At 37.5% G+C, this 61,323-nt stretch overlaps 1 non-coding gene across 1 annotated transcript; it reads left to right on the top strand.

The window, feature by feature from the left end:
- The first annotated feature begins 20,311 nt into the window (after nt 1–20,311).
- Nucleotides 20,312–20,430, top strand: LOC135277876 (5S ribosomal RNA). Its single transcript, XR_010345451.1, has one exon. It is a non-coding gene; the product is annotated as a 5S ribosomal RNA (ribosomal RNA).
- Nucleotides 20,431–61,323: the final 40,893 nt, after the last annotated feature.

The following is a 61,323-nucleotide window of genomic DNA, read 5'->3' as shown; positions in this document are numbered from 1 at the left end:
CAGGGACACCCATTTGATAATTAAAGTCCCAAGGCTGGCATTGAGAAGTAGAGGAAATAAGCCTTGCTTCTTGCAGGAAAACATATTGCCAGAATTATTTCTGAGTGAGGGCTGTGTTATAACAACCACTCAACTCAGGGGACATCCAGGATGACAGTGATGCAATTTAAGAATCTGTTGGTGGTGTTTGCTATTACTCTCCTGTATCAGAAAATAGTCTATAAATACATTCCTTTAGGTTCCCTAAACACCAAACAGCACATGAAATTTATCCATTCATCCTGAAAACTATATCCAGTGTCTGCATTTGTTTGGGTAGATGATTGATTTGTTAGTTTGCTTTTTTGGATTTGTGTTTAATGTTTAGGTCTTTTACAGTCTGAGAAGAGACCCACAGAATAGCCATGAAATTGCAGAAGCCTATTCTTCTCAGAGTTTTCTGTGGTTGGCAAGCTCAGGGCAGAGATGGCTCTTTCAATGATGGATGTTGGCCAGTGTCCACCACCAAGGAAAAGAAACACTGGCCAAAGCCCCACAATTAGTAGGCCTGTATTTCTATATCACTCGGAAGCCCAAATTCACCTTGGTCTGGGGGTTAGAACTTAAGGGTTCATGGAACCACCTGGTGACATCTTACAACCAACGTGCTCTGGTTAACTGGTGGCAAGCTTTGTCTCTCATGGACCAGTGACTATTTCAGCAGGTTTAGTGGCAAGACACTGTCGATAGCACATCTGAGAAAATGACTGAGACCTTCACAGCAGGAGGATGGCTCTAAGCAGCTCCTTCAGCTACACCTGCCTGGAGAAGGAGGAAGGGCAGGCATGACAGCACCATGTGTTCTGGGTGACATAAGCAACTGACCCCTCCTACTAGTGTTTTAAAGTTTTCATCCTTTTTAATGTGCGTGATACAAGTGTTAACAAGAATCTGAGTCAACACAGATGCCAGAGTTTCTGGGGGACCTTTCCAGAAGAGCATGTGACCTGGAGCCCTGCCACCCCATAGTGGAGCTGCTTTCCCTCTCTTCACTCTTCTCTTTCCAGCTAGACTTAGTGGGGTTGGTTTGTGTTAAAATAATCACTTAGAAAATGGATCTTATATTAAGAAAGCAGCTCAAAATTTACTTTGTTTCATTAAAAAGAATCAGGGAGTAAATTTTCTAGTTTGAACTGTAAATGAATGTTTTGGTGGCTTTGAAAATGCTGGTTCCAGTCTACTGAGTTTATCCCGAATTGGACCCAAAGCTTGTGAAATCAGGACTATTGGAGATTGTGCTACTTATAGTGTCTAGCCCACCCCAATAAGCTTTATTTTCTAGGCACAAAATTTCCCTTTTAGATCATAATCCGCTGTCTGTGGTTAATTACTGGGCTCCTACACCATAGGAAGGACAATGGGAACATACAACACATCACTTTTTGTATAATCGTCATTGTCCTGCTTCTAAATTCTAAATCATCATTTTAAATTAGCAAGTTTCCATTCTTCCTTAGAGAATGGTAATTTGTGCAGACCGAAATAATACAGTGGAAAATATTTGCACAATAGCGTATTTTCATCCTAATTTTATATTTTGCTTAATTTTACAAAGTAGTTAATATTATCAAATGTAAGTATTTATAATTACACTGAAAAATAGTATGGCATTATTAACATCTTGGCTTTATGCACATAAATATATTTTTATTAAAATAGATATGTATCAGTTTAAGTTATAAAATATGTCTGGATTCTCTGAAGGTATTTTGGAACACAGTCATGAGCATTTATTGACATTTCTAGCTTCTGAATATGTCTACCACAATATCTTGTCCGATACTTTATATAGTGTTTAAATTGCTTTCATATGCATTATTATTTTTGTCTTCATATCTACCCTATAAAAAGGGAGTCAGACATTTTCTACATTCTCATGCCTACTCATTAAAGGTATTGCTTCTCAGTGAGAGGAGTGATATTTGTGGTAAACTTTAATTCTAAAATATATGTTAAATGTCAATTTGAAGATTGAGGTAAAAGAATAAAAGCCTTTTTGTAAGCTTGCTTTCCTTAAGGATTGTATTCATTTGAATTGAAGCACCATGGTAATCATAAAACACAATGATTCTTTGCAAAAATAAAACATTTCAATATAGAATGACTATCTGTTATTGCTTGCCTACAAATGTCCTAATTGGTGATTTTTAATTGATTTCTAAATATAGAGATAGTTTAACAAAAGCCAAGTATTTGCAATTTGTAGAAAAAAAGAGTAGGAGAAAAGGAAAAAAAAAACATGCCTCATGTTGAAAATGATTGTATTTTAAGGCAAATGGGTAAACAGTTTTTAAGCCATGTATATGGGGCTTGATTAAAATAATTTATAACCTTTTCTTTACGTGTTTACAATTTGAGTCATATTAGAAAGACTGTCTTCATTTCCAAGAAATAAATTTACCCATGGGTTATTCTGTTACTTGTATGATTTCATTTTTAATGTTTAGATTGCTGATCAATTTGAGATTTAATCTATAGCATAACTTTTTCTTTTTCTTGAAAGCTACTACTTGTCCCAAACTCACTAATTAAAAAGTTCATCTTTATCAAGTACACAATCATCAAACATTGTCTTCATCTTCAGCATTCATTGACGACGTATGCTTCTATGTATGTCTACCACGGTTTCTTATGCAGCACTTTATAGTGTTAAATTGCTTTACACCTGGGATTACTTCATATGTACTTGGGTCTATTTCTTGGCCTTGCCCTTTACTCTGATGTCCGTCTGTCTTTTCACGTGTCTATATCCACTGTGTTAATTATAGAGGCTTTATGATTTTGTATCTGCTAGGGCAAGCCATTCGCTTCTAAGATCACTGACTAGCTTCCAACCAGTTCAAACCTTTCTTTCTTTCTACACAAGCATTCGGGCTGTGGCTGCATATCAGTGCCACCTGAATCACTTTTTAATTAACTCAGAACATCTGCAGGTAGGGCCTGAGCATTGGTGTTAAGAGTTCCCCAGGTGATTCTAATGTGTCTCTAATATTTATATGAAGGCCTCTAATATTCTTATGAAGGTAAAAAGGCTTTACCATCTAGGATTAGGTTGTATCTAATTTACCATTTTATTCCTAATAGGTAACATAGCATGTGCTATAATGTATATTTTTATGAACAAATAAATATTCTAAATTGTTTATGACTTTTTCCTAAAACTGGAGGCTAGGATTCCTGCCCACTAAACATTTTTGACTAGAAAATTTAAACAAATGCATTCCAAGGATGTTCACATCCAATCATAAAAAAAATTTAAGGTAGGGAGATGGTGTCTTGTTCCTGGCTTTAGCAGGATGCTTCTGATTTTCCCACATAAAGAGAGAATCTGGCATTATCCATTGACTCTTAGTTTACTAATGTATCAGGAATAAATATTAAATTTGGTTTTATATCATTGCAGTATCTTAAAATATTTTCCTTTGATCTAATGATGTAATTGATTATATTAATACATTTCATAATTTAAAAAAATTCTTGCAGAATGAAAGACAGCCTACTTGGTTCATGATTGTTTAATGTTTTAGTGGATTCTGTTTGCCAACCTTCTATTTTAGGAGTTATCACTAATATTTGAGGAAAAGGCTTTATCAGGCTTAAATCAAATTTTCTTATAAAAATAATTTGGAAATTTCCTTTTATTTTATTTGAAAAGTTTGATTTTCATTTGAGCTATGTGGTCTTGAAAGATTTGGTATAATTTCTTCCATAAAACCACATGAGCCTGTTGCTTTTGGTGAGGGTGGAGAGTAGCTGATATGGTTTGGCTGTGTACCCACCCACATCTCACCTTGAATTGTAATACTCTCCACATGTCGAGAGCAGGGCCAGGTGGAGATAATTGAATCATGATGGGATGTTTTTTTCCCCCATACTGTTCTAGTGGTAGTGAATAAGTCTCACAAGATCTGATGGTTTTATAAACGGGAGTTCCCCTGCACATGCTGTCTTGCCTGTTGCCATATAAGATGTGTCTTTGCTTCTCCTTTGCTGTCTGCCATGATTGTGAGGCCTCCCCAGCAATGTGAAACTGTGAGTCCATTAACTCTTTCCTTTATAAATTACCCAGTCTTGGGTAGGTCTTTATTAGCACTGTGAGAACTAATATGGTATCCCTTGCATAATTTTCTCTATTTTCTAATTTTTTATAAAAATTTTTGAACTTTCTCTCTCTATAGTCATCAATTTTGGATACATTATATTTTCCTAGAAAATTGCCTGCTTTCTTAGGTTGTCAAATGTATTCACCAGGAGTTGTGTAAATTGTTTCTTAAGAAATTAGTGGTTTTTTTCAATAGTTATCTCCCCCTTTCATTTCTTTGTGTATTTATGGGATTTTTAAAATTTTTACTTAGTTAAGAAAACTAATAATTAATTTCCATTGTATTTTTTTCAGAGAATCAGATTTATTATATATTGTTATTTTTTTTTGGTTTATTTTGATACTTTTTTACTTTTATAAGTTAGATGTTTTACTCTTGGTTTTATTGACGTAACTATTCAAGGCTTTAGATTTTCTTTTTAGTGCTTTAAAGATTCAGATATACCAGATTTTTATTTTACCTTTGCTTTAGAAATTCTGTAGTTTGGGATGTGTTTGCCTTTTGAGCCCCCAATTTTTTTGTTTTTATTAATTGGTTGGTGAAAAAATAATTGAGGTTTTGCCATACTTTCAATGACAAAAACCACAATTATTTTTTGCACCAACCTAATCTTACTGTATTTTGTGATCATACGCTGTTGTTTACAACTTCTGCTTCATGGAATTTTATTATTTTCCTACTGCTGCCGTAACAAATTACCACAAAGTTAACATCTTAAAATAAGATGAATTAATTTTATTACAGTTCTGTAAGTCATAAGTCAAGCTTGGCAAGTTCTCTGCTTGAGGTCTCACCAGCCTGAAATGAAGACATCAGCTGGACTGGGCTTTTATATTGATGTTTTGGAGGAGAATCTGGTTCCTAGCTCATTTAGGTTGGGGACAGAGTTCAGTTCCATGTGGTTATACAACTGAGGTCCCCATGTCATTGGTAGCTAGAGGCTAAAGGCCAGTCTTTGCTCCTGGAGGCTGCCCATATTCCTCTTCATGCTTACTTTCCATGTGGCTTCTTCCAGCAAATGACAAGGCAAGCCTCTCTTAGGATTTGAATCTCTCTGAATTCAACTTCTGCCTCATCACTGTAACTTTACCTGGAAAAAGTTCTCTGCTTTTAAGTGTTCATGTGATTAGATTGGGCACACCCAGATAATTCCAAATAATCTCCCTATTTTAAGGTTTATAACCTTATTTGCATCTGCAAAGTGCCTTTTGCCATGTAATATATTCACAGAATTTAGGGAATTATGGCATAGACAGTTTTTGGAGGTCATTCTGCCTACCACAGGAACTCATCAATTTTTCCTTTTGGACTTAACACATGGTAAAGTTTTAAAGTAGCCCATGTGCACTAGAAAAAGAAAGCTCTGTTCTCTATTATTGTTCAAAATTGTCTATGTACTCATAAGACCTCCTTTGTTCATCATGTTGTTAGATCTTCTATATCCTTACCTAGTATTTTGTCCATTTGACCTTCAGACCAAAAGTAGTATGGTACAGTCTCTACCTTTTAGGGTTTTTCTGTCTATTCCTTTTCAAAATTTCTGCTTTATATAGATTGCCTCTGCATTAAATCATGCATAGGTATTTATAACTTTATATCTCCATTGTAAATGGCAGCTTTCACATTAGAAAGACTCTTTTTCTCTATTAATGATTTTACTGACTTCTACCTAGATTTCAGGACTATAAATCTAAACTCTACTCTCATTTGCATTTGACTGGTATGCTTTCTACTCATCTACTTTTAGAGTTTCTGAATAATTTCATTTTCAGTGTATTGTCTGTATGTGGCATAGAGTTGAATTTTGCTTTTAAGAAGATCTTATTTAAATAGGTAAATTGAATCCGTTTGCATTTATTAATATGACCAATATTTTTATCTCTATTTTTCCAATTACCTTATGTTGTACTTCCCGTGTGTCTTTCATTGAATAGTCTGTTTTGTTTATTCTATTTTAAATATTTTGGCATAAATGAGCATATTTTTGTAGCAATGATTTTTAGCCTAATACTTTTATATAATTCTCTGGCCTTCCTTTTTCTTTACTCAGGCTTTTAATATTACATTTATTAGCTTTAAAAAATATCCTTTAACCACTGTCTATTATTTGTGTGTCAATCCATGAGCTAATTTGTCTTCTCCTTTTTTCCCTTCTCCTTTCATTTTTTAGTTTTTAAAGCATATAAGCTTTTATTCCACATTTGTTTTAATCTAAGTTCTCACTAGTAGTTTTCTATAGAAGGTTCCCTGATCAACTCTGATGAAGTTCATCTTCTAGTCAATTCCTTAGAAAGAACATGTAAATGAAATATATTCTTGAGTTCTTGTATGTTTTACTATGGCCTTTGTCTTAGTCTGCTCAGTGTAGCTATAAAGGAATACTGGCGACTAGATAATTTACAAAGAAAAAAAGGTTCATAGGGCTCACAATTCCGACGTCCAAAAAAGTGCAAGATTGTACATTTGCATCTAGGGAGAGCCACAGGCTGCTTCCAGTCATGGTGGAAGGTGCAAGGGAGCCAGCACGTGCAGAGATCACATGGTGAAAGGAAGCAAGACAAGGAGGCAGGAGGTACCACCCTCTTCTTAACAATCAGCTCTCACAGAAGCTAATAGAATGGGAAATTATTCCCTTGGAAAGGCATTAATTCATGAGAAGTCTGTCCCCATGACCAAAACACCTGCCTAAGGTCCCAACTTAAACATCGGAGATCAAATTTCAACATGAGGTTTGGAGGGGACAAATAACAGCTTTCATACGAACCTTTTGTCTCCTTTAGTATGCTGCTGTTGAAAAGCATTCTTACAGTAACCTGTTTTTCTTTCCTTTCTAAGAAACTTCATCTGTTTGCTTGGAAGCCGGATAATTATATTTGTCTTGGAGATCTCATTGTTCTCTTTTTTTTTTTAACTTTTTTTTTAATTGTATTTTAGGTTTTGGGGTACATGTGGAGAACATGCAAAATTGTTGCATAGGTACACACATGGCAGTGTGATTTGCTGCCTTCCTCCCTTTCACCTATATCTGGCATTTCTCCCCATGCTCTCTCCCCCCACCTCCCCACCCCCCACTGTCCCTCCCCTACTTCCCCCCAACAGACCCCAGTGTGTAGTGCTGCCCTCCCTATGTCCGTGTGTACTCATTGTTCAACACCCGTCTATGAGTGAGAACATGCGGTGTTTGATTTTCTGTTCTTGTGTCAGTTTGCTGAGAATGATGGTTTCCAGGTTCATCCATGTCCCTACAAAGGACACGAAATCATCGTTTTTGATGGCTGCATAATATTCCATGGTGTATATGTGCCACATTTTTCCTGTCCAGTCTATCATCGACGGACATTTGGGTTGGTTCCAGGCCTTTGCTATTATAAACTGGGCTACAATGAACATTTGTGTGCATTTGTCTTTATAATAGAATGATTATAATCCTTTGGATATATACCCAGTAATGGGATTGCTGAGTCAAATGGAATTTCTATTTTTGGGTCCTTGAGGAATTTCCACACTGTCTTCCACAATGGTTGAACTAATTTACACTCCCACCAACAGTGTAAAAGTGTTCCTATTTCTCCACATCCTCTCCAGGATCTGTTGTCTCCAGATTTTTTAATGATCGCCATTCTAACTGGCGTGACATGGTATCTCAATGTAGTTTTGATTTGCATTTCTCTAATGACCAGTGATGATGAGCATTTTTTCATATGTTTGTTGGCCTCATGTATGTCTTCTTTTGTAAAGTGTCTGTTCATATCCTTCGCCTACTTTTGAATGGGCTTGTTTGTTTTTTTCTTGTAAATCTGTTTTAGTTCTTTGTAAATTCTGGATATCAGCCCTTTGTCAGATGGGTAAACTGCAAAATTTTTTTCCCATTCTGTTGGTTGCTGATTCACTCTAATGACTGTTTCTTTTGCCGTGCAGAAGCTGTGGAGCTTGATTAGGTCCCATTTGTCTATTTTGGCTTTTGTTGCCAATGCTTTTGGTGTTTTGGTCATGAAGTCCTTGCCTGTGCCTATGTCCTGAGTGATTTTGCCTAGATTTTCTTCTAGGGTTTTAATGGTGTTAGGTCTTATGTTTAAGTCATTAATCCATCTGGAGTTAATTTTAGTGTAAGGTGTCAGGCAGGGGTCCAGTTTCTGCTTTCTGCACATGGCTAGCCAGTTTTCCGAACACCATTTATTAAACAGGGAATCCTTTCTCCATTGCTTGTTTTTGTCAGGCTTGTCAAAGATTGGATGGTTGTAGGTATGTTGTGTTGCCTCCGAGGCCTCTGTTTTGTTCCATTGGTCTATAGGAGATCTTATTGTTTTGCTAGGATATGAATCAGAAATGAACTTCTGGATCATTATCAGGTATTTAGTGGAAACAAGGGCATTTTTAACATGTAAATGTAATAGTATGTGTCTGTGTGTGTGTGTGTTAGAAAAGAGAAATAGGAACACTTTTACACTGTTGCTGGAAGTGTAAATTAGTTCAACCATTGTGGAAGACAGTGTGGCAATTCCTCAAGGACCTAGAAATTCCATTTGACCCAGCAATCCAATTACTGGGTATATATCCAAAGGATTATAAATCATTCTATTATAAGGACACATGTACACGAATGTTCATTGCAGCACTGTTTACAATAGCAAAGACCTGGAACTAACCCAAATACACATCAATGATAGACTGGATAAAGAAAATGTGGCACACATACACCATGGAATACTACGCAGCCATAAAAAACGATGAGTTCATGTCCTTTGTAGGGACATGGATGAATCTGGAAAGCATTATTCTCAGCAAACTGACACAAGAACAGAAAATCAAACACCACATGTTCTCACTCATAGGTGAGTGTTGAACAATGAGAACTCGTGGACACAGGGAGGGGAGTATCAAACACTGGGGTCTGTTGGAGGGGGGAATAGGGGAGGGACAGCATGGGGTAGGGAGGTTGGGGAGGGATAACTTGGGGAGAAAAGCCAGATATAGGTGATGGGGTGGATGGAGGCAGCAAACCACATTGCCATGTATGTACCTATGCAACAATCCTGCATGTTCTGCACGTGTACCCCAGAACCTAAAGTGCAATAAAATATATATATATGAGTTCAAGTATAGTTTTAAATACAGTATTCTTTCTAATTTTATTTTTTTCTCTTTTTAGAAACTCTAATTATATATAATATAAACAGAATCTTCTTTCCCCATCTGCTATTATCTATCACTTCTTTTTTACTTTATTACTTTTTTTTCCATCTTTTTTTAGATTTTATTTTTCCACAGGTTATTGGGGTATAGATAGTATTTGGTTACATGAGTAAGTTCTTAAGTGGTGATTTGTGAGATTTTGGTGCATCCATCACCTGAGTAGTATACACTGCATCTTATTTGTAATCTTTTTTCTCTCGCTCCCCTCCTAACCTTCCCCCCAAGTCCCCAAAGTCCATTGTATCGTTCCTATGCCTTTGTGTCCTCATAGCTTAGCTCCCACATATCAGTGAGAAAATACGATGTTTAGTTTTTATTCCTGAGTCACTTCACTTAGAATAATAGTCTCCAATTTCGTCCAGGTTGCTGAACATGCTAATTCATTTTTTTAATGGCTGAGTAGTATTCCATTGTATGTATATACCAGTTTCTTTGTCCACTCATTGATTGATGGGCAATTGGTTCCACAAGTCAGCAATTGTGAATTGTGCTGCTACAAACATGTGTGTGCAAGTATCTTTTTCGTATAATGACTTCTTTTCCTCTGGGTGGATACCCAGTAGTGGGATTGCTGGATCAAATGGTAGTTCTACTTTTAGTTCTTTAAGGAATTTCCACATGGTTTTCCCACAGTGGCTGTACTAGTTTACATTCTCACCAGCAGTGTAAAAGAGTTCCCTGATCACTACATCTACACTCACATCTACTTTTTTTTGATTATGGCCATTGTTGCAGGGGTAAGGTGGTATTGCACTGTGGTTTTGATTTGCATATCCCTGATCATTAGTCGTGTTGAGCATTTTTTCATATGTTTGTTGGAAATTTGTACATCTTCTTTTGAGAATTGTCTATTCATGTCCTTAGCCCAATTTTTCATGGGATCGTTTGTATTTTTCTTACTGATTTGTTAGAGTTTGTTGTAGATTCTAAATATTAGTTTTTTGTCAGATGTATAGGTTGTGAAGATTTTCTCTCACTCTGGGGTTGTCTGTTTGCTGTTGTCAGAGGGAATGCTTTTAACTTTTCCTCATTTGTATTGTGTTGGCTGTGGGTTTATCATAGATGGCTTTTATTGCTTTCAGGTATGTCCCTTGTATGTTGATTTTGCTGAGAGTTTTAATTATAAAGGATGCTGGATTTTGTCAAATGCTTTTTCTGCGTGTATTGAGATAATCATGTGACTTTTGTTTTTAATTCTGTTTATGTGGTGTATCACATTTATCGACTTACATATGCTAAACCATCCCTGCATCCCTAGTACGAAACCCACTTAATGATGGTGGATTATCTTTTTGATATGTTGTTGGATTTGGTTAGCTAGTACTTTGTGAAGGATTCTTGCATCTATGTTCATCAGAGATATTGCTCTGTAGTTTTCTTTTTGGATATGTCCTCTCCTGGTTTTGGTATTAGGGCGATGCCAGATTCATAGAATGAATTAGGGACAGTTTGATTTTTCTCTTTCTTGTGGAATAATTTGGAAAGCATTGGTACCAATTATTCTTTTAATGTCTAGTAGAATTCTGCTGTGAATTCATCTGGTCTTGGACTTTTGCTTGCTGGTAATTTTTTTTTTTTATTACCATTTCAATCTCACTGCTTGTTATTGGTCTTTTCAGGGTGTCTCGATTCTTCCTGATTTAAGCTAGGAGGGTTGTATTTTTCCAGGAATTTCTCCATCTCCTCTAGGTTTTGTAGTTTATGCATCTAAAATTGCTCATAGTAGCCTTGAATTATCTCTTGTATTTCTGTGGTGTCAGTGGTAATATCTCCTATTTTGTTTCTTAATGAACTTATTTGGAATTTCCTCTTTTCTTAGTTAATCTTGCTAATGGTCTATCAATTTTATTTATCTTTTCAAAGAACCAGCTTTTTGTTTCACTTATCTACTTTTTCTATGGTTTCATTTAGTTCTGCTCTAATCTTAGTTATTTCTTCTGCTGGATTTGGATTTTGTTTGTTTTTGTTTTCCTAGTTTTTGAGGTGTGACCTTATTTGTCTGTGCTCTTTCAGACTTTTTGATGTAGGCACTTAGGGCTATGAACTTTCCTCTTAGCACTGCCTTTGCTGTATTCTCGAGGTTTTCACAGGTTGTGTCACTATTGCCATTCAATTCGAAGAATTTTTTAATTTCAGTCTCAATTTTGTTTTTACCCTTTGCTCATTCAAGAGTAAGTTATTTAATTTCCATGTATTTGCATGGTTTTGAAAATTCCTTTTGGAGTTGATTTTCAGTTTTATTCCACTGTGGTCTGGGAGAGTGCTTGATATAATTTCAATTTTCTTAAATTCATTGAGGCTCATTTTATGGCTTACTATATGGTCTATCTTGGAGGAAGTTCCATGTGCTGATGAATAGAATGTATGTTCTGCACTTGTTGGGTAGAATATTCTGTAAATATCTGGTAAATGCATTTGTTCCAGGGTATATTTTAAATCCATTCTTTTATTACTTTCTGTCTTGATGACCTGCCTAATGCTGTCAGTGGAGTGGAGTATTGAAGTCCTCCCCACCCCACTATTACCGTGTACTGTCTATCTCATTTCCTAGGTCTATTAGTAATTGTTTTATAAATTTGGGAGGTCCAGTGTTAGGTGTATATATATTTAGGATTGTGATATTTTCTTGTTGGACAAGGCCTTTTATCATTATAGAATGTCTCTTTTTGTCTCTTAACTGCTGTTGCTTTAAAGTTTGTTTTGTCTGATATAAAAATAGCTAATACTACTTGCTTTTCATGTCTATTTGCATGGATGTCCTTTTCCACCCCTTTACCTTAAGTTTATGTGAGTACTTATGTGTTAGGACTCATGAGGTAAGAATTAGTAAATTCTAATCCGTTCTGTAATTCTGTGTCTTTTAAGTGGAACATTTAGACCGTTTACATTCAATGTTAGTATTGAGATGTGAGGTACCATTCCATTCAGTGTGCTATTTGTTTCCTGTGTACTGTGGTTTTCCGATTTTTTATTTTTTAATTGTATTTTGGATTTATAGGCCCTGTGAGATTAATGCTTTAAAAGAGGTTCTGTTTTTATGTGTTTCCAGGATTTGTTTCAAGATTGAGAGCTCCTTTTAGCAGTTCTTGTAGTGTTGGCTTGATAGGGGTGAATTCTCTCAGCATTTGTTTGTCTGAAAAAGACTCTATCTTTCCTTCCTTTTTGAAGCTTCATTTTGCTGAATACAAACTTCATGGCTGATAATTGTTTTATTTGAGGAGGCTGAAGATAGTGCCCCAATCCCTTCTCGCTTATATGGTTTCTGCTGTTAATCTGATAGGTTTTCCTTTATAGGTTACCTGGTTCTTTTGCCTCACATCTTTTAAGATTCTTTCCTTCATCTTAACTTTAGTTAACCTGATGACAATGTGCCCAGGTGATAATCTTCCTACAGTGAATTTCCCAGGTGTTCTTAAACTTCCTTATTTGAATGTCTAGGTCTCTAGCAAGGCCAGGGAAGTATTCCTCAATTATTTCTCCAAATATGTTTTCCAAACTTTTAGATTTCTCTTCTTCCTTGAGAACACCAATTATTCATAGGTTTGGTCATTTAACATAATCTCAGACTTCTTGGAGGCTTTGTTCATATTTTCTTATTTTTTATTTGTCGTTGTTAGATTAGGTTAATTAGAAAATCTTGTCTTTGAGCTCTGAAGTTCTTTCTCCTGCTTGTTTGATTGTACTGCTGAGACTTTCCAAAGCCTTTTCATTTCTGTAAGTGCATCCATTATTTCCTAAAGTTTTGACTTTTTAATATTTATGCTATTTCCTTGAATATTTCTCCCTTCACTTCTTGTATTGTTTTTTGGATTTTCTTGCAGTGAGCTTTGTCTTTCTCTGGTGCCTCTCTGATTCACTGAATAACTAACCTGCTGAATTTTTTTTCCCAGGTAAATCAGGGATTTCTTCTTGGTTTGGATCCATTGTTGGTGAGCTAGTGATTTTTTGGGTGTATTAAAGAGCCTTGTTTTGTCATATTACCAGAGTTGGTTTTCTGGTTCTTTCTCATTTGGGTAGGCTTTGTAAAGCTGATGTTCAGATTCTTTTGTCCCACAGGTATTCCCTGGTTGGCCACCTGCCTGGGGGTGGTGCTTTCCAGAGGGCATCAACTGTGGTAGTAAGGGGAGGAACAGGCAATGGGTGGGATGCTAGAATTCCCAAGAGTATAAGCCTTTTGTCTTCAGTTACCAGGGTGGGTAAAGAAGGACCATTAGGTGGGGATGGGGCTAGGCATGTCTGAGCTCAGACCCTCCTATGGTGCATCTTGCTGTGACTGCTCTGGGGGTTGGGGTAAGGTTCTGAGGTCAATGGAGTTATGTTCCTCGGAGAATTATGACTGCATTTGCTGTGCCATGAAGGTTGTCAGGGAAGTGGGGGGATGACAGCAGTCGCAGGCCTCACCCAGCTTCCAAACAACCCAGAGTGCTGGTCTCACTCTTACTGTGTCACCCCCAACAGCACCAAATCTTTAGGCAGTGGGAGAGCAGGACTGAGAACTTTCCTTAGGCTATCTGCTTGCCAGCTGCAAAAGCCGGTAGGGCTTTGATGCTTCCCTCACTTGTGGAGTCTACACACCAGATTCATGTTCTCTCCCGAGTTCTGGCCAGGATATTTCTTGATCAGTTCAAGTTGTTCAAGTTCAGCTAGCAGTTTGCTTCTTCCTATCTCCTTCTCCCAGAACCTCAGGCAGCCCACCCCAGAGACCCCTGTGAAGCAAGGCAGAAATGACTTGCTGGGGTAGCCAGCAAGCCTACAGGGCTTTTCATATTGCTTCCTCTACCTCTATATTTTGCTTGGGTCTCGAAATTGACTCCGCTCCAGGTAAGGTCAGAATCTTCTCCCCTGACCTAGACCTTCAGGTTCCCCAGCGAGGGTGTGTGTTTGGGGGCAGATGATCCCCCTTTCTCACTTCCACAGTTTGGACATTTACTGTATTTGGAGTGTCTCCCAGGTCCTGTAGGAGCAATCTGCTTTCTTCAGAGAAGAATCTTCTTGATTTATTTTTCAGTTAATTATTGGTGTATAGAAATATTACTGATTTTGTATGTTGATTTTGTATATTACAACTTGACTTAATTTATCAGTTTTAAGCGTTTTCTGTTAGTCTATATATAAGATCATGTCATCTGCAAACAGGTACCATTTGATTTTCTCCTTTCCAGTTGATATGCTCTTTATTTCTTTCTCTTGCCTAATTGCTCTGGCTGAGACTTCATCTTTAAATCTTTTTTTCTCCCCATCTTCTGTTCTTTGCCATTCTTTTCATCATATCTTTTCTCCCTTGGGCACTCTGTAATTAAGTGCTTATTTCTTAGATGTATTTGTCTTTCTAAATTTCTTTCTTGAGTTTTCTCAGCATCTGTTTATACCTTGTTTTCACATTTCTATTTTTGGCCTTTGAATTTATAATTTTCTATTTGTTCATATTGGTAATTGCTTGTTCAATAACACTAAATAACATTTAAAGTTGTTTATGTTGCAATGTTGTTCTGCTTATTGCTTTTTTTCTCTTTATCATTTTATTAAAATGTTTTGGTCATTATTTTCTGCTGTATAATTATCGGAAATTATAGTGGGTACTGAGTGGTTTTTTATTTGTTCGTTTGCTTGTTTTTGTTAATGTTTGTGTAGCAACTATATGAACCAGAATAGCAAGGAAGTTTAACTCAGTTTTCCTATTTCAAGAGTGCCCTCTAATGTTGCTACAGCAAAGTGTAGTTTCTTTAACAAATATGTCCGTTTTGTTGTTCTATATTTTTCTTAGTTTTGACTCTAGCTTGTTTTGGTAGAAGATTTCATCTTAATCCCTTCCTTTTTTATCCTTTTCACCACCAAACATTCAAGACTACTTTCTCTTTCTGAGAAGCCTACTTATCCCGGAAACAGTATCTTCCTGTAATAGTTGTCTATTGCTGCAAACAACCCCAAAACTTAATGGCTAAAAATAATAGTTTATTTGTTTATGATTTTCTGGAATATCTGGGCATGGCTCTTTTGGAGCAACTTCCCTCTGTTTCTCATGGCGTGCACTGGGCCTATTCATACAGTGCAATTTGGGCTAGAAGATCCAAGATGGCTTTGACTCAGCTTGGATGGCTGGAATTCTGGGGCCTCTTTCTCCCGTAGGACTTCAACCAGCAGGATAAAGACTTTCAAACTCTCCTCTCCTCTCATGATTTCTAACTGCAGGTCACTTTTGTCTTCATGCAGTCTCCAACAGGAGAGCTGGACTTCTTTACGTGGTGCTCAGAACTCCAACAGGGCACAGATGCAAGCTGTAGAGTCCTCTAAGATCTAGTCTTAGAAGTTGTATAGTCTCACTACCACATTCTATTGTTCAAAGCAAGTCACAGTGCAAACCCAGATTCACAACTCTAATTCCTAATGGGAGAAGTGCCAAAGTCACATTACAAAAAACAAAAAACAAAAAACAAAAAACAAAAAACAAAAAAACGTGAGATATGGGAGAGTTGTTCCGGTCACCTTCGGAAACAATCTATCATGTTTCTCCAGACTGAAGCCTCTCTAGTTCCATATACTTTATAAGCATTGTCCTTTCGTAGCCCTTGCCAAGTCCTACCAGGGCTCAGCTCTGTTTCCAGTATTCTTTTTCCAACAGGAAGTGGACCTCCTCTTTCTGCAGGTGAAATCTAATTGATGTTGTCTATCTTCTGCTAGTGCTATGACCCCTTTGCATCTGTGTTCTCCTCCCTTTTGTGTCATTCCTACTTGACTTCAAACAATCCTCAGCTTAAGAGACAACTCTACTGCTCTTGGATGATTACTTCCACTTCCAAAAATAAATTGAAGTTTATAGAATTTGTTTATCAGTTATGCTACAAATGGCTTAGCTATGTAGCAGTAGACTATTTCCCTTGTCATAGATATATAGGTAGAGAAAGGTAATATACATACATACATAGATGGATACAAAGATAGATGAACGGATGGATAGATAGATGGATGATAGGATAGATAGATGCAAAGGCTCAAATTTAGGCAGCCACTATTATCCGGTCTATCTTGTCATAACGTTGAATCCTCACAGTTATAAATCTGAGGTAGAGGCTTTGCAATTCCATATGTCTTTTAAAAATGCTACATTTTACATTTAAGTGCTAACTTAAATATTCTAATATATTTAAAAGCTTTTATATTTGAGGGCTATGCAATAGTATATGCAGAATTTCCAGGATATCTTTGGTTTAGATGACCCCTAAGGTTAAGGTTCTTTTTTTAGAGGAAAATAGGAAAAAATTTAAATGGATGTAAGAGCAGGAGAGATTTTCACCAAACGTTGTCTAGGTTTTTGTTGAGTGAATGGGCATATTATCTCATTCTGTCAAGTAACACCAAAATATTTTCCAAATCTTGGTCAATCACTAGCATGGCAATAAGAAGGAAAAGATATTATCCATGGATGATCCTGGGAAAGGCTGTTATTTGTCAGGATGCCCTGCCTGAAAAACAGCATGATCTTAAAAGCATTTTAATGCCCAAATACAGTTTTAAAATCTTAATTATTCTTTTTCCAAAATTAAGATTGAGAAACATATAATACCTAGTAGATACTATACTACATATGTTTTAAATTGTCAAATTATTTTTGCCTGTAAAACTTTATTAGCAAACTTAACCCAAGGTTTTAAGAATTTTCAAAAGTGAATTAATTGTTCTTATTCCAAAGATGAAAATACAGTGCATCCAGCAATCAAGCAGTGCTAAGTAAGTAGAGATAGAATTTTTCTCTCTATTAAAGTTCTGCAGGTAGCAACTGAACATCTACTGAGTGGATTAAAGATAATCTTTTACTTTTCCTTATCTAGGTAAATGTTGAAAGATTGTGTTGCCTAGAGAACAGAAGACAATGTGATTAGCCTCTTGAAAGTAGGGTATTGTTAGCTCTTCTTGTTGCATTGATCCTTTTACCATTATGTAATGTCCTTCTTTGTCTCTTTTGATCTTTGTTGCTTTAAAATCTATTTTATCAGAGATGAGAATTGGAACACCTGCTTTTTTTTTTTTTTGCTCTCCATTTGCTTGGTAAATCTTCCTCCATCCCTTTATTGTGAGCCTTTGTGTATCCTTGCATGTGAGATGGGTTTCCTGGATGCAGCACACCAATGGGTTTTGGCTTTTTATCCAATTTTCCAGTCTGTGTCTTTTGATTGGGGCATTAAGCCTGTTTACATTTAGGGTTAATATTGTTATGTGTGAATTTGATCCTGCCATTTTGATGCTAGCTGGCTGTTTTGCCCGTTAGTTGATGCAGTTTCTTCATTGTGTTGATGGTCTTTACCATTTGGTATATTTTTGGAGTGGCTGGTACTGGTTGTTCCTTTTTATGTTTAGTGCCTCTTTCAGGAACTCTTGTAAAGCAGGCCTGGTGGTGATGAGATCTCTGAGTACTTGCTTGTTCACAAAGGATTTTATTTTTCCTTCACTTATGAAGCTTAGTTTGGCTGGATATAAAATTCTGGGTTGAAAGTTCTTTTCTTCAAGGATGTTGAATATTGGCCCCCATTATCTTCTGGCTTGTAGGGTTTCTGCTGAGAGATCTGCTGTGAGTCTGATGGGCTTCCCTTTGTGGGTAACCCGACCTTTCTCTCTGGCTGCTCTTAGCATTTTCTCCTTCATTTCAACTCTGGTGAATCTGACGATTATGTGCCTTGGGGTTGCTCTTCTTGAGGAATATCTTTGTGGTGTTCTCTGTATTTCCTGGACTTGAATATTGGTCTGCCTTGCTAGGTTGGGGAAGTTTTCCTGGATAATATCCTGAAGAGTATTTTCCAGCTTGGATTCATTCTCTTCGTCACATTCAGGTACACCTATCAAACATAGATTAGGTCTTTTCACATAGTCCCATATTTCTTGGAGACTTTGTTCATTGCTTTTTACCCTTTTTTCTCTAATCTTGCCTTCTTGTTTTATTTCATTGAGTTGATCTTCAACCTCTGATATCCTTTCTTCTGCTTGGTCAATTCGGCTGTTGAAACTTGTGTATGCTTCGCGAGTTCTCGTGTTGTGTTTTTCAGCTCCATCAATTCACTTATATTCCTCTCTAAGTTGTTTATTCTCGTTAGCATTTCGTCAAATCTTTTTTCAAGGTTCTTAGTTTCTTTGCATTGGGTTAGAACATGTTCTTTTATCTCACAGATGTTTCCACCTTCTGAAGCCTGATTCTGTCAATTCATCACCTTCATTCTCCATCCAGCCTTGTTCCTTTGCTGGTGAGGAGTTGTGATCCCTTGTAGGAGGAGAGGCGTTCTGGTTTCAGGTGTTTTCATCCTTTTTGCACTGGTTTCTTCCCATCTTTGTGGATTTATCCACCTGTCATCTTTGTAGTTGTTGACTTTCAGATTGGGTCTCTGAATGGACTTCCAGTTTGTTGGTGATGAAGTTATTTCTTTCTGTTTCTTAGTTTTCCTTCTAACAGTCTGGCCCCTCTGCTGTAGGACTGCTGAGGTTCACTCCACGCCCTGCTTGCCTGGGGATCACCTGCAGCAGCTGCAGAACAGTAAGGATTGCTGCCAGTTTCTTCTTCTGCTATTTTTGTCCCAGAAGGATACCTGCCAGATGTCAGTCTGAGCTGTCCTTTATGAGGTGACTCTTTGGATATATGGTGGTCAGGGAGCTGCTTGAGGAGACAGTCTGTCCTTTATAGGAGCTCAAGTGCTGAGCTGTGAGCCCTGTTGTTCATTCAGAGCTGCTGGGCAGGTATGTTTAAGTCTGCTGCAGCAGAACTCATAAACCCTTTTTTTTATTTTATTTTTTCCCAGGTGCTCTGTCCCAGGGAGTTAGGGCTTTATTTATGAGTTTCTGTTGTGCTGCTGTCTTTTTTCAGGGCTGCCCTGCCCAGCAAGGAGGCAGCCTAGTCACTGTCTGCCTGCAGAGGCTTTGCTGAGCTGCTGTGGGCTCCGCCCAGCTGCCATGTGAACTTCCCTGCAGTCCTGCTTATACGGGTGTAGTTAGAACTGCCTCAGCAATGGTGGCCCACCTCTATAATGGCAGACTCTCTCTGTAATGGCAGGCTGCCTCGGCAATGGCAAACTACCTCCGTAGTGGTGGACTACCTCGGTAATGGCAGACACCCCTCCCCTACACAGCTGGACCGTCCTGAGTTCAGCTGTGCTTGCTGTGAAACTCTCAATCCAGAGTGTTTCTGATTGCTGTTCTTTTGTGGGGGTGGGATCAGCCAAGCCTGATCACCTGGCTCCCTGCCTCAGAGCCCTTTTCTGTTGTTGTTGTTGAACGGTCGACTCTGTCTACCAGGTGTTCCAGTCACCTGTTAAAAAGGCACCGGTATCTGTGTGATTTCCCATGCGGCGACCCACTGCGCCTGCGCTGGCTGAAACAGCCGTGCGGAGATTCATGGCGCTTTTTTGCCCAGGAATCTCCTGGCCTGGCTCCCTGTTTCAGTCCCCTTTCTAATCAGTTGAATGGGCACCTCTGTCTGCCAGGAGCTCCAATCGCCAGCTAAAATGGCACCCGGACCCATGTATTTTGTACAGAGAACTGCCGGCAAAACGGCCGCGCCAGTGAAAACAGCCCCGCCAGCCAAACAGCCACGCCGGCCAAACCAGCCGCGCCGGCCAAACCAGCTGTGCTGGCGACCCATGGGGCTCCTCCACCTGGGAATCTCCTGGTCTGTGGGCAATAAAAATCCGTCTGGAAATGCAGCATCCACTCACGCTCTGTGCTTTCACTGGGAGCTGCAATCCTGAGGTGCTCCTAATCGGCCATCTTGGATCTTCCTCTCCCAAAAAACTCTCGTGTCACTCACATATCAAGGTTTTTAATTTATTAATTAATGAGGAAATTAGGCTCATGTTGTAGCCTTGTTCAAAGGAGAAATCAAAGAATCAATTGTATATATAAGGTAAGGGAATGTTGAAATGAATTTACAAATGGACTCAAAAGTAGCTTTCTCCACCAGACAAAATTTGCTTAAATGTTTATAGATAAGAATTATTTGTGTCTACGGCCATACCACCCTGAACGCACCCGATCTCATCTGATCTCGGAAGCTAAGCAGGGTCAGGCCTAGTTAGTACTTGGATGGGAGACTGCCTGGGAATAACGGGTGCTGTATGTAGGCTTTAAAAAAAAAAAAAAAGAATTATTTGCATTGCTATGAGATTATCTACAATTTAGAGGATTATAAAATAGCTCAAAGGTAATGAAAAGTGCAAGATCCCTTCCAGAATCAGATAATTTACCAGAGGCTCTAGCATTCCACTAAAAGGATATCCAAGTAGTCTTTTAAGTTTATTCCAAAGTCTTGTATTTTTCCTTGCAAGATACCTGGTAATAGCTACAAAATTGATTTTCTAAAATAGTAATTTTTAAACAGAGGAGCAATTCTTCTGAAAAGGATCCTATTTATGCTCAACCATGTTGTTGTCTTGCTTGGTTTCCTCCAGCAGTTGAAAAATGTGCTAAATAATTAAAAACTAGACACAAAGAGTACTTGTTTAATGCCTATTTAGACACTATTGTGTCTAAATTTCTGTTATTGGAGCCATCTCTGCAGTAGCATAGAAACGTGAAGAGACTCAGGCAGGGTAGGCATGGAGCCAGGAGGTGAAATTGGCTTCAAAGTCCCTACTGGTGACTCAGTCTGGGGGAGAAGAGGGAAGACAGGTTCAAAGTCTGCACTTGGAAGTCTGCATTTAAGTCCACTGGAAGGAAGAAAAGGTAAGAGATCTGTGAGTACTCAGAATATAATGATGTTTCCCAAAGAGTTGTTGGAGAATACTACCTAAAATCAGCCTAAAAATGCTGATTCATATAGTGATTCCGTTCTTTTATTCTTTTCAACTGTCTCTCAATCCATTTAACATTCTCACAGAGAGCCTCCGGTTCATGCTAGCATATACTTAACGTATATCGATCATTTGCTAACTTTTTTCATTATAATAATAAAGTAGGCCTAGGCTTCAGAGTCTTTGGCTTGGTAACATGAAAGCAACTTATTTAGCTAGAATTTCATAATATTGCTTTGTTTTGATGTACTTATAGTCAGTTACCTTCCACTGGGAAAGAAGTACTAGTTTTCCACTTGTGATAATGATAGAGAGTTCTTCATTAGATATTTTTAATTTGAGTAAAAAAGTGAGTATACTAAAAATACCTAAAAATATTAACAAGTGGTAGCCAGACATGGTAAAATAAGATGGTAGCTTAGGATGATTGAAGTTCGGGAAGCACAGGTGAAGAAGAAAGAGGGCCAGGCCAGGAATCAAAAACAGCAGAATTTCATCCAATTTTAAGGACTTACCTAGTTATGTGACCTACTGCAGGGATCATTCATGTCTTCAAAACTGAAGTTTTCTTATGTTTAAAATGAGGACTGAAAACTCTGCCCTGCTCCTTTCACTGTGCTCCCAGAATAACATGAGAAAACACACCAGAAAGTATTTTGCAAAGTCCTAGACAGCCACACAGGCAGGGTACAGACAGGAGGAAAGTTTCTATTTTCAGGTAAAGAGTCATTGTCAGTATTACACTGTTTAAGGGCAAACAGGTGGAGAAGGGAGTTCAGTTAAGCTAAGTGGCCAAGAGTAGCACCTCAGGAGCAAGCGTTGAAAAATGTAAGCTCTCTGCATAGCAAAAGAAACTGTCATCAGAGTGAATAGGCAATCTACAGAATGGGAGAAAATTTTGCAATCTATCCATCTGACAAATGGATAATATCCATAATCTACAAAGAACTTAAATAAATTTACAGGAAAAAACAAACAAACAGTTCCATCAAAAAGTGGGCAAAGGATATGAACAGGCACTTCTCAAAAGGAGCCATTTATGCAGCTAACAAGCATATGAAAAAAGGCTCATCATCACTGGTCATTAGAGAAATACAAATCAAAATCACATTGAGATACTATCTCATGACAGAATGACAATCATTAAAAAGTCAGGAACAACAGATACTGGAGAGGATGTGGAGAAATAGAAACAATTTTACACCATTGGTGGGAGTGTAAATTAGTTCAAGCATTGTGGAAGACAATGTGGTGATTCCTCAAGGATCTAGAACCAGAAATATCACTAGACCCAGCTGTCTCATTACTGAGTATATATATACCCAAAGGATTATAAATCATTCTATTATAAAGACACATGCACATGTATATTTATTGCAGCACTGTTCACAATAGCAAAGACTTGGAACCAACCCAAATGCCCATCAATGTAGACTAGAAAAAGAAAATATGGCACATATGCACCATGTAATACTATGCAGCCATAAAAAAAGGATGAGTTCATGTCCTTTATAGGGACATGGATGAAGCAGGAAACCATCATTCTCAGCAAACTACATGACAACAGAAAACCAAATACCACATGTTCTCACTTGTAAGTGGGAGTTGAACAATGAGAATGCAAGGACACAGGGAGGGGAACATCACACGCTGGGGCCTGTCAGGGGGGTGGAGAGCTAGGGGAGGGACAGAATTAGGAAAGTACCTAATGTAGATGACTGGGTGATGGATGCAGCCAATGACCATGGCACGTGTATACTTATGTAACAAACCTGCATGTTCTGCACATGTACCCCAGAACATAAAGTATAATTATAAAAACAAGAAAAATGCAAACTCATTTCCTTCTACTTTGAACTTGCTCTCTTCTTAGCATTGGCAAATGAGAAGTGGTAGGAGGTCTGCATAAGAGCGCCTGACTAAAGATTTCAGCCTATGCAAAGAACAGTGCACCTGACTAAAGATTTCAGCCTATGCAAAGAACCTAGGTTTCCCCAGCAATTCTTACAATGTCTAACAAAGACAGATTGGTGTCACATTTCAGAATGATGAGCTCATAGGGATAAAACCCTACATCTGACTGATAAAACATTAACAATAAAGAAATCATGGTCTTAGAATCTTGAGCTCAGGAAATTCCAAGAGTCAGTGGAGCAGATTAGAAGGAAAGTTCTGGAATTGAAATGACATTAGGGTTCCTAAAAGAAAAGAGAAAGATCAAATCATAGGGCTTGCATTGAGTTTCAAAGAGGATTAGTGAGATGGGTTTTAGAATCAAATGACATGCAGAGTGTGTATATGGAGAAGGGTTGGTGTAAATGTGTGTGTGTTGGTATGTGTGTGCACATGCATGAGAGAGAGAGGAGGAGAGCCACAGAGAGCTATTGTTCCAACCCAAAACCGAATTGATTTTTCATGACAGAAAAAGAAATTTCTCCTACCCTTGCAAGTTGTCTTTTCTTCCCCTGAATACAAAGCATATACCAACAGAACCTACCAGGCTACCAGAACGGGTAGAATATGCAAAAAAGGCAGGAGCATTAAGGTGTCATATTTATAGGCTCGTTTTTATAAAAGTTCTAAAAATTGAAACAGATTGTTATTTTGAAATGGGATAGTAGTTATATTTTATAATTGAGTTTGTGTATAATGACATCTTTTTTATACTTTATGCCTCTGAGTAATGCTTTTTACTCAATTTTTGTGAAATTGCATAATTTTGGATTATGCAAGTCTTCTTTCTGAAGACTTGTCAGTAGCACTGCCATTGTATTTATTGGTTCCCACCACAATGCAGCACCTGTTGTCCTCTCCCTCTGTTCTTGAGTTGTTTCTATGAGCTTTATGTTATCTTGTCTTAGTTTCATTTATCTAAAGTAGTAAGTGAGTAACAATATAATTTTTCCAAGATGCCTATTTTAATACCAGAAATTTGAAGAATAAACATGTGGCCAAGTGAAATCCAGACTATGTAATATACTTATACTTTGAAAAATTTTGATAGTTTTCCTAATCAAGGCCTTCTTTGAAAATCAGCATTGCGAAATTTTATTCATGAATTCTTGTTGTCTATTTCTAATCAACAATAAAGGAACAAATGAGCACTTTTTAAAATATAGTCATGTCAACAACAGAATCTGCCAGTTCCATCTAGGGTCATTTTCATCAAGCGTTTGTATAAATAATTGACAAGTGGGAGATACAACATAATCATAATATTTGTGGGTTGGAAGATGATTCTAGGTCCCGGGAAAGTAAAGAACAAACTAGCAAACACTGATAGGCAGACCATGAAGCTAGCTGAATCTCTAACAGGAGTTTTCTGGATGTCGGATCAGTAACAAGTACCTTCTTGGTAGGTAGTATTCTAAATGCTAAAAATATGAAACAGTAGAAGATGTGCCTCTTACTCTCTGTAAATTCCACAGTGACTGTGACAATCCTAGCTATAACTTTGATCTTAACAAGTGTTAACTATAATAGTATGCATTTGAAATTATGAGTTACACACAGACATTTTGGGAGTGTAGAAGTGGATACTGTGGTAGCTATAAACCTCTCTGGAAGAAAGTACTAAAGATGGCAACTTCTATGGTACAAAACAAGCAGGTAAATAAAATCATTAAAGATTCATATTAAAAATTGGAGAAGAAAAATAGATATGTGTCTCCCTTTCAAAAAAGAAGCTTTTAATTAATATATATATCGTAGCCTTAGTAACTTAGCGTGATAGCAACTAAGTTACTTGGAAGGAAAACAAAGGAAACAAGAATATAGAGAAACAATGCACTAAGAGAGGGCAAATAATTGAAGGGTATAAAGGAAATGCTCAAGATTAGCAACTCCTATGTAACTATGAGGTGTTTCTAACACGTAGAACATGAATGTTTTAGGGATTATCTTTTAGTTGTCTAAAATAAATACAAGAGGCTTTGCCTACTTGCCCAATACAAAAGACATTTGAGTTTTGTTTGTGTGTGGATAAAAACATTAAGCAACACCAACTCCCAAGTCAGAGACTGTGCTGACTCTAGATGGTCATCAGCAGACCAAGAAGCCAAGAACGTAATGGTTACCTGTGACCCCTGCCATGGATGCTACCTAGTAGCAGCTGCCATTTTCAGGGACTGCATGTCCATGAGGGAGGTGGACGAGCAAATTCTTAACATCCAAAACAAGTACAGGAGCTACTTTGCTCATTGTGCCCCCACATACACATACACACAATGTGAAATGTAGCCACTCCCAGGGCTTAAAATGTCCGCTAACTTCATCAGCAACAACACAGCCATCCAGGAGCTGTTCTAGCACATCTTGGAGCAGCTCACTGTCATGTTCAGGTGCAAGGCCTCCCTGCACTTGTGCATGGGTGAGGGCATGGATGAGATGAATGAGTGCATTGAGGTTGAGAGCACCATGAATGACCTGATGTCCAGTTACCAAACAGTACCTGGATGCCATGGCCAAGGAAGACAGAAAGTTTGAGAAGGAGGTGGCCTAGAGCCTTTTCTTACTGGGTAAAGGGTGGAAGTCGTTTGAATGTTTTATTCACTCACAAAGTGTTCTATGATATTTGTGTTTCACTGTGCACTTGCTGTGTGTTCAACTCTAAAAGTATATATACACTTTAATATATATACATAAAGATAGAAGCTTTGTGGAGCCTCTATCTTTTCTTGGTTCTCTATGGACAGAGACAGCCTCTCTTTCAATTTATCTTTCTCCAAAGAAGGATTTCTTTCATTTCCGGCTTTCCTTTAATTTCTGTGATGTTGTCTAGAAATTAAAGACATAGTCTTGTCTTGCCATATAATCACTAGAATGATTTTGAGAATCAGAAAAACTATTTTATGCCCTATTTTCTCATTCTGGTAATGGTGATAGAGGGTTTCTCTTACCCTCCATGATGTGGCCTATTTTGAAGTTGTTTCTAATTTATTATCCATAGCCTCCCATGACGTTACACTATTTTTTTTCTCTCTCTCTCTGCTTATTCCAATTAATTTTGGTGAAGTTCTCTGTTCTTATCATGTATCATAAGTAGGTTTTCCTGAGGGTTTGCCTTAGGCACATTTTTTTCAGTCAGAATTCACTGAAGCAAACAGAATTTTCTCCAGCCAGCTTAAGGAGGAATTTACTACAGGGTATTAAATTAACTGCAGAGCTACTGTGAAAGCTCAAGAAACGAACTTAAGGTTGAGGCTGTAGGAATATCTTCAAAGACATAAAAGGAGACACTGCCCCTTACACTTATGAAGCCATTTGCCAAACTGTGAAGGTGCCATCTATTGACTCCAGAACTAAGCCCCCACTGCCAGAGTCAGGAAGCTAACAACAAAAATGGCAAAGGATTGGGAAGCTGCCCCAGTGGGAAATATACTATGTCCAGATGGTGCTTAAAACAGAATTGACATATGAAACAGTAGAATTTCCCCACATTACTTCTACTTTCCAAATCTCACATAAGGGCATCTGATTTGTAGAACCCAAATCATATCCAGAATCCTAGTTGCAAGAGTATGGGAAAGGTCATTTTATGTCCCAGCCTCTGAAGAAAGGATAGCATACTAGACTAACAAGAGATGGAGCAATACCCCATCAGCTTCTTAACACCCAGCACATCCTTCTACCTATACTTAAACAGCACCACTAGCAACCACAATGTGCTCCTACCTAATGTGATAAAACTATGTTTCACACCTATGAAAACAATGTTATCTTCCCGTGTGAAGAGAAGATCCAAAGTTTTATCAGTCACGGCATCCATCCAATCACCACTGAGTGACACTAAATTCTTTTCTAGTTCAGTCACGGTACTATTTGGACATCCTGCGCCTGTGGCCAAAATGATACATTTGGCAATCATTAACATACTGTGTATCAAAGAGAAAAAGAAAAAGAAAGCGAAGAAGGGGAAAGCATGCACAAAATATATGCTTCCTCTAAATACTTTCATGTATGTTAATATAATACATAATAAAGCATATGAGTAGCTACTACGGACCTTATTTCTGCAACTGTTCACAAAGTTGTAGCTGATATTTATAACTTGCTCTACTACCATAATCAAGAAGCTCCCAGGATCAGGAAGCAGTCTGTTCAGGATGAAACCACCAAATCTAGACTTCCTCATCCTTCATAGTGGGTTCTCCAGCAGCAACTGCAGGAGCACAGCCTTCATATCAGTTTCATCTTCCAAATCTGGCAGAAAGTCATCTGCTTTGGGAAATTATATCTGAAACAGCAGCTTCCGATGAGAAAAATGTAGTTTCTAACTTTCTAGTTTCTGCAAAACAGGATAGATATTTGAGATAGCTACTAAGTGACAATTTATCATATCCATCCTAGAACTCTCATTCTCTCAAAGACTGTCCTTCAGGGTCTTATCTACTGTCCAGATTTCAAATATAGGTTTCACAACCCCTTGAGGACAAGTAATTTTGAATTTAGATTTTCTTTTTGGATTTTAGAAATCAAAAACATTGCATTTACTGTATATTACTAACATTAACATTAGGATTTGGACAGCACCCCATAACTGATTGCATTAACCTTCTTACAACAAAAGGTAGAAATAATCATACTATTGGTATAAATATTAAAAATACCTTAACTTAGTTCATATCAGGGTTTGCTTCAAATGCATTTGCGTGAAACTTAAAGTCAAAATCACTTGGTTTTCAGAGCTTTTGAGATTTGGAGTTGTGGATAAGGAATTATAGATCTGTACCAACTATTGTTGATAATTCCCAAATCTGTATATTCAACCCTGAGCTCCAGATCCATATATGCTTATCTCCACTTTTATTCTAGCCCCCTGCCCCCACATAAACCCCAACATTTTTCAAACTGAAATCAAAACCTGGTCTTCCTCAAGCATTCCTGACTCAACGAGAGGCATTAATATCTACCTATTACTTGAAGCCAGAAACCTACATGTCATCCAAGAAAATTTCTCTCTCTCTCTTATCTACACACAGTTAGTCACCCAGTCCTGTCAATCTTACTGCTGAAATACCTCTCCAATATACTCACTGTTCTCCAACACTACAGCCACCTTTTCAGGTTATACCACCATTATTTCCAGATAATTTAAAACAACTTCCTACCTCCTTTCCTCCCATATCCAATATATTTTCTCAACACAATAACAGAGTGACTCCATCACTTCCCAGCTTTTAACACTTCCTGTCTCCCTACCAGAGACAGTTTCCCTCAGGGAAAACTCCTACCTACTGAACATTGTTTGTGAGACCCTTCTTGCTTGCCACTGACCCCTCACAGTCTGGGCTCCAGGCATACTGCACTCTCTACAGGAGCCTGAGTTCCTCATGCTTTCTCCTACCTCAGATCTCTTTCTTTCTCCTGGAACAAGCCTCTTGGCTTTGCCAGGCTAACTCCTACTCAACCGTCACATCTCTACTTAGAAGTCACTCTCACTGAGCAGACAGTTCCTGACTCCCAGACCAGGGCTGTATGTATTTTCAAAGCAACTTACATATCCCTTACTTCCCAGTGACTAACCTGTATCTCCACATCTGCCTTGCCACCCCCAGCTTGTCTCCTACCTTGGGTTGTACCTCCTGGGATAATAAGGGCTGTATTTTTCTCATGCCTTGTTGTGATCAGTGCTTGCCATATAGTAGATTGCTCATAACTATTTGAATATTGGTTATAATGACAAATGAATATCTTTCCATTCTTGTTCTTTTTCCACCCAACTCCAAACTCCTCTGTCGTTAGAAAAAAAGGAAAGAAAAAAATGTGTTTGAGACACTCAAATTAAATCTCAAAAGAAAAAACCCAAATTATGAGATGAATAAATCAATTACCAAAGTAGCCTCTTACATCTCCCTCTGAGATACATGAGCATAGAGATGAAGGCCAACATAAAAGCTTTAGTAAGAGGAACACAGAGAAAAAAAATCTGAGAGAAGCAGCTGAAGAAAATGTTCTGAATCTCAAAATAGCATGTAATATGGGAAGACAGGGTGAAGGAAACTGCAGGGAGAAACATCACCTTTGACATCAAGGCTAACCTTTGAATGGCCAAGGGGAGCCAAGGTCTCCGAGAAGCTGCACTCAGACTGAGAACAAGCAAGCCTGCCACAGTCTTGGCCATAAACTGTTCCTTCACGAGCCTGGCTGGAAAGAAAGCTATTCACACATGGGTGGTGAAAAAAAGAGAGAAAAACCTCAAAAAGGAGTCTAGATTATTCTTATCTTTGGGAGGTAGAATTTGAGAGAAAGAAAAAATTTCCAAAGAAATTCATAATCCTATTTGGAAAAAAAAAAATCTGTTAATTAGAATTTTAACAAAACATGTCTTGATCCCACAGAGGGTCTTCCTTTCACATGTTTAATAATCAATGTGCAAAACTCACAAGCATTCTTATACACCAATAACAGACTTAATGAGAGCCAAATCAAGAACAAACTGCCATTCACAATTGCTACAAACAGAATAAAATACCTAGAAATACAACTAACAAGGAACGTAAAGGACCTCTTCAAGGAGAACTGCAAACCACTGCTCGATGAAATAAGAGAGGACACAAACGGAGAAACATTCCATGCTCATAGTTAGGAAGAATCAATATCATGAAAATGGCCATACTGCCCAAAGTAATTTACAGATTCAACACTATCCCCATCAAGCTACCAATGACCTTCTTCACAGAACTGGAAAAAACCACCTTAAACTTCATACGGAACCAAAAGCAAGCCCGCATAGCCAAGTCAATTTAAGCAAAAGAATAAAGCTGGAGGCATCACACTACCTGACTTCAAACTACACAACAAGGCTACAGTAATCAAAACAGCATGGTACTGGTGCCAAAACAGAGATATAGACCAATGGAACAGAACAGAGGCCTCGGAGGCAATGCCACACATCTACAACCATCTGATCTTTGACAAACATCATAAAAACATGCAATGCGGAAAGGATTCCCTGTTTAATAAATGGTGTTGGGAAAACCGGCTAGCCATGTGCAGAAAGCAGAAAATGGACCCCTTCCTGACACCTTATGCTAAAATTAACTCCAGATGGATTAAAGACTTAAACATAAGATCTAATACCATAAAAACCCTAGAAGAAAATCTAGGCAAAATCATTCAGGACATAGGCACAGGCAAGGACTTCATGACCAAAACACCAAAAGCATTGGCAACAAAAGCCAAAATAGACAAATGGGACCTAATCAAACTCCACGGCTTCTGCATGGCAAAAGAAACAGTCATTAGAGTGAATCGGCAACTAACAGAATGGGAAAAAAATTTTGTAATCTACCCATCAGAAAAAGGGCTAATATCCAGAATCTACAAACAACTAAAACAAATTTACAAGAAAAAATAAACAAGCCCATTCAAAAGTGGGAGAAGAATATGAACAGACACTTTACAAAAGAAGACACATATGAGGCCAACAATCATATGAAAAAATGCTCACCATCACTGGTCATTAGAGAAATGCAAATCAAAACTACATTGAGATACCATCTCATACCAGTTAGAATGGCGATCATTAAAAAATCTGGAGACAACAGATGCTGGAGAGGATGTGGAGAAATAGGAACACTTTTACACTATTGGTGGGAGTGTAAATTAGTCCAACCATTGTGGAAGACAGTGTGGCAATTCCTCAAGGACTCAAAAATAGAAATTCCATTTGACTCAGCAATCCCATTACTGGGTATATATCCAAAAGATTATAAATCATTCTATTATAAAGACACATGCACACAAATGTTCATTGCAGCACTGTTTACAACAGCAAAAACTTGGAACCAACCCAAATGCCCATCAATGATAGACTGGGCAGAGAAAATGTGGCACATATACACCATGGAAAACCATGCAGCCATAAAAAATGATGAGTTCGTATCCTTTGTAGGGACATGGATGAACCTGGAAACCATTATTCTCAGCAAACTGACACAAGAACAGAAAATCAAACACCGCATGTTCTCACTCATAGGTGGTTATTTGACAATGAGAACACATGGACACAGGGAGGGGAGCATCACACACTGGGGTCTGTGGCAGGGAACTAGAGGAGGGACAGTGGGGGGTGGGGAGTTGGGGAGAGATAACTTAGGGAGAAATGCCAGATATGGTGAAGGGGAGGAAGGTAGCAAACCACACTGCCATGTATATACCTATGCAACAATCTTGCATGTTCTTCACATGTACCCCAAAACCTAAAATGCAATAAAATATATATATTAAAAAAATAAAATAAATTGAAAATGAAAAAATAAAAAATAAAAATAACATGTTACAGAGGCATGAAGAAAGGAACTGGTAACCTAGGAAAATGAAAACATTATCTTTAACTCAGGATTTTATGGGTAAGTTTTGGCTTACATTTTCATTATTTTAAAAGTGTATTCGATAAAGTAATTATCTTCTTTGTTTTTTTAAAAAAAGAGTATTAGTTTTAATGTTTCTCACCTTTTTTTTTCTTTTTTTGAGATAGGGTCTCACTCTGTCACCCAGTCTGGAATGCAGTGGCATGATCTTGGCTCATTGCAACCTCTGCCTCCTGGGCTTAAGCCATCCTCCCAGCTCAGCCTCCTGAATAGCTGGGGCCACAGGCATGCACCACCAGCCTGGCTGAATTGTCTTTATTCTTTGTAGAGACAGGGTTTTACTATGTTTCCCAGACTGGTCTCAAACTGCTGGACTCAACGATCCACCTGCCTCGTCTCCCAAAGTATTGGGATTACAGGTGTGAGCCACGGTGCCCAGCTCCACTTTCCTTAATAGTGCTTTTCTACTTTTGATAGTCTTAGTAAAATAAGGTTGACTAAATAATAAGTTAAAAATGAAGTTAATAAAAATGGGAAGCTATTGCGGGGTGGGAGGGGCATTTTATTCCTGCCACTTAAAAATCACTCATCATGATCATAAATTAGCAGGCAGTTACTTATCTCAGTATAGAAAGTGGGGAGGGATAACATCAGGAGAAATACCTAATGTAGATGGCGGCGGAATGGATGCAGCAAACCACCATGGCATGTGTATACCAATGTAACAATCCTGCATGATCTGCACATGTACCTCAGAACTTGAAGTATAATAATAAAAATTTTTTTAAAAAGGGGGAGCCCGACAGACTGAGAGTCCCTTTTTCCCACTCTCCACTCTTCCCTAACATATCTATCCATATTCATTGATTATATGCATGTTAGCAAGACAAAGTAATTATTTCTGTTTCTCAACCTGACAGAACAAGAGAGAACATTCTAGAGTGTGAGAAGAAGCTAACATACTTCCAGGGGGGCTTTTATCACATTTAGGGCAATCAAATGTTGCTTTGGGAACTAAATAACCAAATATAAGATATAACTGAGTAAGGGAATTTGAGGGAGATCTCCCCACTTCCGCTTTGAAAAGAACAGGTCTCAGGCATCAGTGAGGAGGCTATGGTGGAGGGACTAGCTCAAATTTGGCAGCTGTCACAACCGAGACCCACCCTAAAGAAAGACTGGAGGAGACAGAGGTGGCCACAGGGATCGATGGAGCCCCAGGCAGCAGAGGCGGGTTAAAAACCATGGAAATTTAGGTGTGCAATGCTAACGTTTGAAGAAGACTGATGGCATTTTGGTTATATAAAAATTAAGCACTTAAAATAATCTCAGATACTAGGAAATTGACATTTTTCTTTGAGAGGAATATTGAAGACTTTATAATTCCCCCCCTGGTTAACAATAGGCTGCTGATGGTTTTCTTTCCAAGTAAGGGAAGTTTGGATTTTTTACAACTCAAAGTAGATTAATTTTTATCAAAAGAAAAATATTTAAATAATATGGGTAAACGAAGCAACAGAAAACAATGACAATTTTACCAACTACTGTGGGCGAAGTAATTTTCCTTTCATTTTGATGCTTACTTATCAGACCTGTGAAATATAAATTTAACTGTGAAAATATAGTGTTCCTTTTATTTCAAAATGTGACTTCATCATTCCTAAATAAAAGAGAGGTACTCTTGCATTTCAGAAATTAGCATTAATTCCCCTCTATTTGCTATGAAAGTAGAGCTCTAATATCCAAATGTAACCACCTGCTATTTCATTTGCTTGTCCCAATAGTGTTTGCAAACAAAGCTAGAGGTAACATGGCATAGCAGCCAGAGCACTGGAATAGGAATCAGGCCAGAGTCAGGTTATAGCTCAGGTTCTACCAGAGTGACTTTGGGCAAGTTAATTATGCTTTGTGTCTGTTTATTCATCTATCACACACTACAGTTGGATTAGAAGATCCCTAAAATTCTTCCATATCTTAATGCTTAAAGGCACAGATGCTCTAGTGAGTGGAGAGCATTCAGTGAGTTGACAGACTGTGTAATCTACAGAGCAACTCTGCTGGCAAGTGAAACAGCAAGGAAAAAAACCTTCAAGCTTAAGGAAACTTCTGAACCGTAATAAAGCACAGCGGTGTGCCATCCATGAATTTACTCACTTTGTTTTCTAGACACATTTGGTGATCCACAGCATCCCACGTGACGTTTTCTCAGCTGTGGGAAGGGGCAACTCTCATGTGCAGCTTTTCTGACCTTTTAAGAAAACCCATTCGACAAAGTGGTCTCTTTGGAATCTATATTCCAAAGATAATGCATGTCCCCTAAAATGGCTGTGCTGTGAGTATCCCCCGCACACCAAACCAGTCACTAAATGTAATATTTTGCACACACTTACATTTATGTGGCTGTGTAAGTAAAAGTTAATGTCATAAGCATTTAATCAGTACCTTTCTGTGGTAGGCAGGATAACAGCCTACCAAAACATCTGCATCCAAAAATATCTGCCTCCTAATTTCTGAAGCCTGTGAATATGTTACCTTACATGGCAAAAGTGACTTTGCAGATGTGATAATGCTAAGAATCTTGATATGGGAGCATTAATCTATATTATTTGAGTGTGTCCAATGTAATCACAAGGGTCCTTATACAATGGAAGAAAGCAGGAGTGACACAGTCAGAGGAGGAGCTGTGACAACAGAAAGCAGAGGTCAGAAATACCGATTTGAAGATGCTACACTGCTGGCCTTGAAGATGGAGAAAGGGGCCACAAGTCAAAGAGCACAGACGTACTTCACTAACTGGAAAAGGGGAAAACATGGATTTCCCCCCAGAGCCTCCAGAAATAATGAATGCAGTTTTGCTGACACCTAATTTTAGTCTCATAAGACGCATTTTGGGCTTCTGACTTTCAGGAGTGTAGATAACAAACTTGTGTTGTTTTAAGCCACTAAGTGTGTGGGAAATTGTGAGAGCAGCAAGAGGAAACTTAACACATTCCTTAATAATGGGTTATCAGAAATTTCTAATATCCATAGAAATTATACAAATATCTCATCTACTCTCCTTATTTCACAGATAAAAAACAGAAGAATCAATGAGGTCTATCTGTCTTCTATACATTTATTTAATGAATTTTTCCAAAGCTTAATGTTAGGAACAAATGAAATAAGTGTTTTTGCATTAAAGTCTCATAGATCAGCTAAACTGCGTGGAGCTGCTGACAGCTCCATATGAGGATGACCCTTGATGGTCTGCTGAGAAACATCCTTTTCTAGATTATAGTTAGAGAGAGAAATTTAAAGGAGTCCCGCTGAAAACAAACAAGGACTATTATTAAAGCAAAATGTGAGCTAAGCAGCTAAGCCTTTTTTTATTATTATAAAAGAGATGTTCTCTCTGGTAAGCACATAAAGAAATAGGATTATGGAGAAAAGATGTACGTTCAGGAAGCATGTCACTGACCTTTAAGTCGCATTTGTGAGGGCTCGGCTCTGAAATGCCTGTCTTGGATAACCCAGCAGAGGCAGCACTTCTCATATTATTTCATCTTGACATGATTTGAGGAGGTTTTTCTGACAATGCTTTTCCAGATGACTGGACTCCTCTGTGCGAACACTATTATCAGGTGAGTGCTCTCCCGGGAGTCTGGGAAAGAGCTGTCTTGGACTTGGGTAATTGCCATGAAACAGATTTTCTGAAGAGAACTTAAAATGAGTTAGATTTTTTAAAAATAAAAAGCCAATATTAAAACTTTAGATATTAATAAGAAGTTAAATATATCTCACTCAGAAATATTTAGCATCTGTGAAAAATAGTTCACAGACCATCTAAAAGCCTACATGTGTCCTGCTAACTTAGTTAAATTCAAGTTTTCTTATAAGGTCATTTTACTGTTTTTTCTCAGACAGGAAAAAGCTAAATTCCAGTGGTTAAAATTGAAAGGGCACACACAGAACTATTGCTTTGGCCTAATTTAGAGAGCTTTATCATAATTATATAGTTTCTAGTGCTAAGAAACCCAGGATTAAAAGGATTGTTGTTTTTCTTCCACAATCCTTTTTTTTTTTAATACAGTATGCCCAGGATGGTCTGGAACTCCTGGGCTCAAGGAATCCTCCTGCCTCGGCCTCCCAAAGTGCTGGGATTACAGGCATAAGCCGCCACATCCAGCCTGTAATTTTCCATTTCACTGTTACCTGTCTTGTGCCTCACTTTCTTTCAACCAGGTTCTATGGGCAAAATCTCATCCCATCTGAGTAACTTGGGGCTTTTCACTTTAACCTCAATTTCCTTATGTGTGAAATAGGGATTATATTAGCACCAGTTCCATAGGGTTGTTGTAAGGGTTAAATAGAATGATTCCAGCAAATTGTTTTAGCCGAACTTGATTTTGTATCAGAATGCTGCTATAAGAAAACAAACAAAAAATTCCACAAACGCATTTCCCCAAAATAAATATTTAGAAATATCTCAGAAATTAGAAGGGACAAGGAAGGACACTATTATTTATGTTTGTCAACTGTTTTACAACCAGGTAAATTGTATGCATATTTCATTTAGTCCTCATATCTAATAAGCTAAAATTATTAAGCCCTTTTAGGTAAGAAAATGAAAAGGTTGAGTAAGTTGTCCAAGGTCCCAGAGCTAGTAAATAAAGAATGGAAGCTTCAGTCCTTGTCTCTTTGATACTAAAGACTTTGATTTTTTTTTATCATGCAGCTTCTCAGGGCTACAGTAAAATTGAAGTATACCCTATTCCAAAAAAGCTTGTACAGAGACGGTTTGAAAGTGCCCTCCTTCTCCGAGCTGCATCCTCAAAGCCAGGGTACTAGCAGAAAAAGCAATGTTATCATATATTACAGCATTGCTTTATCTTCTAATGAAGGGCAGCAGTGTCTCAGAAAAGGAGGCTCTTGGTTAAGTTCCATTATAGGCATTGCTTATTTGCTGAGAAGCTGGAAGGGGTGAGAGAAAAAGACCTGAAACCACCGTGCATCATTTTGTCAACAAGAGTCTCATTATTTGGACAGTGAAATCTGTATATATGACTCCCTGTAAATAATTAGCAGATAGAAGAGCCCACCAGGAAGGTGCTTTCCTTTGTCTCACTATTGTTTACACTGTCTCTCCAAGGCATGGTTTGTCCTTGAGAGGTTGGGGTGTCTACCGGCTCCTGAGAAAGGGAGAAGGGAAAGGAGAAGTGGACATGTTTGCAGAAATGTTACCTACCACAGGAGACCAAGAGCAAATCTGCAAGGGCACAGAAGCAGGCAGCAACACATGTTGGAGTCCCCCCAGCAGAGGGCAGAGGCTGCACGTGACCACCAAAGGTGCAGCCCCACCGGCCCCACGTGTCTTCAAAAGAGGAACCGAGCCTCTGAGAGGGGGTCAGCCATAAGATACTGAGTCCCATTGTTCTAGTTAGCAGTAAGAGGAGAGGGAGTGCATGCTACGAAAAGAATTCTAGGGTGGGAAATATGGTTTTCCTGTAGTTACAGAGGATTTATTCTGTGAAAATAAAGAGTAGATTATCTTTTTGAAGAGAGGCAAAGGAGGAGAACCCTAAGACTGAAAAATGGATATGCCTATGAGAAGACATCGTGGAAGCGCTTACCTTTTCCTTTCCGTTGGCTTCTGAGAAACGATCCTATTTATCATCAAATGTTAGGTTACTCCCCCTGCTGTTGTAATTCCTTCTAGTTATTCTTCAATAGTTACCTGGTAAGATCTGCTTCCTGCACCAGCCTTGTGTTGGGCAGTGGGCATTGTGCCTTAAGGGAAGGATGATGCACCCTTCCTGTCTCACACTGTCCCCACCAGGGCCCACCTGCCACCTGTAGCAGCAGCACAGTGCATTGAGAAGCTCTAGACTGAGAGAAGCTATAAAGTAAACAGATGCCTGAGACTGGCAGGGGCAAGGTGACCTCAGAGAATCACCCTGCAGCCTGTTCTCACTCAAGTGTGTATCAGGACTAAACATTGTTTTCCCCAAATAACTAGGAACAGATACTCTGGAAACATCACCTGGAAAGAGGTGAATCGACAGAGGTGGATGTATCTGGAGGAAGGCTAAATACATATATTCCATACAAGGATAGATACTTAGTTCAAAAAAATGCTCAGTGTGTGAGATTTCTCACTTTCTCACAATGACCTGATTGGTATTTAGAGCTTCTCTGTAGAGTCTTTATCTGAGTTCTCACCCAGAGCTTATGGGCTTGTTTCCATGGTGTTTCCTAGAGAAAGTGATTATCCATTTTCTTCACCACAAAACACTGAGCAGTGTAGTGACTAAGTGTAAGGGCTCTGGTATTAGATTGCCTGGCATTATCTCCACATTGTTAATTTAGTTGCTATATGAACTTGGGTAAGTTACATAGCCTTTCTGAACCCCGATTTCCTCAGCTATACATAGGGTTAGCAATGGTACCTACCCTACAACATTTATAACAATTAAATTAGAGAATTAATGTTATTTGTAGGGTTTTTGGCATATAATAAGTGTTCAGGAAATGTTAATCTCTAATTATAATTATTATTTTTGCTTCTAAAGTTCTAGGAATCTTTACCTTCTCCTATGGATAACAGTGGGGACCAATGTCCAGCTGTGTCCTTGATGCTGTGCTCATTAGGAGCCACAGGTTTTAGCTCAGTCATTCTAACCCTTGGCAACATATTAGTATTGCCTGCAGACCCTGGCCCTGCCACTCCTGGATCAATTAAATTAAAACATGTAGGGATGGCATCCAGGCATCAACATTTTCAAAGTTCTCCAGCTGATCCTAATATGCAGCCATGGTTAACAATGATTATGTTAGCTCCTTGCTACACAAAGCGCAGTCGGAGAACCAGCAGCTTTGGTACTTGGAAGCTTGTTAGAACTGTTCAGTTTTGCACTGGTCACAAATGGTCTGAATTTGTCTGAATTTTAACTGGATTCCTAGGCTATTCACATGAACATTAAAAGTTTGAGATGCAGGCACCAGCTGGACATCTCCAGTAATACTTTTAAGCAATTGTTTTGGCAGCAAATAATCTCACAAGCAGCAGAATCTCCTGGCGATTTCTCTCAGCATTTATCTGGCAAGCAGGCCCTAAGAATGCTTCCTGTCCTGCCTTTGGCACTTTCTCAGTTTGGAAGCTCTTAGTATGCCCTCTAGAGGGCACTTGTTCAAAGAGGAACTTGTTCAAAGACCTGTTGCACCACATAAACAAAGCACATAGTGTTGTATTTCTAGTTGTTTCAACTTCTTTCTCTTTAGTTATTAAGGGCAAGATATCCATTTGCACCCTTTGGCTCAGGGATAACTCACTTCTAGAAAAGGCATCTAAAGAATTGCTAGATATAGTCCAACATGCCAACAGTCAGTCTCTGAATTAGGTAATTGATTATCTAATTCAGGTACTTGATTCATACAGGGAGAAGACTTCATAACACTTCCCAATTTTTTTTCTCCAATCAGCCCTTAAGAACAGAAATAAATGGGTAAAAAAAAAAAAAAAGTCCCAGAAACAGACCCAGGCATCTCTGTTAGTAGGAGCTCAGTTATGATACAGTAACAACCAACTCTCAAGACCTCATTTGCATGTTGGGTTTATTTGCTGCCAATAAGGTTTGACAGTGGGGCTTTGCTCATCATAGCCACTCGGGTTCCCAGGCTGACCAAGCTTCAACATGGGCTTTATCAATTTCTGAGCAAGGAAAAGGAAGTGACAGTGCTTCAGTGAAAATGAAAAGATTTTGTCTAGAAGTGATACATGTGGCTTCTGTGCTCATTTCATTTTCCTAACAAGATACAGGACTAACTTTAAAGAATGAGAGGGACAGAAACTTCTCTGTCCCTGTATCAGATATAGATGGACATAATTTCTATGGACTCCCATTTTCTGTTTGTTTTGAATTCTTTCTTACATTTAAAAAGAAATGCTGATATTTATACTGAAATCATAATAAGAAAAGAACAATGGTTCAATTGGACATCTGTTTGTTTCCCCTCCTACCTGAATACTTATCATGTTGATATTTTCTAGGCTTTTAATTCTGCTGTTACAAATACATTTCTTATTTTTCTTGGTCTTACATACTTATTTTATAGATAACAAACTTTATCAGATAAAATACATTAGGTATTATTTTGTCTTCTCATTCTCCCAGATTTGAATAATTCTTTTTTGAGTACTTCATCAAAACTATTTTCAGTGTGACAAAGCTGCTGATGTTTTGTATACCTGAGAATATTTCTCATTATGCTCTGATCTTTGGATGGCAGTTTGTCTGGACTTATCATTCTAAGTTCAGATTTATTTTCCTTTAATTCTTTGAATAAACACCATTGTCTTCTTGCTTCTAGTTTTTTTTTTTTTTTTAATTCTGATAGAAATTTGCTGCTTCTTTCTTTTTTTTAAATGTAATCTGCCTTTTTTCTACCAACTTTTAGGATTTTTTCTTTATCTTTGAGGCCCTAAATTGTACTGTAATTTTTCTGGGTATGGCTTTTCCTTTATAATCTAAATGATCTCTTCAATCTGAGGGTCTGCATCTTTTTTTTAATTCCAGGAAATTTTCTCCATTATTTCTTCAAATAGTACCCCCTCCCCATTTTTGTTTCTTCCTCTCTCTGGGATTTCTACTACCCAGAGCTGAGTACTGCTAAATTTTTATAATATACATTTAGCTTTCCTTTGTCCTTCCTTCAAGGAAAGTCCCCAAATGTGATCTTTCAATTGGTTAATTTGTTCCTTAACTATATCCATTTTGTTCTATAGCATATTCAATATGTCTTTTACTTCAGATATTGTGATTTTATACCTAATATTTGTGTTTAATCATTTTCTATGTTTCTTTGTCCTTCTTTCATATTAGTGATGTGTCCTTCATCTGTTCTAGCATTGTTTTTTAGCGTAATTTTAAATTCTTGGTCCGTCTGTTTTGCTATTTCTGTTTCTAATGGAATTTGTGATCTAATGTGTCATATTTCTTTTGAAATAGTTGTACTTACAGAAACTTTTGTTATTTGGGCCTGTAAATTCATTTTTCTCTAAATTGGGAAATTTTTAAATGGGCTACTGTGTCAGACAATGTGTCTAAGAAAGCCAAACCTCAGTCTCTGTCAAACTCAACTCAGAATGTGCATATTTGTGGAGGAGGTGGTGGGAATGAGCTCTCAGGTGAAGAGCCTCAGCCACTAGGAAAAAAAAAAAACAGCCAATTACTCCTCACTCCACAACAGTTCTTCAGAGGAAACTCATTAGATTGTATATCATTGGTTTTGGGGTTTGAGGAGGAAGTGACTACACCAGGTTGATTAACCTACAGTTGTAGCTTTTTGCTCCTCAAGCACAGGGTTTTTGTGTCCTGATTTTACTGCTCAGGCAGAACATGATCCAGTGCAGGTAAAAAGGAAGGCATTTGCTGGTCCCATGATAAAGACAGGGTAGAAGCAAGAACAGAACAATTCCCTTGATTTTTGCTGTGACCAGCCCTGTTTGACTGCCCCCATCCCCCATAATTAATTCAAACTTTCAGTGGATCACCCCAGGGGGCTTCTCACAGTTTTCTATGTTTCATAGTTCCTTCTGTGCTGATTTTGGAGATGGGAGGGAGTCAGTTACTAATTCAGCAGTTTGGTTAGAATCTTACATTAAAGTGTAATTATTTTAGTTTTAATATATATTACCTTTCTATACAGAGTCTCTAACTCTACATTTCTTCATTCTAAATATTAATAGTAATCTGGAACTATAGCAATATAAAAATGAATATAAAGAAAGTAACATTATTTAGATTAAGGAAAAGCTCAGAATTATTATTACAAAATAATCACTACACAATTATTATGTTTTTCCATCAACCAGATTTGCATTCCATTGATCCTTAATGGAAAATAATAACCCATCCAAGAGGGCCTAGCAGACAAAAAAAGATCATAGAAAACAAGCAGAACTTCAATTTTAAAAGCACACTTTACAGTGCTTTTAAGTAGTGCACTTACAATTTGAGCAATGAATAAAAAATTATAGATTTGGATTAACACCTGGAGAATAAAATAAATATTCATGACTCATGTAAATAAGTAAATAAGTGGGAGAGAAGGCACAAATCTTTCTTATAAAAGAGTTCTAAATAATCCATGTGGAAGAAATGAAAGCAATAGAAAATCACTCCTAGAACACCACAGAGAAAAGTACTGCAGGCAAGATCCACTGACGGATGCTAAAATTAGTGGATGAAAATTTATGCAGACAGAGGATATGCATATAACCTCAAAGTATCTCCTTCAAAAATACATATTCACTACAAGGGAAAAGTCGTAGCTTTATACTAGAGAAAACTAGCAGAAAGCACCGTAACTGAGTAATCAAAATTGACATTATCAGTAATAAGACATATCGACATCATAGAACTCCTGATATGGTGCAAAGAGAAAGGTCTCTCACCTTTATGGTAGTCTTCCTGATAACACACGATGTCAATCTAATCAGGAGAAAATAAACACAAATGGAAGGACATTCTACCTGATAAAATTGCCTGGGTCATGAAAGGCTCAAGTGTCACAGACTGAAGGAAACTAAGAAGACATGACCATTAAATGTAATGTATGATCCTGGATTGAATCCTGGAATAGAGAAAGTACATCGTGGAAAATTTGTGAAATTGAAATAACGTCTATAGCTTAATTGATAATATCGTAACAACTGTTTTGTGGTTACTTGTAGAGGGCATCATTGACCTCCGTATTGAAATGATGATGCTGTACACATCAGGAGGGTATGAAAAGGTTTATTGCTCACAGAACAAGGCTTTCTAGGAAGAGCAAAGCAGGTGCCCAAATTGGTCTGACATGACTTGAGCATAGGGAGGGAAAATAGCTTTGATTTTATGATTGTTAGGAATGGGATTGGGGTGAAGGTTCTCCCACAAGAGCTAGGGTTTGTATGCAGTTTTATCTTCCCATTGCTGCCAAAGAAAGGTGTACTCAGACTTTCTTATTGGCTTACACAGATGTTTGGCCTACACGATGTTGAGTGAGAGGGAAAAAGGAAAAGGTGAGCTTGAAAGTTGTCAGTATGAGACATCAAAAAATGGAGTTAGATATTTTATGTCATCAATAATCATTTCTTAGCATTGATAATTGCACTATGGTTATCTAAGAAATAGCATTAGGGAAGGCTGGGTAAAGGAAAAATAGGAACTTTCTTTACTAGTTTTTAACTCTAAGTCTAAAGTTATCTCAAAATAAAAAACAAAAAACTTTTTAAAACTAGTTCACTTAGAGGAATTATTATTGTATTGCAATATGGACTAGATATTTTTTGTTTTTATTTTTAAGTTTTGGGGTATGTGTGCAGGATGTGCAGCTTTGTTACATATATAAACATGGTGGCTTGCTGCACTTATCAACCCATCACCCGGGTATTAAGCCCAGCATCCATTAGCTATTTTTCCTAATGATCTTCCTCCCGCCACCAAACCCCTGGACAGGCCCCAGTTGTGTTGTTCCCCTCCCTGTGCCCATGTGTTCATTCAGCTCCCACTTATAAGTGAGAATATGCAGTGTTTGGTTTTCTGTTCCTACATTAGTTTGCTGAGGATAGAATAAGATCATGTCCTTTGCAGGGACATGAATGGAGCTGGGAGCCATTATCCTTGGATATGTTTTTTAAGAGAATTTTTGGTATAAAAATTTTAAATTGAATGAAACAAACACCCAGAGATAGAAATGAAAACCCCAGAGGTAGAAAAAATGAAAAGTAGGGAGCTACTTTTCAGCAATTGCTAGCCCTCATGTATTAGTTTTCTATTGCTGCTGTAATATGTTACTGTAAACATACACTGAAAACAACACAAATCTATTATCTTACATTTCTGTAGATCAGAAGTCTGACATGGGTATCACTGAGGTAAAATCAAGGTATCCCATGGGCTGCATCTTTCTGGAGGTTGTCAGTGGGGAATCTATTTCCTTACCTTTTCCAGCTTCTAGAGGCTACATGCATATCTTGGTTTATAGTCCCTTCCTTCATCTTCAAAGCCAGCAACTCTCTGACCCTCATTCTATCATCACAGTTCTCTTGGACTCTCCCCACTTCTGTTTTTCTCTTCTACTTTTAAGACCTGTGTGATTGCATTGGTTTGGGTCCATTCAGATAACCCAGGATAATTCCATTTCAAGGTGAGCTAGTTAGCAACTTCAGTGCCATCTGCAATTTTAATTCCCCTTTTCCATGTATCCAAACGTATTCACAGGTTCTGGGGATTAGGACGTGACCATCTTTGAGCATCATTATTCTGCCTACCACACTTCATATTCAAACATGAGTTTTAATGGCTGTGAGAGAGAAATAAGCCCTTCAGCCTAAACAAGGCAGAGAGTGAGACTTGAGCCTCTGCATAAATCCAGGGCCTTGAAACACTGGTACAGACCTAGAATAGTGAAAATGTGGGCTAGAAAACTGTTTGCTCCCTGGCATATGGGCATTTTTTTAAGAAAATTTTTATATTTTGACATAATTTCTACCAGGAAAGTTTCAAGAATTGTGCAAAAAATTCTCATGTTCCCCAAATGTTTGTATTTTCAGTTTATTTACAAAATTGTCTAATTTTTTCTGAGATGTGTATAAAAGTATGTAATAGACACAATGCTCCTTGTCTACTAAAGTACTTTTAGTGTGTAACAAGGACATTCTTTTATTAACCAGAGTACAATTATACAAATTAGGAAATTAATATTGTTACAATAGTCCCACCAGAACTACAGACATCATTAACTTTTCACTAATTGTCCCAATATTGTCCTGTATAGGGATCTGGATCTTGTGTTGCATACAGTTGTCATGGCTCTTCAGTCTTTTAAAATCTGAAATATTTCTTCAGTCTTCATCATTCATGAAACTGACATTATTGAAGTGTACAGGTCTTTAGTTCACAGCATTTCCTCATTTTGGATTTGTCTGATGTTTCTTCATGTTTGATTCAGGTTATGCATTTTTGGGTAGAAACAGCACAGAAACAATGTTATGATCTACTCAGTGCATCGTATTGAGGCACATGATGTTGATCTGACCCATTATTGACTATGTTCATTTTCATGCATAGTTATTATTTTTCTGTTTGAAATTCATAAGCATTTCACATAGAAATATTTTGAGAGTATATAAATATGCTACTTAAACTTTTGCCTGCTAGTGTTAGCATTCATTGATGATTCTTTTTGGAATTAATCTTTATTTTTATTTTATTTTATTTTATTTTTTATGGTAGTCAATTGGGGATTTCTAATTCTATTATTCCTTCTACATTTATAAGTTGAGTGTCTTCTACAAGAAAGGGCTTTCCATTTTTCCCCATTTATTAAATTATAAGTTAATTAATATCTGTGGATTCATGGATTCTTATGTTAGATGGGCTATAATCCTTTACTATTGTTTACTTTGATGCTCACGTCATTGCAGATTTGGATAGTAAGAATCACTTCAAGTGGCTCCTATGTCAAAGGGCATTGTTTCATGCACAGTTACTGTTTTGGTCTGAAATTAGGGTGAAAAAGTTAAAATACAATAGAAAAAACTCCTCTGAGAAGTACTAAATGGAGCTTTGTCCTCACTTAATACTTAAATTTATAATCCTAGTGTCCAAAAAATCATCATCAGACATTAACTTCAAGTATGATCCTGGGTTGGGAGCATGTGGGGTTGCTGTTAGAAGCAAAATGATGCCCAATCTAAAGAAACAAACATCAACACTTTCAAGATTCTTACACAGATGAAGAACAGGGGCATATGTATCCATAACTCTAAATTATAAAAGCACAAGAAGAACAAACACCAGAGGAAGAAATGACAGAAACAACCACCAACAGTGTTAGAATCTTCTTCCCCACGTAGAGCTACAGATATAGAAATTATCAGCCACAGAGTGGCTCACACAAACCTGGGTGGCTGTTTCAACTGGCACATGGAATGCCTGGGAGACAGAGCCACCCATTCAACTGAAAGGGAGGGGGCAGAGACAGGGAGCCAGGCAACGTGGCTCGGCAGGTAACACCCCCACAAAACAAGCAATCTGAAACGCTCTGGATTGAGAGTTTTGCAGCAAGCACAGCTGGACCCAGGACGGTCCAGCTCACTGGGGGTAAGGGTGACCACCACCACCAAGGCAGTCCGCCACTACTGCAGCAGTTCACATAGCAGCTGGGCAGAGCCTGTGGCAGCTCAGCAACACCCCTGTTGGCAGACTGTGACTAGACTACTCTGTGCAGGGCAGGGTATCTATGAAAAAAGGCAGCAGCATGACAGGAACTTATAAATAAAGCCAACCTTTCTAGGACAGAGCACCTGGGAAAAGAGGCAGTTATGAGTTCCACTGCAGCAGACTTAAAAGTACCTGCCCAGCAGCTCTGTACGGAACAATGGAGCTCCCAGCACAGCATTTGAGCTCTTATAAGGGACAGACTGTCTCCACAAGAAGCTCCCTGACCCCTGTATATCCAAAGAGATACCTCATAAAGGAGGGCTCAGGCCAACATCTAGCAGGTACCTTTCTGGGACAAAGATAACAGAAGAAGAAACCAATGGCAACCCTTACTGTTCTGCAGCCCCCATGGGTGATCCCCAGGCAAGCAGGGTCTAGAGTGTACCTCCAGCAGCCCTGCAGCAGAGAGGCCTGACTGTTAGAAGGAAAACTAAGAAACAGAAAGAAACAACTTCATCATCAACAAAAAGGACATCCACCCAGAGACCCCGTCCGAAAGTCACCAGCTACAAAGACCACAGGCAGATATATCCACTAAGATGGGAAGAAACCAGTGCAAAAAGGATGAAAACACCAAAAACCAGAATGCCTCTCCTCCTCCAAAGGATCACAACTCCTCACCAGCTAGGGATCAACGATGGATGGAGAATGAATCTGTTGAATTGACAGAAACAGGCTTCAGAAGGTGGGTAATAACAAGCTTCTCAGAGCTAAAAGAACATGGGCTAACCCAATGCAAAGAAACTAAGAATCTAGAAAAAAGGTTAGATGAGATGCTAACTAGAACAAACAGAGAAGAATATAAATGACTTGATGGAACTGAAAAACACAGCATGAGAACTTCATGAAGCATACACAAGTTTCAATAGCTGAATCAACCAAGCAGAAGAAAGGATATCAGAGATTGAAGATCCACTCAATGAAATAAAATGAGAAGGCAAGTATAGAGAAAAAAGAGTGAAAAGAAATGAACAAAGCCTCCAAGAAATATGGGATTATGTGAAAAGACCTAATCTACATTTGATAGGTGTACCTGAATGTGACGGAGAGAAAGAATCCAAGCTGGAAAACACTCTTCAGGATATGATCCAGGAGAACTTCCCCAACATAGCAAGCCAGGCCACCATTCAAGTCCAGGAAATACAGAGAACACCACAAAGATATTCCTCAAGAAGAGCAACCCCAAGGCACATAATCATCAGATTCACCATGGTTGAAATGAAGGAAAAAAGGCTAAGGGTAGTCAGAGAGAAAGATCAGGTTACCTACAAAGGAAGCCCAAGAGACTCACAGCAGATCTCTTGGCAGAAACTCTCCAAGCCAGAAGAGTGGGGACCAATATTCAACATCCTTAAAGAAAAGAACTTTCAACCTAGAGTTTCATAACCTGTAAAACTAAGCTTAATAAGTGAAAGAGAAAGAAAATCTTTATAGACAAAGAGAATAAAATACCTAGCAGTACAACTAACAAAGGATGTAAAGGACCTCTTCAAGGATAACTACAAACCAGTGCTCAACAAAATAAGAGAGGACACAAACAAATGGAGAAACATTCCATGCTCATGGTTAGGAAGAATCAATATCGTGAAAATGGCCATACTGCCCAAAGGAATTTATAGATTCAATGCTATCCTCATCAAGCTACCAATGACCTTCTTCACAGAACTGGAAGAAACCGCCTTAAACTTCATATGGAACCAAAAGAGAGCCTGCATATCCAAGAGAATCCTAAGCAAAAAGAACAAAGCTGGAGGCATCATGCTACCTGATTTCAAACTATACTACAAGGCCACAGTAATCAAAACAGTGTGATACTGGTACCAAAACAGAGATATAGACCAATGGAACAAAACAGAGGTCCTGGAGGCAACACCACACATCTACAACCATCTGATCTTTGACAAACCTGACAAAAACAAGCAATGAGGAAAGGATTCCTTGTTTAATAAATAGTGTTGGGAAAACTGGCTAGCATTATGCAGAAAGCAGAAACTGGACCCCTTCCTGACACCTTACACTAAAATTAGCTCCAGATGGATTAAAGACTTAAACATAAGACCTAACACCATAAATACCCTAGAAGAAAACCTAGATGAAACAATTCAGGACATAGGCATAGGCAAGGACTTCATGACTAAACACCAAAAGCATTGGCAACGAAAGCTAAAATAGATAAATGGGACGTAATTAAACTCCAGAGCTTCTGTACAGCAAAAGAAACAATCATTAGATTGAACAGGCAACCAACAGAATGGGAAAAAATTTTTGCAATCTACCCATCTGAAAAAGGGCTAATATCCAGAATCTACAAAGATCTAAAACAGATTTACAAGAAAAAACAAACAAACCAACCCATCCAAAAGTGGGTGAAGGATATGAACAGACACTTTTCAAAAGAAGACATATATGATGCCAACAAACATATGAAAAAATGCTCATCAGCACTGATTATTAGAGAAATGCAAATCAAAACCACATTGAGATACCACCTCATGCCAGTTAGAATGGCAATCATTAAAAAATCTGGAGACAACAGATGCTGGAGAGGATGTGGAGAAATGGGAACATTTTTACACTGCTGGTGGGAGTGTAAATTAGTTCAACCATTGTGGAAGACAGTGTGGCACTTTTTCAAGGACCTAGAAATAGAAATTCCATTTGACCCAGCAATCCTATTACTGGGTATATATCCAAAGGATTATAAATCATTCTATTATAAAGACACATGCACATGTATGTTCATAGTGGCACTGTTTACAATAGCAAAGACCTGGAATAAACTCAAATGCCCATCGATGATAGACTGGACAAGGAAAATGTGGCACATATACACCATGGAATACTATGCAGTTATAAAAATGATGAGTTTGTGTCCTTTGTAGGGATGTGGATGAATCTGGAAACTATCATTCTCAGCAAACTGATACAAGAACAGAAAGTCAAACACCTCATGTTCTCACTCATAGGCAGGTGATGAACAATGAGATCATATGGACACAGGGAGGGGAGCATCACACACTGGGGTCTGTTGCAGGGGTCAAGGGAGAGAGAGCAGATGGTGGGAAGGTTGGGGAGGGATAACATGGGGAGAAATGCCAGATGTAGGTGATGGGGGATGGAGGCAGCAAACCACATTGTCATGTATGTACCTATGCAAAAATCCTGCATGATCTGCACATGTACACTAGAACCTAAAGTTCACACACAAAAAAATAAAAATAAAAAAGCCATTTGGAACCAAGGAATCTATCTTCTCAGTAGCTTTCAAGGGCATGAGGTTTCAAACTTCTCTTCCTCTCTTCCTTCCTCCTCCCTTCTTCCTACCTTCCCTCCCTTCCTTCCTTCTCTCTCTTTATCTTCTCACCTCCCTCCTTTCATCTCTCTCTCTGCGGACTGAACTTCTAAGTTCTTTTTTTATTTCCATGCACATTCTGAAGCATCTTATATGTCTGAGATACCTGTGGCTCCTAAGTGTCCAACATACCTAGTGCGTTTCACTTTCGATTTCAAATTCATTGGATATAGAATTAAATATAGAACAAGTGGCATTGGGTGCTTATCACTAATCCAATCATTTATGGCAAGGGAGATTTAGTTTCATAATCTATGATGGCAGCTGAGACCCATTTCTTTAGGTTAGGAGTAGATTCTAGATAAATGATGTTGTATGTGGGTCCAACAACCCGAAAAGTATCTATTATATTGAGTCATAGAAAGCTGAATCATGTGAAGTTCAGTTAGCCATTCCTAACTACAGTAAAGAAATTTAGGATTGAACCCCAACACAGTATCTGTCTACTGGTGGCCAAAGGCTGGTATAAATAACTATCTGGTTCATGTATCTTTATCTATATCAATCTATTGATTGATCCATCAGTCTCACCATATATGATCTATACTACACATATCTATATCTTTCTATTGATTAATCTGTGATTTATCCTAGATATATATGTCTATCTTTATCTACTGTAGGACAGAGATGTATATAGATATATTTAGTAGATATATAAAAATATATTTAGTATATCTATTTCTACACCTCTCTATACACTTTGATAAAGATAGAGACAGATATATCTGTTATAGATCATATTACAATTGCCAAAAGTTCAGCTCTTTCTCCAGATAGGCCAATGCCAGGACATGTTCAGAAAAATCTTGTTGGGAATCCTGTAGTAGACAACTGCTACCACTCTGGTGGAATGATGAATCAGTCATATCTGCAAGGACTGACAACAGCCATGCTGGGCAATCCCCAGGAACCTGATACAGCTTGGAGGCTGGCATCTATGGTGCCCCCTCTGGCAGTATACCTGTCTGGCTTGATTATTACCATAGGAATGCATGGCTTGAAGTAGTAGGAACAACGGTTTTAAAGAACCTTGAAAACAATTACAATAGAGCAGGTGCTACCCAGCACAAAGAGAAATGTAAAGGAACCCTTTTATGGCAGAGTGCATCTAACGCAGGAAAGTCCTTCTAAATAGAAGAAACTAACTCTTCCATCAAGCTTTGTATCATACTACACATCAGGTAAGCTCATCAACTGAGAAAATATTAAGCTATATGCCTCTCTACCTGAAAACTCTTTTGAACAACATTTGCTAGAGTTCTTCAACCAGTAAATAAAGCTATTATGCAGCCAATATTTTACCTTTCGTTCACAAAAGTGATTCTTAAATTTTTAAATAAAAAATTCTTTCTTAAAGCTGAGATATGCTACATGTCCAAGTTAAAGATGAATAAAAATATATCAGTCATTATGTTACATGTGAATGAAATAAAACTCCAAGGGAAAGTTTGTCAAACTGGGTTAAAGCAAACAAAACAAAATACTTCTTACAAACCTAAAGTTGAAAGTAAAAGGATGGAAAACATATAACATAAAACGTTAACAAAAGGACAAATACTGGAACTATATTAATATCAGGTTCAATACAATATATTTAAAATACTAATAGACACAAAATGATACATGTAAAGATAAAATGGTCTATTCAACAGAATGGTAGTAAAATCTTAAGTTTGTATGCATAAAGTAAAATGATTAAAAAGAAAGAAAGAAAACTATTTTTATTGCAGAACCTGTAATTGTGTACATGGAAAATTGAAAACAATAAACATATAAGCTTTTAAAGCAAATACAGTGAATAAATTTTGTGACATCACTGGATGTATTGTCAATATACAGGAATCAATTATGATGTGTATGTGTGTATATGCAACAAATACCAATTTAAAAAAATATACCATTTTTAAGGCCATCAAAAAGCACCAAACACTAGGAGAAAAACTAGAAGTTTTGAGTGAGCTCTACACTAAAAACTATTAACTGTTACCAAGAAAAATTAAGAAAGACCTACATAAATGGATATGTTTAACATATTTATGGATTGGAATAAGCAATATTTAAATCTGCCAATTCTCTCCAGATTAATCTGTGGCTTCAAAATAATTCCAATGGGGTGTGCATGGTTGTGTGCATGTGAAAACCAACAAACTGAGTATAAAATGTATATAAAAATAAAAAAACAGAATAATAATGATGATCTTGAAGTTCAAAGCTGGAGAAGTTACGCTACTGGATTTTTAAGTCTTATAAAGCTACATTAATTAAAACTATGATTTTTGAAGCAAGTTTAGATAAATTGATAAAGGAACAGAATAGAATTCAGATTGTATCCACACTTATTGAGGTGAACCAAACTACCTCCATCTTAGAAGTGAGCCTGACTGACTCCATCTTGGCTTCTCCCCACGCCTCCCTCCACGCTATTCTTCCCTTGAGTGCATATCTGGGACACAGTGCTGGGTGATGTTATACTTAGAACCATAGAAACACATAACCATTGTAACCATACCCTGTTTGACAAACCCACTTGCTATTGTTAATATCCCCTTGATTGACCATATGGAAAGTAACAAAATGCCCCCCTTGGTAAGCAGCAATCATGGAAACCATTAGTGTATACCCTCCTTAGTTAATCAACAATCATGGGAGCCTCCTGCCTCCTAGTTATCAGCCTCCTCCCCTAACTTGCTTGTTCTGCTTCTGTAAAATTCCACTGCAGCTAGGCTCCCCCTCCCCTTTCTTAAGCAAGGTATAAAAATAAATCAAGCCCCTTCCTCGGGACTGAGAGATTTTGAGAGTGAGCTGAATTTCTGTCACTGGCAATAAAGGACTCACAATCAGATCTCAGAGAATGGTGCTTTCCTAACAACTAGCTCAGATATAACATTATAAGGTCATCTGATTTATACTAAAGATGTCATTGCAATGCAATGGGGAAAATTGATTGTTTCAATAAACAGTGCTGCATCAATTGAATACTGGGCCTTACTACTCTCTTCACAAAAATAAATTTCAGATGGATTACAAATCTAAATATAAAATATAAGATAATAAGTCTTCTAAAATAAAATGTAGGAGGATGCCTTCAAGAACTTTGGTTTGCAAAGATGTCTTAAACAAGACACAGAGAGCCCTAACTACAAGAGAAAAGACTAGTAAGTTGAGTTTTGTTCAAATTAAGAAATTCTATTCACTACAGACAGTATTTAGGAAATAAAAGCATAAGCTACAGAGTGGGAAGAAATGAATAAATAATTTCTATAAAGCAATAAGTAAAACTAAACAACCCATTTTTTTAAATGAGTAAAAGACTATACAAAGTAGTATAATCAAATGACTAATAAACATATGAAAAATTGGTCAAAATCATTACATATGAGAAAATGCATTTAAACTTCTATGATATAATGCTAGAAACCCATCAAAATTAAAACCAATCAAAAGGAAAAGGACTGACAATGCCAACTTTGGATAAGGAAGTAATTGACTTTCTCTTACTGGAGGGAATGTAAGTTAGTACTTACTGCCCTGGAAAATTAGCATCAACAAGCTCCTGTGACACACAACAACATGGATGAATCTCACGGATACTATGTTGAGCAAAAAATGTCAGACACCAAAAATCACAGATGGTATCATTCCACATGTGTTAAGTTAAAGAGAAGGCAAAACTAATCTCTAGTAATAGTAACTGGGATAGCATTTACCTTATTATTATTATTATACTTTAAGTTCTGAGATACATGTGCAGAAAGTGCAGGTTTGTTACATAGGTATACACGTGCCATGGTGGTTTGCTGCACCCATCAACCTGTCATCTACATTAGGTGTTTCTCCTAATGCTCTCCCTCCCACAGCTGCTCACTCCCCAACAGTCCCCAGTGTGTGATGTTCCTCTCCCTGTGTCCATGTGTTCTCATCTTTCAACTCCCACTTATGAGTGAGAACATGCGGTGTTTCGTTTTCTGTTCCTGTGTTAGTTTGCTGAGAATGATGGTTTCCATCTTATCCATGTCCCTGCAAAAAACACGATCTCATTCTATTTTTGGCTGCATAGTATTCCATGATGTATATGTGCCACCTTTTCTTTATCCAGTCTATCATTGATGGGCACTTGGGTTGGTTCCGAGTCTTTCTTATTGTGAATAGTGCCACAATAAACATATGTGAGCATGTGTTTTTTTAGTATAATGATTATAATCCTTTGGGTATATACCCAGTAATGGAATTTCTGGGTCAAATGGTATTTCTGGTTCTAGATCCTTGGGGAATCATCACACAATGGTTGAACTAATTCACCCTCCCACCAACAGTGTAAAAGCATTCCTACTGCTCCACATTCTCTCCAACATCTGTTGTTTCCTGACTTTTTAGTGATGGCCATTCTAACTGGCATGAGATGGCATCTCATTGTGGTTTTGATTTGCATTTCTCTAATGATCAGTGATGACAAGTATTTTTAATATATGTTTCTTGGCCACATAAATGTCTTCTTTTGAGAAGTATCTGTTCATATTTTTGGCCCACTTTTTGATGGGACTGTTTGTTTTTTTCTCGTAAATTTCTTTAAGTTATTTATAGATTCTGAATATTAGCCCTTTGTCAAATGAATAGATTGCAAAAATTTTCTCCCATTCTGTAGGTTGCCTGTTCACCCTGATGATAGTTTCTTTTGCTGTGCAGAAGCTCTTTAGTTTAATTAGATCCCATTTGTCAATTTTGGCTTTTGTTGCCATTGGTTTTGGTGTTTTAGTCACGAAGTCTTTGCCCATGGCTATGTCCTGAATGGTATTGTCTAGGTTTTTTTCTAGAGTTTTTGTGGTTTTAGGTCTTATGTTTGAGCCTTTACTCCATCTGGAGTTAATTTTTGTATTAAGTAGAGTAAGGAGTCCAGTTTTCTGCATATGGCTAGCCAGTTTTCCCAAAACCATTTATTAAATAGGGAATCCTTTCCCCATTGCTTGTTTTTGTCAAGTTCATGGAAAATCAGATGGCTGTAGATGTGTGCATTATTTCTGAGGCCTCTGTTGTGTTCCATTGGTCTATGTACCTGTTTGGTACCAGTACCATGCTGTTTTTGTTACTGTAGGCTTGTAGTATAGTTTGAAGTCAGGTAGTGTGGTGCCTCCAGATTTGTTCTTTTTGCTTAGGATTGTCTTGGCTATATGGGCTCTTTTTTGGTTCCATATGAAATTTAAAGTAGGTTTTTCAAATCTGTGAAGAAAGTCAATGGTAGCTTGATGGGGATAGCATTGAATTCATAAATTACTTTGGGCAGTATGGCCATATTCATGATATTGATTCTTCTTATCCATGAGCATGGAATGTTTTTCCATTTGTTTATGTCCTCTGTTATTTCCTTGAGCAGTGGTTTGTAGTTCTCCTTGAAGAGGTCCTTCACATCCCTTGTCAGTTGTATTCCTAGGTATTTTATTCTCTTTGTAGCAATTGTGAATGGGAATTCACTCATGATTTGGCTGTTTGTCTATTATTGGTTATAGGAATGCTTGTGATTTTTGCACATTGATTTTGTATTCTGAGACTTTGCTGAAATTGCTTATCAGCTTAGAAAGATTTGGGGCTGAGATGATGGGGTTTTCTAAATATACAATCAAGTCATCTGAAAACAGATGCAATTTGACTTCCTCTCTTCCTGTTTGACTACGCTTTATTTCTTTCTTTTGCCTTATTGCCTTGTCCAGAACTTCCAATACTATGTTGAATAGAAGTAGTGAGAGAGGGCATCCTTGTCTTATGCCAGTTTTCAAAGGGAATGCTTTCAGTTTTTGCCCATTTAGTATGATATTGGCTGTGAGCTTGTCATAAATAGTTTTTACTATTTTGAGATACATTTCATCAATATCTAGTTTATTGAGAGTTTTTAGCATGAAGGAACTGAAGAAGATAGAGACACACACACACACAAAAAAAAAAAACCCTTCAAAAAATAATAAATTCAGGAGCTGATTTTTTGAAAAGATTAAGAAAATGATAGACCACTAGTGAGACTAATAAAGAAGAAAAGAGAGAAGAGTCAAATAGACACAATAAAAATGATAAAGGAGATATCACCACTGACCCCACAGAAATGCAAACTACCATCAGAAAATACTATAAACAGGTCTATGCAAATAAACCAGAAAATCTAGAAGAAATGGATAAATTTCTGACACATACACCCTCCCAAGACTAAACCAGGAAGAAGTTTAATTCCTGAATAGACCAGCAACAAGTTCTGAAATTGAGGCAGTAATTAATAGTCTAACAACAACAACAAAAAAAAAGCCCAGGACCAGATGGATTTATAGCCAAATCCTACCAGAAGTACAAAGAGGAGCTGTTACCATTCCTTCTGAAACTATTCTGAACAATAGGAAAAGAACTTCTCCCTAATTCACTTTACAAGGCCAGCATCATCCTGATACCAAAATGTGACAGAGACATAACAAAAAAGAAAACTTTAGGCCAATGTCCCTGATGAACAATGATGTCAAAAATTCTTAATAAAATACTGGCAAACCAAATCCAGCAGCACATCAAAAAGCTTATCCATCACAATCAAGTCAGCTTCATTACTGGGATGCAAGGCTGGTTCAACCTACACAAATCAATAAATGTAATCCATCACATACACAGAACCAATGACAAAAACCACATGATTATCTCAATATATGCAGAAAAGGCCTTTCATAAAATTCAACGCAATTTTTTTATTCAGTCATCTATCAATAAATACTTACATTGTTTCAATATATTGACTGTGGTGACCAATACTGCAATGAATCTGGCAGTGCAAATATCTGTTCAAGATACTGATTTTACTTTCTTTGGCTACGTACTCAAAAAAGGGATTGCTGGATCATACAGTAGTTGTACTGCTAATTTTTTTTTTTTTTTTTTTTTTTTGAGATGTAGTCTCCCACTGTTGCCCAGGTGGGAGTGCAATGGCTGGATCTCGGCTCACTGCAACCTCCACCTCCTGGGTTCAAGTGATTATCCTGCCTCAATCTCTGGAGTAGCTGAAATTACAGGTGCTTGCCATCATGCTCAGCTAATTTTTGTATTTTTTAGTAGATGCAGTGTTTCACCGTTTTGGCCAGGCTGGTCTCAAACTCCTGACCTTGTGATCCACCAGCCATGGTCCCCCAGAGTGCTGGGATTACAGGCATGAGACACCACACCCGGCCCTCTACTGCTAATTTTTTAGAAACCTTCATATTATTTTCCATAATGCCTGCCCTAATTTACACTCCTGCCAACAGTGTGCAAGGGTTCCTCTTCCCCCAAATCCTTGCCAACACATATCTTTTATCTTTTTTATAGTAGTCTTTATCTTTTTGGTAGTAGTCTTTTATCTTTTTGATAGTAGTCATCCTAACAGGCATTAGATGATATCTTATTGTAGTTTTGATTTGCATTTCTCTGATAATCAGTGATGTTAAGCAACTATTGGCCATTTGTATGTCTATTTTTGGAAAATATCCATTTAGGTCCTTTGCCCATTTTTAAATTAGGTTTTTGTTTGGTTTTGTTTTGTTTGTTTGTTTGTTTAGCTATTGGATTTGAGGAGTTCCTTATATATTTTGAATATTAATCCCTTATGAGATATATCATTGCACATATGTTCTCCCATTCAATTGAGCTGGCTTTTCATTTTGTTGATTGCTTCCTTTGCCATGCAGATGCTTTTTAATTTGATATGGTCCCACTTGTCAGTTTTGCTTTGTTGCCTGAGATTTTAGTGTCATATTTATGAAATCATTGTTAAGATCAATGTTATGGAGCTTTTCTCTTATGTTTATATCTAGAAGTTGTATGGTTTTATGTCTTACATTTTTTAATTCATTTTGAGTTGATTTTCTTTGATGGTTTAAGATAGGAATCCAATTTTATTCTTTTTCATGTGGATATACAATTTTCCCAACACCATTTATCAAAGAAACTATCCTTTCCTCATGGTGTATTCTTGGCACCCCTGTTGAAAATTAGTTAACCTTATATGCTTACATTTATTTCTGTGCTGTCTATCCTGTTTCACTCATCTGTGTGTCTGTTTTTATGCCACTTTTATTTGATTACTATAGCTTTGCAATGTAATTTTAAATAAGAATTGTAATACTTCCAACTTTGATCTTCTTTCTCAAGATTGCTTTGGTTATTTGGGGTCTTTTGTGGTTCCATATGAATTTGAGAATTTTTTCCTGTTTCTATTAAAAATGCCAGTGGAATTTTGATAGAGTTTGTATTAGATCTGTCAGTAGAGGTTACTTTTATTTTCTTTTTTTCTAGTTTTTTGTATTTTTCAATTTTTTCTATTAAGCATATATTTAGTGTGCATTAATAAAACAAAAGTTATTTATTTATTTATTTTGAGATGGAGTCTCTCTGTTTCCCAGGTTGGAGTGCAGTGGTGCGATCTCGGCTCACTCCAACTTCTGCCTCCCAGGTTCAAGTGATTCTCCTGCCTCAGCCTTCCAAGTAGCTAGGATTACAGGCATACATCACCATGTCTGGTTAATTTTTGTATTTTTAGTAGATATGGGGTTTCACCATGTTGGCCAGTCTGGTCTTGAACTCCTGACCTCAGGTGATCTGACTGTCTTGGCCTCCCAAAGTGCTGGGATTACAGGAGTGAGCCACCATGCTTGGCTAACAAAAAGTTATTTATAATAACAAAAACAAACTCATTCTTTTATCAGAAGTCCATAGAAAAGAAGTTTTAAAGTCATTTGTCAGTAAACACAATATATCAATTTAAATATTAAAGCTCTCACATTTCATGTTATAACACAACAATTATTAGACCATATCAGTACATACTCTTGTTACCATAGACTAGAGATGATCAGTTCTCCTAGGTCAATATGAGGATGACTACAACATTACCATTTTCTTCCTTCTATGGACTTATTGTCTAGATGTCTTAGTGTTTTCCTTTCACACATGTTTGTTTTGTAAGTTTTTGCTGCCAGGATTTTAGTATTTTTAGCAATTAAGTGCAGAGATTCCTGAACCAGACTGTGTATATTCAAATTCTCCATCCACCACTTAATAAGCATGATCTTAGGAAAATTACATAGCATCTCTGTTGTTAAGTGTCCTTGTAAATAAAACAAAGAGGAATACGGTAATGATTTCATCATTAAATGCCTAGATACAAAGACCATAAAATGGTACCCAGCATGTATAAGCACTTAATAAATATTATCCATTATTGTTGACTTGGATTTCTAACTTTCTGCCCCACATCCAGGACCACTTATAGTTGCTTTGATTGAAGCTTTGCAATTTGTCATGCAGAGCCTCATTTTGCTGTGAATCAAATTTTCCATCTGAAAGATGCCTCTGGCATTTGAAATGTTGTCAGCCAACTTCATAACTGCTCACATTTCGTTGTCATCCACCTTCATTTTTTGTCACACAATCAGGCTAACTCTCAGATGTAGTTTGTCATTCTAATAAATACATAAGGTTTATTTTCTAGAACACATGAGTTTTGTCAATAATAACTTCTAATCTTTCCATTGTAATTAGTAACTCGAACTACTGCTTCATTATGACTTTCATTTTAAGTGGCATTAAGATGCTGAATAAAGTACAATCTTGAGATCTTTTTATTCACGTTTACAGATATGAATTGAGCTCCTTTTATGTTACAGGTGATTTACTAGTCACCAAGGTCCGTGCAATGAATCAGAAAAACAGACTGGGAAATTTTGATGATTGTTGGGAAGTATATAGACATAAATAAATAATTAAATGGGCGGTGGGGGGAGTGTTGTGATAAGAGAAGTAAAGGAGTTATAAGATAATACAGAGAGCAAATCTTTCTTGGAAGCCAATCCTACTCTTAAGCTCAGACAAAAGGGGCTATTGCTCTGGGCCTTGTCCCTTAAATGGCTCTAGGTATTAATCACATGCACATGAACCAATTCACTAAAGAACACATAGGTTCCTCTGTAATTCAGAGTAGGCACAATGCAACATAATAAAGACTTCATGACTAGCCCAGATTAGATCCCAGGGAAATGCTTTTTTACTTCCCTTGATTTCCACACTTAAAACAAAAAATAGCTATGTCCAAAAACTGGGAAGATTTATAGGTTGTGTTGCAGACTTACTAAGAAATTGGCTTTTCTATCTAAGTATACCGGAAGGATTTGAAAAGCACAAATTTTTAGGTAAGAGAAAAGACATCAATTACCTTGTCAAAGTTCCTTTCTAAGAGCTTAAATATAGTAAATTCTTCTGTAAGAAAATGTGGGAGAAATGCCAAATGGCCATTTTCTTGCTTCTCTTCATGATTCAATTCATGATTTTGCAGGTACACACTAAATTAGCACAGTATTCATATTATGTGCACATATTGGCTGAGGAACATTTTGCAATATTAAATTATTTTACTATTGAGTTTGTATGTGTGTAGATCTAGGCTTAACATGGTGCTAAGTGTGATATGAGATTTTTACATGTAAATGGACATTGGCTGATAGAGTTGAATCATCTTATTTTTATCAAGAAGTTAAGACCTAGTTAAATTTCTTTTAATTAAATTAAAATTTCAGCTTTATTTTTATAATTTTAATTTAAGTTACTGATACTAATCTCTGTATTTTTATCTTTTAGTTTTTATACATAATTTTGAATATTTTAGAAGATATCTCTTTTGGAATATCAAAAATAATTAAAATTTCTCAAATTTTTTCAGTCTTTAGATTTTTATCATTTTGTACACATTGAATGCAACTTTTTATTTTTTAATCTTTTAGATCAGAGATCAGCAAAAAATGACCAATGAAACAAATTCAGCCCAACACCTGTTTTTGTTAAAGTTTTAAGGGAATACAGCCAGGCCAGTTTGTTTACATAGTATTTATGAATGCTTTCACTCTACAATGGCAAGATTGAGTAGTTGCAACAGAGATCTTTGTCTCACCATGCTTAAAATACTTATCTTTGCTTCTTTAGAAAAAATTTACCTGTATCTGCTTTGGATCCTTTAGAACAAAAATGAGTCTATCTTCCATATCTAAAACCTTCTTCATAATAATTTTATAATTTTTCCATTTCACTTGGCATAATTTCCTCAAGCCTATCCTTCATAAATCTGACTTTTTGAAATGCTTTTCTCACCTTTCTACAACGTACCAATTATTACCTACTTCCATCTGCTTTGTTTAAGCTCAGCCATCCCAAAGATCCAAATCACCCACCAGAGCTAAACTATATCCCTGATGCAGGGATAGCAGGAGAAAGGGGTTAAACAGGAGGCTAAATCTTCCTAATCCACTCCAGGGCCTGCAGTCAGGTGGACTGAAATAGGAATATCTAGTAGAACAACAATCGAAAAAGCTCCCCTAGTCAATTTCCCAGTAGATTTTACTTTGGGAAACTTGGACACTCAAATTACCCTGGTGAATAGTAATAAGCGGTAAGTGGTTATGGCTAAATTGTTTTATTTTTAACTTCAGTCACTAGGGCTTGACACCCTTCCACTTCAACTTGCTGAGTATAACCCTTGTGTTCAGCCAAAGCTAAAAATTTGAAAAAAATTTTACTTGGATAATTTTAGACTTACAGAGAACTTGCAAAGATAGTACAAACAGTCCCTGTATGCCTTTCATCTGGCTTCCCGTGTTGTTAATATCACACATAGCCATGGTACAATAACCAAAATTAAGAAATTCAGATTGACTCAACAAATACTATTGACTAAATTACGGACTATTTAGATTACTCTGATATTTCCACTAATGTCTTTCTTCTGTTCGAGGATTCAAGTCAGGATACTGTGCTGCATTTAGTTGTCATGTCTTCTTGGTCTCCTTCAATGTATGACAATTCATTAGTTTTTCTTTGTTTTTCATTACCTTGACATCCTAGGAGAGTTGTTGTTAGATGTTTTATAGAGTGTCCTTTAGTTCAGTTTTGTCTGATGTTTTCTCATGATTAGACTGAGGATATGGATTTGGGGTACTGAATATCAACATGTGTTATTCCTAGTGATGTTGGCCTTGATCACTTGGTAAAGGTAATGTCTGCCAGATCTGTGCACTGTAAAGTTACCATTTCCCCTTTCCATTCTCTGTCCTTTGGAATCGAGTTACTAAGTCCAGCCATTGGAGTTATTAAATCCAATCCATGGATATTAAGCTTCACTTGCTAGAGGGAGGAGTGTTTAAGAATTTGTAGCCATGTTAAAACTACCACAGTTATTAATAAATATTTGATGGCAGATATTTTGAGGCAATGTGAATACTCTGTTCCTCTTTAAAATATTACTCACTAATTTTAGCATTTATCAGTGGG

The sequence above is a fragment of the Aotus nancymaae genome, unplaced genomic scaffold (genome assembly GCF_030222135.1).
Source record: "Aotus nancymaae isolate 86718 unplaced genomic scaffold, 86718_ANA_hifiasm-v0.15.2.pri h1tg000033l, whole genome shotgun sequence".
In the NCBI taxonomy this organism is placed as follows: Eukaryota; Metazoa; Chordata; class Mammalia; order Primates; family Aotidae; genus Aotus; species Aotus nancymaae.
Note: the sequence above shows the minus strand (reverse complement) of the source record. Positions and strands in the feature narration are given on the sequence as shown.